This window comes from Ostrea edulis, chromosome 7, assembly GCF_947568905.1.
Source record: "Ostrea edulis chromosome 7, xbOstEdul1.1, whole genome shotgun sequence".
NCBI lineage: Eukaryota > Metazoa > Mollusca > Bivalvia > Ostreida > Ostreidae > Ostrea > Ostrea edulis.
Window position 1 is genome coordinate 15,827,405 of NC_079170.1, and position 72,089 is coordinate 15,899,493.

Consider the following 72,089-nt stretch of genomic DNA (forward strand, 5'->3'; position numbering starts at 1 on the left):
CATGTACTTACAGGGGGACCAGAAAGTGTGCATGAACCATAAACTGAGGTCACTTGCAGATATCATTAAAAGATGTGGTCTATATTGACTTTTTTAAGTGTATGATACCATAACATCACACATACTGCGGGGTGATATGGGGGGGGGGGGGGGGCGTATGTAATCCAAGACCGTCAGATGTTCGAGGTTAATATTGGTTGGTTATGGTTGTTTGTTTTACATTCTATTAAAAGAACTTTCATTATATTGAGATATCACTAGCTGTAGGTGAAGTACCACAAAATTAGACCTATACTTAGCCCTCAGGGCCGTAGAAATGAGGGTTCTTTAACGTGCCACCGTCTGCCGTGACACGGGACCTCCGTTTTAAAGGTAATATCCAAAAGACCTGTGATTCTCACTTTTGAATACCAAGCGTTTGACAAATAAGCAATCATTGTTAATTGGAGAAAAATCCTGCATTCAAACATTTTCTCAGTAATGCTTGATGTATATACATGTACATGTGACTTTTATTTGGTTTACAACAATTTTCAGATGCTCTGGACTACCCCCCCCCCCCCCAAAGAAAAAAACTTCATTGTATAAATCTTAATCTTAGCCTGAGATTGCACAACATATCTTTGAAAATTAAAGAAACGAAGGGATTAGTAGAAATTAAATGATTTTTGTTGTTGGTTGGTTGATTGATATTGTCTAACGTTTTCCACTTACACGAAGACGTCATCATCGGCAGTGGAAAGATTGCAAAATTTAGGTCAATGCGCGGCGGTTGGGCCTTTGAGTACACGTAGGAATGGATCTTTATTGTGTCACACCTGCTGCGACAAGGGGCCTTGGGTTTTGCGGTCTCATCCGAAGGAACACCCCCATTTAATCGCCTTTTACGACAAGCAAGGGGTATTGAGGTCAATTTTCTACCATTTTTGATAAGGTGAAATTAACAAAATGACGCAAATTTTAAGGGTTTTTGGTAACAAATTTAAGTTTTCCCAGTAAAAGTCATGCCCCTTAAATCTGCCACTGCATACACTACCCACCATAAATAATTATACACATAAGCTTTTTACACATTTTGGAATGAAATATATTCACTATAATGAAAAGGAGCTGAATCCACTATGTATATCTTTTAATTTATCTCAGTAAAATAATCATTTATTATATGTGAACAATATTGGACATTCAATATTTTTGGCTTAGTCTGTTAAATTGTGATATTTATTTACTTTCGGTGAAAAATCAAAAGATCTTATAAAAGTACACATTAAATACACAATAATACGTATAAGAAATTAGTTTGAATTTTTTTCAAGATAAAGGTTAACATAATATCTCTTTTTCGAAAATTCAGAAAATGGAGTATTTTGATTGAAAATAAGGATTTAAAAAGTTAAAAGACCAATAGAAATCTGTATCTATGATGTAACCCATATATTGTATGCGCAAGTAACTTGTTTTGTTGAGTGTATACTTATTTATGGTGGGCAGTGTAGGGATACTGGAACAATTGCACATGTACTGGAAAATGAATTTTTATTAATATTTTTACATGTATCAGATATAAATTTCTAGTAGAAAACTTATCAAGAATTGGAATATATTGTATGCATATGTGTAAGTATGTGATATTTGTGTGCAATGGAGATATTCATTCTACAGGCAGTTTTTATGTGATTTAGGTTATACGTTACATCAGCTAATGTCGACTAGCCAGACATACATAACCAGGATGCACAGTCAGAAGGAATCCAGAGTATTCAGATTTGTCAATTCATTTTGGATTAACCCCAGTTTAATGATTTTAAAGTTTTTTTTTTCAACTTTTGTCAGTGCACAGCAATGCTTTACAGTAGGAACTTTCAATATCTGATCATTGAGCAGAAGACACAAAGTGAAATCTTACAAACATGTACTTAAGTACTGTGTTTCCTACTATGTAAGATTGATCTATCTTGTTTATTTAATTATGATTCAATTTCAAGGCGAAATTTACTGTCATTTTTCGTAAGCAATACTAGGAAATATTGACAATTTTAGGTATGAATTTTAGCTGATCTTTGCTAGGAAAGCTATGATATATAGAAAAAACATTTATGTAATGTCTAAGAAAATTTCCTTTTTGTTAAATTATCCTATTTATACATGTGCCTACTGTAACCTTGACCTTTGGCATAGACGACCGTAAAAAAATAATTTTATTTCTTCTGAAAACATGTTCCCTTTGATCAAGATGCAATCAGTAATAAGAAAGTTACGATTATCTTTTTAAAAAAAATGTTAGTTTCGCAGAGGAAATTCAGACTTGATTCTTGAATGCATTTGTAATTTATTTTGGTCATTTTTTTTGTTATTTTTGTTGTTGTTATTTAATTCAAATTTTGGGAAACAAATAGAGATAATGAAATATGGTGAAAAATTGCTATCATTTAAGATGGCATGGGAAGTTTGTAGTCAGCTGAAAATTGCTACAAGGCTGTGTTATATATTTGACAGAAGAAATTCGGATTAAGTTCTTAAATTGTAAAGCTGTATGATAATTGTAGGTCAATATTTGCTTTGAAAAAAAAGTGGATGTAAAGCTATAAAACTGAAGTCTAATATTCAATGCTAAAAGAAAACACAGCAAATATGCACCACTATCTTTATGTTCCTGCACTCCGTGTTAAATCTAATAGTTAAAAGAATGCATCTTTAAAATTGATTTTGTTGAAAGGGTTGCTATGGCAACTATTTTTTTTTTCAATTGATATATTGATACCTGCAATTCTGAATTAAATCTTATTTTGAAGTTGAATTTGAATATTCTAATTGTTGAAACTGGTTGGTTTATCAATTCAATATTAGACATAATTCTACCGTTTTTTCAAGAGTTTTGTTGCCATAACAACCGTTTTATCAATTATATTTCGATCTCTTTATGTCAATTTTACTGTTGAAAAATAAGTAATCAATCAGTTTGATAAGATAGTGTCGTGATTATATGCATAATAAAAATGTATTCAAACTTTGATAAAGAAGGAAATTTGAAAATTTGAATTTTATGCATTTCTTGTATATTTATAGAATTTTCATATTTGATTTGTCCACTGATTTTATTCCATAATATGCAATACTGAGGTTAGTTCTATGCAACTATAATATTCATATTGCTGTAAGGTGCTGGCTTGTCCTGTGAATAGGTGGTGAACATAGCAATTTTCATCAATTTTTGTGCACTTGACAAAAAGCCGTTCAGATGTGTTTCCATGACAACGTTATCTAATTCGTTGTTAACGATAAAATGCAAACTTATGTGAATTTTCAGCTATTGATATGTTAATTTACCTATACTGATTTCAAAGATAGAGAATAGTTGCTGTTTATTTAGCTATTGGGCTTGTAAAAATGTAAGTTTTTACAATTATAGCTTTGAATTAGAGTGCCACCAATGGTCAAAATCCACTACCATGGTTTTCATGGCAACCATGCATAACAGTAATAAAATATGTTTGATTTCTGTCATTTTGTGGGGAACTTTCTTTAATCTGTAAGTTTTATCAAAATATGAGACAATGTGTGCCGGACCCCTTCAGAATTGTTTATGTCGTTACAGAGAATTGCTCTTAAAAGCTAAATGTTTCTTTCCAGAGGTTAATGTTACATTATTTTTCTATTTCTATAGTAACCATATTTCCATCTACATCACAGGAGCATTTGCAAACGTCAGGAATCCTGTCATTTCTGTTAGATCAAGGGAAGGGATTATTCTCACTGCTGATAGATCACACAGAAGTCAGGAATCCTGCTATTTCTGTTAGATCAAGGGAAGGGATTATTCTCACTGCTGATAGATCACACAGAAGTCAGGAATCCTGCTATTTCTGTTAGATCAAGGGAAGGGATTATTCTCACTGCTGATAGATCACACAGAAGTCAGGAATCCTGCTATTTCTGTTAGATCAAGGGAAGGGATTATTCTCACTGCTGATAGATCACACAGAAGTCAGGAATCCTGCTATTTCTGTTAGATCAAGGGAAGGGATTATTCTCACTGCTGATAGATCACACAGAAGTCAGGAATCCTGCTATTTCTGTTAGATCAAGGGAAGGGAGTATTCTCACTGCTGATAGATCACACAGAAGTCAGGAATCCTGCTATTTCTGTTAGATCAAGGGAAGGGATTATTCTCACTGCTGATAGATCACACAGAAGTCAGGAATCCTGCTATTTCTGTTAGATCAAGGGAAGGGATTATTCTCACTGCTGATAGATCACACAGAAGTCAGGAATCCTGCTATTTCTGTTAGATCAAGGGAAGGGAGTATTCTCACCGCTGATAGATCACACAGAAGTCAGGAATCCTGCTATTTCTGTTAGATCAAGGGAAGGGATTATTCTCACTGCTGATAGATCACACAGAAGTCAGGAATCCTGCTATTTCTGTTAGATCAAGGGAAGGGATTATTCTCACTGCTGATAGATCAAACAAAAGTCAGGAATACTGCTATTTCTGTTAGATCAAGGGAAGGGATTATTCTCACTGCTGATAGATCAAACAAAAGTCAGGAATCCTGCTATTTCTGTTAGATCAAGGGAAGGGATTATTCTCACTGCTGATAGATCACACAGAAGTCAGGAATCCTGCTATTTCTGTTAGATCAAGGGAAGGGATTATTCTCACTGCTGATAGATCACACAGAAGTCAGGAATCCTGCTATTTCTGTTAGATCAAGGGAATGGATTATTCTCACTGCTGATAGATCAAACAAAAGTCAGGAATCCTGCTATTTCTGTTAGATCAAGGGAAGGGATTATTCTCACTGCTGATAGATCACACAGAAGTCAGGAATCCTGCTATTTCTGTTAGATCAAGGGAAGGGAGTATTCTCACCGCTGATAGATCACACAGAAGTCAGGAATCCTGCTATTTCTGTTAGATCAAGGGAAGGGATTATTCTCACTGCTGATAGATCACACAGAAGTCAGGAATCCTGCTATTTCTGTTAGATCAAGGGAAGGGAGTATTCTCACTGCTGATAGATCACACAGAAGTCAGGAATACTGCTATTTCTGTTAGATCAAGGGAAGGGAGTATTCTCACTGCTGATAGATCACACAGAAGTCAGGAATCCTGCTATTTCTGTTAGATCAAGGGAAGGGATTATTCTCACCGCTGATAGATCACACAGAAGTCAGGAATCCTGCTATTTCTGTTAGATCAAGGGAAGGGATTATTCTCACTGCTGATAGATCACACAGAAGTCAGGAATCCTGCTATTTCTGTTAGATCAAGGGAAGGGATTATTCTCACCGCTGATAGATCACACAGAAGTCAGGAATCCTGCTATTTCTGTTAGATCAAGGGAAGGGAGTATTCTCACTGCTGATAGATCACACAGAAGTCAGGAATACTGCTATTTCTGTTAGATCAAGGGAAGGGATTATTCTCACTGCTGATAGATCACACAGAAGTCAGGAATCCTGCTATTTCTGTTAGATCAAGGGAAGGGATTATTCTCACCGCTGATAGATCACACAGAAGTCAGGAATCCTGCTATTTCTGTTAGATCAAGGGAAGGGATTATTCTCACTGCTGATAGATCACACAAAAGAGAATATTCTCGTTCTATTTTATTTTTCACGGAATGGATGATAAAGTGAAGATAATGAACAGTATACTTATCTTATAAATACCACAAGAATACAAAACTGAGAGTAGGTCAACTACTGATCCTAGGATATACTACGGGAGGGATCTCGTGACTAGGAAGAGTAAGCATCCCCTGTTGACTGGTGACACCCACCGAGAGCCTTATATTTGGATCAGGTAAATGGAGTAATCCGAAGTCAAAATCAGTGTGCAAATGATGGTCTAGCAATTAGTATGAAACACGTCAAACAGCGTTCTGCCGTATGATAGGTCGTACTTGCAAATTAGAACATCATAATGAAATAGCATTTGCAAAGTGCTGACATTAAACGAGACAGTTGGAATACCTGAAACATTATTTGTCTTTAATCTGTAGCGATTTAAAAATCGATCATACGCAGGACATCTTTCCGCATATCAATCAGTTGAGAGATGTAAAAAACATTATGAGGGAATATTACAAGATGACTATGGGAAGGTGACGCTGGAATAGGTCGTTTGTCATGAATATCAGTGGTCTGATTGACGTTAGTGTCTATGTTCAATAAATAATCCAACTATTGATCAGATATGGAAGACTCTATTTTCTCATATCATCACCGGTGTTAGAACGACTTTACTCAATTTGAGAGATTCATAAGAGCTTTTTTGTCTGTCTTTGATTATTTATGTGATAACTGTTTTGAATGGATTTTAGTGTCGGTCAAACAATAATCAATGAACTTAGACGGATAGTCTAAAATTGTCAGTGACGAAAGTGCTGTTAACATTTTTCAGAAATGTGTAGAAGGGTATTTTCTAAAAGACTTCCGGATTCTTGACAATTAAATACAAAATTTCTATTTCCCAATCCTAAACAATTTTTCATTCACTTAAGAAATGTAACTTATCATTCTTTATCTGATGCATATATCAAATGAAAAACTGGACGGAAAACTTCCGAAAGGAAATTTTCCGTCTCACAATTTTTCAGCCATATTGAATTTCTCAGTGCATTTACCAATGCATGCCATGTATATGGTGTAAAAGATGTACACCAAAACGTGTACACCTTTGCACTACGGAAAGATGTACACTTTTTAGTTGGTGTAGACAAATCTAGCCCGCCGTTAGTAAAGGAGTCTGTAAAATATCACGTACGTCTTGTCAGTCTAACCAGTTGGTATATGCATAGATCGAATAGAAGAAGATAGTCAGGGAAACAGCTTATGTCATCAAATTATATCTGGATAAGCAAACTAAAAAAATTAACGATGCATGCCGACTCAATGATTATCATACAAAGATTAAGAATTGATATTGAAAATTTTCACTCATATATGCTCCTTTTAAACTGGATAAGTCCAGAGTGGAACATTATGGATCATATTCAAATAAATTGATAGACGCGTGCACGGATCAGTTTAATGTTATATTTCTGACCCAAATATACGTAGGTGTGTCCTGCAATGAATTCTAAAAAATAATAAATGACATTAAATGGAGGAATTGAATCAGGTCGTGTGCATCTTGTACTTTGTGTATAATTATGGCAAATTGATAATTTCCAATTCTAAATATATAACTAATTAGTGAAATGATCATTAACGATACAAAACAATTTAAATGCAAGATCATTTTAGCCCTAATGATAAAAACAGGCATTGACCTACATCTATTTGATAAAGGAAATTGATGGTATCCTCTATTTGATGCTTTCAACTTCATGAATGAGCAAAGTTCAATAGCTGTATAATCAAATTCTATTTTTCTGCTGATCTTTGCTGGTAATGAACTTTGCCTTTTGGCATCCTCTTAGAATGTACCACCCTTATGGAAAACAGCTAAAGGAACATACGATGTTATCATTACTATACACTCTATGTAACACTCCAACAAAAGTTCCAATAAGTAACTGTTACCATTTAGATATTGAATAAATCTCTGATATTATTCACAATTGATTGATTGGCAATCATTGATTTGTAAACAGTGGGGTGTTTATCACGATCCTGCATCTGCCTCTCTTGGAAATTATACTGCAGAAATGAATACCAGCTGGAACATAATACTCAATATATATCATTCATTGAATTATTCATAACATTGTCCGGTCGTTTTTCAAGTTCATAATATCTTTTGCTTTCATCACTTCCTCTTCGTGCTGCATTGTCGTTAAGATAACTCCCCGCTGATGATCGGCTACTTCCCCTTGAAGTTTTGTTGATGATAGAATTATCTGAGGCACTACTCGTTCTTGAACTTGGTTTCTGAATGAAGCTTGTTGAATGAAAGTTGTACACTTTATCACTGAGTTCATGATATACGTTCGAGCTCCTCGATCGGACACTTGTCGGGCTCTTGTCGTAAAGTGATGGTACTTGTGTTGCTTTTACAGCCATCTGTTAACGAAAAATGTACGCGTCTACATATATCAGTAATTCAATATCTTACAATACTTCAGAGAGAGTTGTATATTACCTGAAATGATGCAAACATACCCTTTCTCAATAAAGATCTATAATCTTTCAGTCTGTTTTAACTTCATTACCACGTGTTTCATGAGAGGTCTTAAAGTTCATGATTTTCAAACAAACTGTTAAGTCTATGCTAGCTAAGATAAGAAATTATAGTTCTTTTTACCTTGACAGTGTCTTCGACATCACTATACACATGAAAATTATCCAAAATGATTGCTTGATTTGGGTTACTAAACATAGGTGGTGTTTGTGTGTTGCCTCTGCTAAAATATAAAAGATATTTTCCTTTTACACAGTTCGCAATATTCTGAAGGTACATCCACCGAAATAATTGATTAAAAAAAGAGCACAGAAAAAGGAATTGATTCTTTGTTTTCAAGTGACATAATGAGATAAACGGAGAAAGGAAGATATAATGACATCCTTCTCAGATACTGACTGTGATCTGTGCTTGTACCATCGTATGGTCAAAGTAAGTAAGATACCAACGACACAACCTGCTATTCCGCAGCTGAAGGCCAGAATCCAATCTAGACATAAGTTTGAAATGAAAATTTTAATAACCATACATACATTTATTTGCATTCATATTAATATTTACTCCTTTTTGTTTACATCATATCCATTTCAGGTTGATAAGAAGAAAGAAAAAACACGTATTTGAACAAAATGCATTCAAAATGTGAATGTTTACTACTAAATAATTATAAACGATAAAGCCTTATTTGACAACAGTTTGGCTGTTAAGGACTATTTTTTGTTGTGTAGAAATTTTGTAAAGATAACACTAAAAACTTTGATATCTTTTAATTATCAAACAGTGCGCTTTGGCAATTTGTTAATGAAAAGAACAATATATATATATATATATATATATATATATATATATATATATATATATATATCAAAGATATATCAAAGAGCACCAAGGTAAATTTTACAAATCGTGAGATCGTAATCTAACTAACTTTTAATTATGCAATATTTGCATAAAGTAGAATTTTTATAATGAAATACTCGTCCTCTCTTTACATATAAAGGATTACCTGGATGGTTTGTTAAATCACTAATGCTTGAAACGCCAATTACAGTGATATTTTCTGCAAAATGATACATAAGCAAAATGATACATCAACAATTTTTAGATCAAAGGTGAAGATAACGAACAGTGATCAATCTCATAACTCCTATAACCAATACAAAATAGATATTTGGGCAAACACGGACCCCTGGACACACCAGAGTTCGGATCAGGTGCCTAGGAGGAGTAAGCATCCCCTGTCGACCAGTCACACCCGCCATGAGCCCTATATCCTGATCAGGTAAACGGAGTTATCCGTAGTCGAAATCAGTATGTTAGGAGGGGCCTAACAATCGATATAAAACACGTCAGACAACATTTGATCCAATGATAGGTTGTATTGATGGACTAGATTGTTATAACGACCATAGAATTTGCAAAATGCTGACTTCAATCGATGCTGTTGAAACTGGATCGCACGCACACGTACGAATGCATACACATTACACACATTCTTTTTTTTTTAATCTGAGTACAATTTCAAACTCTGAACACTTTCTTGATTTTTTTCAGCCGTGTTTCTGGTCTTCGTCAGGCGTGAACCACAATTTGGATGGCTATGAACACCAAGAATTTTGATGGTTTTCTACGTCCCTCAACCTTCATAAATCGAGAGGCTGTGTATTCGAGCCATGTTCGCGCCATGATACAACAATTTAATATACTCCTTACTATATTCCTTACTATACCTAGGATATCGGTAAGATTGCTTCTTCGCCAAGCGCTTAACACTTAGTGAGAATCATGGGCCTTTCGGATATGACATTAAAAACGGAGGTCCCATGTCACGGCAGGCGTTGGCAAGTTAAAGCACACTTACTGCCACGGCCCTGAGCGCTAACCATAGGTCTAAATCTGTTGTATATAATCTACAGCTGAATGTGTGTATCAGTATATCAGGAAAACATTCTCGACGAGACGTAAAACAAACAATAAATTAATTAATTCATACAACGACACAGAAAAAAGATTGTCTTTGAAAAACTTACCATTTTGATCTCTTAAATCACAGGTTATAGAGATCCAGGTCATTATGCACTTTGATATATTACAGTGTTTTGCGTTGAAAATGGAGGTGTTACTTCGTTGGTTCAACAGAAGCTCTAGGGTGTAGCTGACACAATGTGCCTCATCGTGTAAAGAATTGTTACTTTCAAATTGGCCGCTGCAGTTTATTGTACAGACCCTGGCTATAGAAATAAAGAAATACAGTGTTTAACGAATTTCCGAAGCTTAAGTTAAAATAATAATTACTGGTGAATGTAATATCTAAAATGATTTAGTTTGAACCATTTTCTTGAAGTTTGTCGTAAGGGCAGCGTTGTTGTGATAATTCGTCGTGAATGTTGATTGCATCCTCAAAGCACCAGTTGCTTTTAAACCTGGGAAGTGGAATTCAGAAATCATCGTTAGGGTAACTGGGAATCAAATTTAAAGGAAATCCATGGGTGCATATTTAAGTATGTCAATGAATTTTAGAAAGTATGGAACTCACGACGGCAAGACAGTTGATGACATAGAGAATATACCGCCTCCCGCTATCTTGACCCAAACCAATAAATCTGAAATAAATGTTGTCAAGAAATACTTACATATTATGAATTTATAAATGACAAGCTTGCCATATATATAAAAAAAATTGTAGGATGACAACAATATGATTTGTATAAGATCTGCATGTTTTCAAAAGAAAACGACCCTGGATGTTGAGGAATGCAATAAAATGTTGTGCAGAAATTTCTATTTTTATATTCAAGCAACAATATAGTGTCGATACATGTATATTTATTAAAATCTCTACGTTCAGAATAAAGATGACTGCAAAACAAAGCATATATACTAAAGTATTAATAATATAAGCTTGGAAAAAATGAAACGCCTCATGATATATTACTCAGTTCTTTTGATTTCGTACTTTACCATGAATGGTAAATTCTAATAGAATTATGGATAAATTTAATCAGTGCATTCCAAAAAACTGATACATTTTTCATTATTAAATTGACTAGGAAAAATATATTTCCTGATCTTCAGGTAATTGATTAAATGACACCAATAGTGAAAAAATTGGGGTTTTGTGGGGGGAAGGTGTGTGTGTGTGTGTGTGTGTGTGTGTGTGTGTGTGTTATCGATACAGTATGTATGAAATGTGAAGATAACGAACAGTCCCTTATGTAGTATACATATATCCCTGTGAGTTCGAAGCAAAAGACACCACTGAGTCGTCCACTTCTGCTTCATACTTAGATATTTTATTGAAAGTAGACATTAATGGCAAACTGACTGCTCAACTGTATATGACAAACGAGATGATTTCAGCTTCTCCATCGTCAACTTCCCATATTTATGTAGCAATATTCCATTATCACCTGCATATGGTCTTTATATCTCTCAATTGATTTGATAGGCAAGAGCTTGTTCTGTATTTGGTCAGTTTTTAAATCAAGGCCAGTTACTGACAAACAACTTGATGGTACAGGGGTTTCAACAGTCTCGATTGAAGTAGCATTTTGCACCGAATTTACTGAATGCCAACACTGGATTTTCACTCAAATCTTTCGTCTTGCATAAATAGACACGAAGTTCGGTGTTTATATGACCGTATCTTTTTGTTTTTGATGTATATACTATGTACATTTATAATAAATATATCAATTTTTGCCGTGCATTTTTCAGGCAAATCTTTATGATATTTCATTAAACTTCACCTAAATGGATTTCCCGCTATTTTCTGCAGCCATGAAATTTGCTCTTGATGTACAAAAAATAGTGTGCCCGTTTTATTTCATAGAATTAACACTATCGACAAACAAATAAATAAACATAACACATTCAACATGGATTGAATATTCCTTTGCGCGTGGAACAAAAATGAAAAATTTGTCAATGCCCTCGAAAAATTGATTCATTTATGACTTTGCAATCAATATGATTGTGTCCATATTTATACGCTTAGTTATGCTTAGTTGTATAAGATATGTCATCATTTTATTTTATAATCCTCCCTTAAAATCTAACCACCCACTGTCGGTTATGTTTGATTACAATTATGATGCTCTCACTGTGCGAGAAATACAAACCTAGAATTGTTAGAAGCTACTGCGTGAACAGAAAGATTCATTTTCAACTTTTTAATTTTTACACTTTATTTCTAATTAGTGACAATTGTACTTACATAAACATCGCCTTAGATATGCCATTGTCTCTTTCCAAATATCGCCTCAATTGCTTAATTTTTACGATGGAAATTTCTAATAGTAAGGAAAAGGTATTAACACAGCTTTTTACACATCAAAAGCCATGGAAAACACTGAACAAGTTCTTCCTGGTCAAACAAGATATATGCGAGTTTGTGGAATTACCCATCCATGGAGTTAATACTGCGGAAGCAATTAAAAGTTAAATGTTTCTTTCCAGAGGTTAATGTTACATTATTTTTCTATTTCTATAGGAACCATATCTCCATCTACATCAGAAGCATTTGCAAAAGTCAGGAATCCTGCTATTTCTGTTAGATCAAGGGAAGGGATTATTCTCACTGCTGATAGATCACACAAAAGAGAATTTTCTTGTTCTATTTCATTTTTCACGGAATGGATGATAAAGTGAAAATAATGAACGGTGACCAATCTTATAAATACCATACGATTACAAAATTGAGAGTAGGTCAAATCCTTGGGTATACTAAGTGTGGGATCTGATGTCTAGGAGGAGTAAGCATCCCCTGTTGACTTGTGACACCCACCGTGAGCCCTATATTTGGATCAGGTCAATGGAGTAATCCGAAGTCAAAATCAGTATGTAAATGATGACCTAGCAATTAGTATGAAATACGTCAGACAGCGTTCTGCCGTATAATAGGTCGTACTTGCAAATTAGAACATCATAATGACATAGCATTTGCAAAGTGCTGACTTTAAACGAGACAGTTGATATACCTGAAACATCAACATTACTTGTCATTAATCTCTCTCGAGTTAAAAATCGATCATACGCAGAAGATTTTTCCGCATATCAATCAGTTGAGAGGTGTAAAAACCATATTCAGGTGATGAGGGAATATTACTACATGACTATGGGAAGGTGATGCTGGAATAGGTGATGTCATCCCGTTTGTCGTGAATTGATCAGATATGGAAGACTCTATTTTCTGATATTATCACCTACTTTCGGAAGGTCGGTGGTCTCTTCCCAGGTGCATTGTATCCGGGTTCTCTCTTCCACCAACAAAAACTGGGCGCCACCATATAACTGAAAAATTGTTGAATAGGGCGGAAAACATCAAATCAAATCAAATCATATTATCACCGGTGTTAGAACGACTTTACTCAATCTGAGAGAGTCATAGAGCTTTTTTGTCTTTCACTGCTGCAACGTCTTTGATTGTTTATGTGATGACTATTTTGAATGAATTTTAGTGTCGGTCAAACAGTAATTAATGATCTTAGACGGATAGTCTAAAATTGTCAGTTAGATTTTAATGAAAGTGGTGAAAGTGCTGTTAGCATTTCTCAAAAATGTGTAAAAGGGTATTTTCTAAAAGACTTCCGGATTCTTGACAATTAAATATAACATTTCTATTTCCCAATCCTAAACAATTTTTCATTCACTTAAGAAATGAAAGTTATAATTCTATATCTGATGCATGTATCAAATGAAAAACTGGACGGAAAACTTCTGAAAGGAAATTTTCCGTTTCACAATTTGTCAGCCGTATTGAATTTCTCGGTGCTTTTACCAACGCATGTATTGTACATGGTGTAGAAGATGTACACCAAAATGTGTACACCTTTGCATTTGATTACGAAAAGGTGTACACTTTGTGGTCGGTGTAGACAAATCAAGCACACCCTTAGTAAAGGAGACTGTAAAACAACGAATTGCAATATATCAAATACATACCATACAGAATTCCGAAAATTCAAAAGGTTAAAATCTCGCTAAATTATAAAACTATGATATTTGACATATATTGCGCTATCTTTCTTTGACAGACTAACTGCATACGTTAAGAATATAGACAATGTAACGCTATAATGTAAAGTTCATATCTTAATGTCAATGATATTGACATGAGATGCATTGAAGGATATATTGCACTGGTTAATGAGAAACTACACACGAGTTATTGAAACTCGTAATTGTAGAATCCATGTCTATCGCAACGGGGACTCTAATCCACGAGCTTAACTTCTCCAAGCGTGGGATGTAACTCTGATTTCAATAAATGCTCCATGGACCTCATCACCAATAAATAACATTTAGCCATGGGTGTATGTGTTCTTTTGTCCGCTCATTTGATTAGTTGATTATTAAGATTTTTACGCCCTCTCAAAAATGGAAAGGTCAAGCTAACAAACTGTTATCGATGAAAGGTGAAAATAACGAAAAGTAATCAATATCATAACTCCTATAAGGAAATCAAAATAAAGAGTAGGGCAAACACAGACCTTTGGAACCAGGTGCCTAGGAGGAGTAAATATCTTCTGTCGACTGGTCACACTCGTTGTGAGCCCTATATCTCGATCAGACAAACGGGGTAATTTGTAGTCAGAATCAGTGTGTCACGATTGGTTTACCAATCGCAGAATTTGATGCAATGACAGTTTGTATAAACTATTGGCAAACTAGTTTGTTATAACGACCATAGAGTTGGAAAGATTGTGACAGTAAACGAGGCTGTTGAAACCCCTGTAGCATTTTTTGGAATGGCCGGATGTTTTTCACATGCTTCAATCATATACACTCTGGTCAATCTATTAGTGATGGGCCTTTATCGTGCTAAAATCCTCTATGACATGGGATCTCAGTTTTAAATATTCGAAATACCCATGACCTATACTTTTAATGCCAAACACTAGGAATAGTTACTACCCATATTTAACCATATGCATTCTCAATTTCTCATCAAACATCCTCACTACTGAAGAACACAATACATTGGTCTACATTTGCAAATCTAGATCTTATGCTAAAAAGGGCTTCATACGGACGTCAAATCACAAAATCAAACAAACAATGCAGGATTTATGACATTTTACTGCACATATCTAAAGCTACGTATAAATCATAATGTTTGAACCTTCAGCTACAACCATTATCGTTTTGTATTAATAAATATTCTTTTCCCAATGCATAGTATTTATCACTTCCTGCACTACCTGTTGGCGAAGTTTTCGTCCGGTCCTTTGACTTTATAGAAGAACTCTCTGCATGAAATAAAAATGAATCTAAAGAAGGATTTCCTGAATGGATGATAACGAATTTCCCAGATGAGCTGCCACTTTGAAGTTCGCTCTCCTTTCTCTCGAGTTTACAGCTGTATGCTAGGACATCGCTGGACAAAAACACACTTACATCTATGCCCATACTCTTCCTCTCTTCCAATCCACCTAGGTGGTGGTAAATGTTTTCTCATGATCTAGAACTCGATGAACTATCATCTTTGTAAGAAGGAACTTGAATAGCTTTATTGATCACCTAGTGAGAGAAGAAAAATCACAAAATTCAAATCAATGAAATATTTTTCTCGTTTGGATTACGACCAATTAATGAAAATGAACAGTGATTAATCTCATAAATATCATGGAAATCTAACATCAAGGACATGACCAATGCACATTCCCTATACATGATACAGGTGAGATCGAGTGACTAGGAGGAATAAGCACCCCGTTTTGACCGGTCACACCCGTCGTGAGTCCTGTATCTTGATTATGTAAATGGAGTCAGCCGTATTCAAATCGACACAGAAAGAATGTAGACTACATTTGACTTGATGACATGGAGTATTATTATACCACAGTATGAGAATTCCACGCAACGCGTAATGTGATTAGTCTAGACGGTCACGTGCCAGGGATGACAACACTTCATATCTCCCTCTCAAACATCATATCTCCCTATCATATTTAGCCCTTGGGCAGACTCGTGCAATTTCCATAAATTTAACGTCAAGGTAGACGAAGTCTATTGTGACGTCACAATAAGTCATTCTACTTTCACAGTTCGTAAGGCAGAAAATATGTGGGTCTCTAATACACAGTTGAATCGTATGGTTTTGGTTGATACAAAAACAAGCAAGTAAATTAGCATTTAAGGAGAATGGAAATACAAAAACTGGTTATCATATCACTGTATTTCGTATGATTTTTCTTGGGTGAATAAATCTTCATATCTCCCTCACTATCATGCAATAAATGTATAATAGCAAATAAGATGGTTTTAACAACCGTAGCCTTTACAAAGTGTTGCCTGTAAACAAGATAGACAAGACTTGTCCATGTCTTCGCTTTTAAAGATCACCATAAAAACATTTCTTTTAAAATCTATGACTCGGAATAATGTACTCTAAAATTATCTTCGATACCAGCATATTCTGCCTCTAATGGATTGATGATGACTCTGCCCTCAGGTAAACCACTTCTCTCTTGGTGACTAGGCTGATAGGATACTGGTGACGGGAATCGATTGCTAAACAAATAAAATCATTGATACTATTTGATAATTTTAAATGTAATCACTGAGTCAAAACATCATGTTTCTAGATAGCGCAGATTTCATGGAAGTTTTCTAAATCTAAATTTTTCCTAATTTATTGAAACGCTGAACAGTTGTGTTGTATGTACATAAAAATGAAGCCACGGACTATGGAAATTAAACTAAAATGGGAAAATGGAGGTTGTGAAACAACAAAAATGAAATAATTCCACAAGATACATATAACTTTTTTATATGACGATCAGTTTTCTGTGTATATGGGAAGAGAAATGATATATGTACTAAACTAGTAGGAAACAGTTTAATTGGTGAAGCAAAATATAAGAGAATCATGAATCTCTTGTAAAATATCAGAGAATCATGAATCTCTTGTAACAAGTGCATATATATTTTCAAATGAGGGAATGCCTTAGAGGACAGGACATACTCTTTGTGCCGATTCAGGAGGTTGTAATTCACACGTAGGATTCCAATTCCAAAGAGACACCCGACAACGAAGCAGGTCACAATTAGGACAGCAATTATACCTGGACCTTGGATTAAATAAAAGGAAAGTTCTTACAAACGCTAAATGGTTATCAAATACATCAGAATGATTTTGATATGAAATTGGAATGTAATAACTTACCAAGACATTCATTTCCATTCTCTTTGTTGTGTTCGAATATATTAAGCTGGTCTGGATTGTTGCCCTGCGTCCAACATTCAATGGTTATATTTTCGATTATGCACTTTTTAATATCACATAGACTGTCTGTCATCTGTGTTGATTTCATTTCATTATAGTGAAAATTGATTTTGTATTCAACACAATGATCTTTATCGAATAGATCATTATTGAACACATATATTGCTTTGCATGACATCGAACATGTATTATTACCTAAAATAAAAAAAAATATATCGTGTTGATGTCATTGTTTTCTTTCATCAAAAAGTGGCAAATAATGAAAGAAATCGCTATGAATAGATCCTACCTTTGTGCCTATTTGATAGATCCTGTAGAGGACAGTTTTGGTCGGCCATCATTGCATGCACTTGTAAAGCTTGTTCCAAACATATTTTCCTGAAGTTTTACAAAACGTATTGAAAAGAAAAGTATGAGGTGAAAACAAATGTGTATGTATCTAATATGATCGTTTTAAACAAGAATTAGAATCTTATATATCGTTTAAACAAACCTTTCATTTTGGGGAAAGCACAGGACTTTCTTAGGAATATCCATCGTGAAGCACAGAATAACACCTGTGTTGTATTGAAATAATGTATGGATGAAATAAAGATGAAATGAATTCTGTTGAAAAATAAAGATGTAAAAGATTGAATCATAATCAATAGATCCCATAACGGATTTATGCTACAGAAAATAGTTTTTTGTTTGTAAATCAGGATTTAGGTTATGAAAGGCCTGGTTTAAAACCAGAATTTCACAAATATAACAGGTCATTAAGTCGAATGCTCTCTGACGTGTTTCATACCAATTGTTAGACGGATCTTTACATACCGATTTTTACTACGAATTACTCAGTTTATCTGATAAGATATAGGGCATATAACATTTATGACCGTTGAACAGAGAATATTTACTCCCCCTAGACATCTGCTCCCAACTCTGGTGTTTCCAGGGGCCCGTGTTTACCAACTCATAATTTTATATCATTTATTGGATTCAATATAACAAACAGTGAGGAATCACACAATTCTATATTACACTGCATCATATTACTTTGTGAATCATCTCAGATCACTAAATAAAGTTAGTAGTGTTATCCACTGAAACGCAGAATTCATGGCTCTGAGGGACATCTTCAGATTGATTCATTCATTACTTTGCAATCAATACGATTGTGTTCATATTTATACACTTAGCTATATTTAGTTTTATAAGGTATTATCTCATCATTTTATTTCATAATCCTCCCTTAAAAGGTAACCACCCACTGTCGGTTGTGCTTAATCACAATTATGATGCTCTCACTGTGCGAGCTATACAAACCTATAATCGTTAGAAGCTATTACGTGAATAGAAAGATTCATTTTCAACTTTTAAACTTCCACACTTTATTTCTGATTAAGGACAATTGTACTTACATAAACATCGCCTTAGATATGTCATTGTCTTTTTCCAAATATCGCCTCGATTGCTTAATATTTACAATGAAAATTTCTAATAGTAAGGAAGAGGTATCAGAACAGCTTTTTCCACATCAAAAGCCGTGGAAAACACTGAACAAGTTCTTCCTGGTTGAACAAGAAATATGCGAGTTTGTGGAATTACCCATCCATGGAGTTAATACTGCGGAAGCAATTAAAAGTTAAATGTGTCTTTCCAGAGGTTAATGTTACATTATTTTTCTATTTCTATAGTAACCATATTTCCATCTATATCACAGGAGCATTTGCAAAGGTAAGGAATCCTGCCATTTCTGTCAGATCAAGAGAAGGGGTTATTCTCACTGCTGATAGATCACACAAAAGTCAGGAATCTTGCTATTTCTGTTAGATCAAGGGAAGGGATTATTTTCACTGCTGATACATCACACAAAAGAGAATATTCTTGTTCTATTTTATTTTTCACGGAATGGATGAGAAAGTGAAGATAATGAACAGTATACTGATCCTAGGATATACTACGTGTGGGATCTCGTGTCTAGGAGGAGTAAGCATCCCCTGTTGACCGGCCACAACCACCGTGAGCCATATATTTGGATCAGGTAAATGGAGTAATCCGAAGTCAAAATCAGTATGTAAATGATGGCCTAGCAGTTAGTATGAAACACGTCAGACAGAGTTCTGCCTTATGATAGGTCGTACTTGCAAATTAGAACATCATAATGACATAGCATTTGCAAAGTGCTGACTTTAAACGAGACAGTTGAAATACCTGAAACATCAACATTAGTTGTCATTAATCTGTATCGATTTTAAAATCGAACATGCGCAGGACATCCTTCCGCATATCAATCAGTTGAGAGATGTAAAAACCATCTTCAGGTGATGAGGGAATATTACTACATGACTGAGGGAAGGAGACGCTGGAATAGGTGATGTCATCCCGTTTGTCGTGAATATCAGTGGTCTGATTGACGTTAGTGTCTATGTTCATTAAATAATGAAACGATTGAATAATCCAACTATTGCTCAGATATGGAAGACTATTTTCTCATATTATCACCGGTGTTAGAACGACTTTACTCAATTTGAGTCATAAGAGCGTGTTTGTCTTTCACTGCTGCAACGTCTTTGATTGTTTATGTGATAACTGTTTTGAATGAATTTTAGTGTCGGTCAAACAATAATCAATGAAAATTGTCAGTTAGATTTTAATGAAAGTGATGAAAGTGGTGTTAACATATTTCAGAAATGTGTAAAAGGGTATTTTCTCAAAGACTTCCGGATTCTTGACAATTCAATTTAAAATTTCTATTTCCCAATCCTAAACAATTTTTCATTCACTTAAGAGATGTAACTGATAAATCTTTATCTGATGCATGTATCAAACAAAAACTGGACGGGAAACTTCCGAAAGGAAATTTTCCGTCTCACAAATTTTCAGCCATATTGAATTCCTCGGTGCATTTACCAATACATGCCATGTATATGGTGTAAAAGATGTACACCAAAACGTGTACACCTTTGCACTACGGGAAGCTGATTGTTTTCTCATGCTTCAAGCGTATACACTCTGGTCAATCTATTAGTGAGGGGTCTTGATCGTGATAAAATCTACCATGATACGGGATCTCAGTTTTAAATATTCGAAATACCCACGGCCTACACTTTTGATGCCAAGCACTTGGAATAGTTGGAACCCATATTTAACCATATACATTCGCATCAAATATCCTGAAGAACACATAACATTGGTCTAGATTTGCAACACTAGATTTAAGCTGGCAATAGTGCAAATTCAAGAGAGCTCCTCATACGGACGTCAAGTCACAGACACAAACAAATTTATTTATCAAACAACAAACAATACAAGGTATTATGACATTTTACTTCAAATATCTAAACCTACATATGAATTAAAATGTTTGGACCTTCAGCTACAACCATTATCGTTTTGTATTAATAAATATTCTTTTTCCAATGCATAGTATTTATCACTTCCTGCACTACCTGTTGGCGAAGTTTTCGACCGGTCCTTTGACTTTATAGAAGAATTCTCTGCATGAAATAAAAATGAATCTAAAGAAGGATTTCCTGAATGGATGATAACGGATTTCACAGATGAGCTGCCACTTTGAAGTTCGCTCTCCTTTCTCTCGAGTTTACAGCTGTATGCTAGGGCATCGCTGGACAAAAACACACTTACATCCCTGCCCATACTCTTCCTCTCTTCCAATCCACCTAAGTGGTGGTAAATGTTTTCTCGTGATCTAGAACTCGATGAACTATCTTCTTTGTAAGAAGGAACTTGAATAGCTTTATTCATCACCTGGTGAGAAAAGAAAAATCACGAAAATTCAAATCAAAGAAATATTTTTCTCGTTTGGATTACGACCAATTAATGAAATTGAACAGTGATTAATCTCATAAATATCATGGAAATCTAACATCAAGGGCATGACCAACGCACATTCCCTAGACATGATACAGGTGAGATCGAGTGACTAGGAGGAATAAGCGCCCCCTTTTGACCGGTCACACCCGTCGTGAGTCCTGTATCTTGATTATGTAAATGGAGTCAGCCGTATTCAAATCGATACAGAAAGAATGTAGACAACATTTGACTTTATGACATGGCGTATTAGGAAATAAGATGGATTTAACAACCATAGCCTTTACAAAGTGTTGCCTGTGAACAAGATAGATAAGACTTTTCGATGCCTTCGCTTTTAAAGATCATTATAGAATATTTCTTTTAAAATCTATGGCTCGGAATACTGTACCCTAAAATGATCTTCGATATCAGCGTATTCTGCCTCTAATGGATTGATGATGAGTCTGCCCTCAGGTAAACCACTTCTCTCTTGGTGACTAGGCTGATAGGATACTGTTGACGGGAATCGATTGCTAAACAAATAAAATCATTGATAATATTTGATAATTTTAAATTTAATCACTGAGTCAAAACATTATGTTTCTAGATAGCGCAGATTTCATGGAAGTTTTCTAAATCTAAATTTTTCCTAATTTATTGAAACGCTGAAAAGTTGTGTTGTATATACATACAAATGAAGCTACGAACTATGGAAATTAAGCAAAAATGGGAAAACGAAGGTTGTGAAACAACAAAAATGAAATAATTCCACAAGATGCATATCACTTTTTTATATGACGATCAGTTTTCTATACATGTATATGGGAAGAAAAATGACCTATGTACTAAACTAGTAGAAAACAGGTTAATTTTTGAAGCAAAATATCAGAGAATTAGGAATCTCTTGTAACAAGTGCATATAGATTTTCAAATGAGGGAATGCCTTAGAGGACAGTACATACTCTTTGTGCCGATTCAGGAGGTTGTAAATCACACGTAGGATCCCAATTCCAAAGAGACACCCGACAACGAAGCAGGTCACAATTAGGACAGCAATTATACCTGGACCTTGGATTAAATAAAAGGAAAGTTCTTACAAACGCTAAATGGTTATCAAATACATCAGAATGATTTTGATATGAAATTGGAATGTAATAACTTACCAAGACATTCATTTCCATTCTCTTTGTTGTGTTCGAATATATTAAGCTGGTCTGGATTGTTGCCCTGCGTCCAACATTCAATGGTTATATTTTCGATTATGCACTTTTTAATATCACATAGACTGTCTGTCATCTGTGTTGATTTCATTTCATTATAGTGAAAATTGATTTTGTATTCAACACAATGATCTTTATCGAATAGATCATTATTGAACACATATATTGCTTTGCATGACATCGAACATGTATTATTACCTAAAATAAAAAAAAATATATCGTGTTGATGTCATTGTTTTCTTTCATCAAAAAGTGGCAAATAATGAAAGAAATCGCTATGAATAGATCCTACCTTTGTGCCTATTTGATAGATCCTGTAGAGGACAGTTTTGGTCGGCCATCATTGCATGCACTTGTAAAGCTTGTTCCAAACATATTTTCCTGAAGTTTTACAAAACGTATTGAAAAGAAAAGTATGAGGTGAAAACAAATGTGTATGTATCTAATATGATCGTTTTAAACAAGAATTAGAATCTTATATATCGTTTAAACAAACCTTTCATTTTGGGGAAAGCACAGGACTTTCTTAGGAATATCCATCGTGAAGCACAGAATAACACCTGTGTTGTATTGAAATAATGTATGGATGAAATAAAGATGAAATGAATTCTGTTGAAAAATAAAGATGTAAAAGATTGAATCATAATCAATAGATCCCATAACGGATTTATGCTACAGAAAATAGTTTTTTGTTTGTAAATCAGGATTTAGGTTATGAAAGGCCTGGTTTAAAACCAGAATTTCACAAATATAACAGGTCATTAAGTCGAATGCTCTCTGACGTGTTTCATACCAATTGTTAGACGGATCTTTACATACCGATTTTTACTACGAATTACTCAGTTTATCTGATAAGATATAGGACCCATAACATCTATGACCGTTGAACAGAGAATATTTACTCCCCCTAGACATCTGATCCCAACTCTTGTGTTTCCAGGGACCCGTGTTTACCAACTCATAATTTTATATCATTTATTGGATTCAATATAACAAACAGTGAGGAATCACACAATTCTATATTACACTGCATCATATTACTTTGTGAATCATCTCAGATCACTAAATAAAGTTAGTAGTGTTATCCACTGAAACGCAGAATTCATGGCTCTGAGGGACACAAATGATTTCCATACCAACGAAGATTTAAATGAAAGAGATCCTACATCAACTTTAGCAGTGTATCGACAAGTAAACTAATATTCGCCCTGTCCCATGTTAGACTTATAAGCTTACCCACATCAATATAGTGTGTAGTTATTGTTATCACCGTACCAAAATTTATATAATCACAAACAACAACAAACTCACCAATTAATGTGTATCCCATGTCCATACTGTTGACTGGCAATTTAACTCGTAACAGGTTTCCTAAATCGAATTTCCTGAATTTATTTGTAACATAGTGACATGGTAATATAATTGCGTTTATATACAAAAATGACTTCCTGTTACACAAGTATCAAGGAGAAAACTTTAAAACTGATTCATTGTTTTAAAAGGCATGACAATTAAATTCGAAATAGATTCTGCGAACTCTTGTCCCATGTCCTGCATGGTACTGTGCGTGAAGAAACAAGTATTTCATGAGAATTTATCCCATTACATATTTGAACAATATAATTAGGGATTACTGAAAACAATCTGTCACCAATTCCTCGCAATGTTACACGGTGATACAAACTGTTATAAAATACTTCAAAAAAAAAGAAAAAGAAATACCTACCATATACATTAGTATAACACTGTTTGTCCATTGCGGGTTTAATTGCTTAACAGGTGATGTCGACTTCTCCAAGGAACCTAATACCACCTTCGGTGTTTGTAACGGTCTCTTATTCGATTTCGTATTATATGTAGAAGTTATGACATTGGTACCTGTTCGATATCTTTACCCTTGTTTCCCTTTGCAACTGATTGATGATCAACTTATATCAAGAAACTGATATTTTCAAGTTTTATAGAGAATTTTATTTACAATACATGGATATCGAAATGACTTCTTGAGATTCATGAAATGAATGAAAGATACGCAATTATGTTAAGTAGGGACATAGAAATATGTCAGGGGAAAAAGCATTAATAAACAGATCATTTTTTGATAAATTCCGTACACACAACCCTTTTATACAAAAACAATATGTATATATAATTAAGTGCATATTGACCTCCCATACATTTTTCACCAGACCGACAGTCTCTACATCGGCTGTATATCACGTGATCAAATATCAAGATAAAATCGTACCGTGCATGTATGTATAAATCGTTCCATTGGCATGGTATCCATATATCAATGCAATTTGAAGTTGATGTAACCTCAAAACATATTAATTTCTTAATTTGAAAAGTGATGGGAACAAATTAATCGTGACTTGCAATTTTTGCATTGAATATGCAAGATGCAGCGATTTTTGCATATACGAAGTTGAATCTAGCCTGAAAAATATGTTTGCTGTTGAAGCCACAGCTTGCTCCCCTAACTTTTTTTTTGCAATGAAGTTCACATGCCACATAAATCAAACATCTTTCACTCAAAAACCTCGGGGTGTCGTGCCGATGAAATTTTTATGTACGGAAACCCAGTTTATGCAAATGAGTCCATTGTGAAAGTCACTTTACGTGTAGATTAGGGGTGATATCAAGATCACAATATAATACGGATATTACTTTAGCATATATGTTATATAAAAAAGAAATTGAAACTATTTCAATATCAAAGAGAATTAATATAACCCATTTGACAGAAACTTTTACACAATCGCGGTTTATCGTTTGACAGGGGTGGTAAATAACGAAAAACTAATTTGACATTTCCAACTGCAAAAGGATTGTAGATATTTACGTCATGACCTTCGTCATGTCGTATTTTTCATTATGACGTCATGTAATGTGCCTGTGCGGTAAAATACATTTTTACAGTATGGTAATTATGGGTAAAACTTAAGGTTAATCGATCCTCTTGTGATGTCACAGGTTTTTGCAAAACTCTTTATCAAATTAAAATTTGCGCATGATAGAAATATATCCTTCAGAGGAATTTTATTCATTGCATAACATAAAAAAAAATTGTAAAGTATTGATTTTGAATTTTTTTTATATTTTCCATAGATAATCAATTCTTTGTAATTAAAAAAATGTTGTTAAGGGCAATAACTCCTATGCTGGTATTTATTCTACTGTATGTATATTATACATGATTTCCCTAATATCCAAAATTAATTTATACAAATTTATGAATTGACATTTCTTTTAAAACTGTTGACATTTAAAATTTGTCATTTCAACAAGTTTTTATCTATTTTAATTAATCTGCATACAAAAATGTGTGATTTTCTGATGTTAACATATACTTTCGTTTTTTTTTTATGTCTGACATCTTTACAAATGTGGCAAAATACACATTTTCTTTGGTTATTGATTAAAATTAACTACATTGAATGGAAATTAATACAGATTTTGAACTTTTAACCATTAATATTGATAAGTCTCATGAGGATCGACCCACCTTAACTCAGCCGCGTTTGATAGGTACACATGATTTTCTTATAAACAAAATATAACACTTACTTGTGCATTGTGATAAGGTTCATGACAGTGCTTTAATTATTGCGCATTGGATTACAGACTTAGTGACTACAATTAATAAAGGATATGTATTGCAAAACATTTATAACATTCAAAATTGAAGTAAATATTCCATTATCACCTGCATATGGTGTTTATATCTCTCAACTGATTCGATACACAAAAGCGTGTTCTGTGTATGGGGAGTTTGTAAATCAAGGCAAACTACTGGCAATCAAGTTGATGGTACAGGGGTTTCAAAAGTCTCGATTGAAGTCAGCATTTCCCAAATTCTATGGTCGTTATAACGATCTAGTTCGTCAATACAACCTATCATTGGGTCAAATGCTGTCCGACGTGTTTCATACCGATTGTTAGACCGTTCTTGACACACTGATTTTGACTACAGATAACTCTGTATACCCGATCAGGATATAGGGCTCATGGCGTGTGTGACCGGTCGACAGGGGGGGGGGGTGGGGGTGGGTGGGTGTGCTTACTCCTCCTAAACGCCTGATACCACCTCTGGTGTGTCCAGAGGTCCGTGTTTGCCCAACTCCATGTTTTGTATTGGTTATAGGAGTTATGAGATTGATCACTGTTCGTTATCTTCACCTTTCAAGTAAATCGTACCATGTTTATTTATAATCTCATCAGGAGAGTCTGAAAAGCATGATAAACATTGCCAATAACTCTTCTCACTGTTCGTTATCGTCACCTTTTAAATGATGTGCCAAATAAGAATACTGCTAAGAAAAAGTGGAGATAACAAACTGTGATCAATGTCATAAATATAGTAAAGGAGTGTGGTTTTTGCGAATTTGTTCAAATCTACGAGCATATAGAATAAGTGAAAAAAAAATAGTTTTCATAGTAATTAATTCTATAAAAGATACAAGATTAGGGCTAATGCAAACATGGACCCCTGGATATAGCATAGATGGGAGCAGGTGCCTGAGAGCAGTAAGTACTCATTGTGTATATGTAACGTTGATATATATCGAATACCAAACAATACCTATTATTTAATTCGTGGCACCATAAACATACCGGAAATAATATTCCATAAAATTTACAAAGACGTTTTGCACGGTAATATTGGACGTAGAAATTCTGGATATTCATCTTTTAAAATCTTACAAAGAGGTTGTCCTCATGAATATTAACACAGCAAAATCACATGCAAGAAATGACCTCCTTGCAGTGTGAAATAAAGAATTGTGTCAAACCATACGTTGAAACAGATTACCCTAAAATCCGGAATTTATTCAAATAATCAGAAATAACCTTCTTATCTTAGAAGCTGACTTAGACATGAATTAAGTTTTGGAAAAATCCCAAATCATCACAAGTAAACGACGAAGTCCTTCACTTGAATCTATACTTACCAGATACTGTTTTACCAGTAATATAAAAGAAACTCATATCATTACTAAATACAACAAAACAAGACGTGTTACGTGCCTCTTCATCGGAATTTGTCTTCAAAGATGAACGTAAATTTACACTAAAAGCATCAATGTCATGTGTTAGGTCCAACCTTATTTATGTAATTATCAGCACCGGATGCGGCGAAAATACCATCGGTTAGACAGGAGACACATTAAGTCACTACATGACCGTTCACCGGCAGCAGATCTGAAAACCTAAAACGCAGTGTTACCCATGCATGCAAAGGCATTAGAAATTGCGCCAAAAACATTAATCCGAGTTTTAATGTTTTTCCAATTTATAAATTCTATGAAAACACAACAGAAAAAAACAACAACGTCAAACCAAACTATTTATTCAAAAATATAAAACTTTCTTAAATGTTACATAATCTAGTTTTACAAAATATGAAGTTCTACTTCCCCCACATTCTATCTATTAACAATCATCTTTTCATTCATATGTCGATTTAATGTCCTAGTGAAAGATTCCGACGAGTCCTCCACATCGGCCTCATAAGTAGATATTTCATTGAACATAAATGTTGATAAACAACTCAACCTTATGACGACCGATATGACTTCAGCTTCCTCAACCTCAAAATTTCACATTTATGTATCAGTATTCCATTATCTCCAACAGATTAATAAAACATGTTAAAATATAAAAACACAACTCTTGACATCTATAACATGAACATTTTGATGCGTTCTCGTTCTACATGAAAAAAGGGAGTTAAAATAGGTTGTTCCCCGCAGCTTGTTATTTTTCATTGAAACAAAAACAGATCTTGCAATTACAAAAATGTCATTTATTAACACATCAGGGACTTACGAAGATCTTACTATCGTATCAAATAGTACATAGATAATGATAATTGCTAATATTGAAAAACAAGGTGACCAAGTATAAAATGCAAGATCACCAAGTATCACCTGCAAGGTCACCAAGTATAACATGCAAGCAAAATTTACAAAAAGGGTAGATATAAGGGTGGCGAGTGGCGGTAGGTATATTTTCGTTAAATTTGGTGTGGACAAATCAAGTGTCTCTAGGTAAACATCCAAAATGAACATATCGCGAAATATCTAGTACTTCACCAAACTGGCTTAAATTATTCACACTTACAATACATTGTTACAAATAAATAAATTATTACACTTAGATAAATTATAAACAATAAAGTTAAATAAACAAATCATGTATTTTGAAACTGATCGCAGATATACATTGAAAGATACGGTGGCTGTCAGACCAATATACCCGCCCATTGGGGGTCCGGGTTAGAATAGGTCCAGAGTACTCCTTACTTGTCGTAAGAGGTGACTATATGGGACGGTCCTTAGGATGAGACCGATACCTCCCTGATAAAAGGTCGTAATCGCAGAGTATAGGCCTACATTTTGAGGGACTTCACCGTCAATGGTTGAGCGAAAATTTCTCGAGTCGGACGTTAAACAATATTCAACAAACCAACCAACCAACAAACCAACCAACCAACCAACCGACCAATATATCCTTGTATGGAGACAATGTATTTGAATTGTGTTTGTTGACTTTTAATATTGGATATATTTACTGTATAAAATACTGGAAGATAAGAAAAGGAAAATGACATTCCTCTTGGTCTAAAAGCTATGAAGCTTAAGTGGGTAAAATACGACTGTTTATTCAAGATATCTGATACAAGAATCATAGAAACAATTTTGATTGAATTGACCGTGATCTAAAAAAAATCAAGAACTTTAAAAATGTTCTTCTAATTAGAATTCGTATCAGATGGTTGTAGTATTAGATATTCCTTCTCTAGTGCGTGGTATCTGTGACTTTCATCACTCCCTGTTGGGGACGTTTTTGTGTCATTGCTTGACTTTGACGAAATACTACCAATGTGAATCACTACCGATCTCAAAGAAGGACTTCCTTTTTGTAGTTCCCTGACTGTTTTACTATCTTCGTATTCATATGCGGGAAACTCACTTGAGAATAAAGTGTTACGCTGTAATTGCATGCCATAGTTCAACGAATCATCTGTTTCATTTAAATGGTGGTAAATTGTTTCCTGTGACCTTGAATTCAGTGACGAATCTTCTTTATCTGATGGTACTTGAGTTGCCTTGTGTATATTCTACAATAGTAAAGACAATGTTGATTAACAGCGTATTAAACCAGAAATCACTTTGAAAAGTCTTTATATGTCAAGTACGGAAATCCTTCTTTAAAAAGACATAAAAAATGTTCAGCTGATGAGTCTTAGATTTAGATTCAAATTAGGAATATGCATGGATTTTATTGATATCATCTTTGAAATATGTGAAATGTTGGGATTATTCTTCGGGTTATATTTGATGGACAAAGAATCATCCATATAGGAATGATGAATGCCAACCTTGAAATGTTCCTCTATGTCACTATATTGTGCATCTTGAGAATTAATTTCTATCCTTCCATCATGTGACTGAGTATCACTGGCATGTCGCTGACGGAAATGTACGGAAGTCGCTATCTGTGTCTTGAGTATTCTGAAACAAATGACGGTACATAGCAATCTGATCTTGTGTAACTTTGATATTGAAAGAATAACAATTGCTTATGATTCGTCAAAATAATATGAGGTCTTGAAGACATATTTTCTACTTTATGAAAAGAAAAGAATTTTAATATTGGGGTTTCATATCACTTTCTTGATCACCAAATATATTCAATTATACAAAATATTCATACATTTAGTAATTACATAGAGAAGAAATCACACTCGTACATCTAGTTATAGTGTTGGTAAATTGTAGTTAAAATTATTTATTTCATTAAAATAAAAATGAAATATATACCCATTATGACGACGCCTAAGACAAGAAATGATTTGGAAGAAAACCGATCCTAAAAGTACTCCGCCTGTCGCGCATCCTAGGACCAAGCCAACTATTGTGGCCTTACCTTTAACAATACAAAAAACATAGAATAGGACCAAACCAACTATTGTGGCCTTACCTTTAACAATACAAAAAACAAAGAATTATGGTTAAAACTACACCATGAAGAAAATAATAATTACTGTTAAGAACGTCAGGCAAACTATTTTTAAAACAGTATAAGTATGGAAAATCCAAACATTTGCAACATAGAATCAACTTTATATACAATACTTACTTATACACTCATTATTCGACTTCAGCGTATCATTTTTTCCCGTTGTTAGATTATTCAACAATTTGTAATTTGATGTGTCATTCACAATATTCCAATTGTCATTCTTCCAGCAGGTAAATCTGATAAAATCCACACTACATTGTTTGATTCCACACGGGAAATTCTTGAAAGTCGATGATGGGGCACCAGTAAGATTAAAACTAATGTTGTAGCCAATGCATCCTTTGTGTCCTATCCTGACGTCATACTGTCCCATGCATGTATACCTGCAGGGTTTTACTAAAGAGAATAACAGAATGTAAGATTTGACTAACGGTAATCTAATAAATGGCAAGATAAAGGTAACGAGTAGGGATAATATCAGAACTATAAGGAATATAAAATTAAGAGTTGGACAAACACGGAACCCTGGACATACATATACCAGAAGTGGGGCCAGGTATATCTGTGATCAACTTGATAGTAGTTTATTTGTAATTGTACGACCTGGTTTTGATAAAGGAAATATTGATTATTTGATATAACATAGCATGGAACATTTCAAATGTCCATCCATTCCCAGCTCACCCGATTAAACGTTTGTCAGAAGTTGTTCTTATATTCAAAATCATATTCAGAAGTTGTTCTAACACATATTAGTTGGAATATACAAGTTAATCAAAATAAGCATACAATGATTGGCTATTTGATTTATAAATCTACAAACTAGTTAAACCTAAATCAAGGGAATTTGAAATAATATCCAAAGAATAAAGTGTCTAGGAAAGGAAAACGTGACTTACCTCTACTCTCAAGTAGTCTTTCTGGACATTTACCATCGTTAAGGACGGAGTGGATCTCGAGAGCATGCTCTAAACACATAGTGCTACAATGAAAGTAACGCTGATAGCAATAACAAGTGAGATTCAGTTGTAAGTCACATAAGGATCTTTATAAGTTTATTGTTATCAGAACATATGTGAAAATTCAGCAGGATATAGATGGATTTCATCACATAATTATATTCCATCATGCTGTTACACGAACAAAGTAGCTTACAGTACAGTACCTTTTAAAATTGGGAACAGCTTCTGTTTGGATTTGAAAGTGGAGCATGATACTATAAATACCTACAAAATGGCCAAAAAAACCTCTTAAAGATGTTCATACCTAAATTTTGTAGGATTGTCAATTGTTTTGGAAGCATATTTTTGATTTATCAGTAAAAGGGGAATATGAAACTAGAAAGAAAAACAAAGTGAATAGTGCTTGTTATTGAACCACAGTGCATTAACCTTTGTGTACGTAAAATCTACTAACGATAATATAATTGGTTATTTTCGTTGATTTCAATAGAACATAGGCAATAAATATGATTCATTGCATCAAATAGATATCTACTAATGTCCTCTAACAATATCGATATAAAACGTTTCATGCAATTAGATTCCTTGGACGAATTTGGCTCCACTTTTTTGGCACGCTGTTTTTGGCTATATTTAGCTCTAAAGCTTCATAGTTATTTCGGATTTCAAACATTTCGGTTGAGCATCACTGAAGAGACATTATTTGTCGAAATGCGCATCTAGTGCATCAAAATTGGTACCGTATAAGTTTTACATTGAAATCAATTAATGTCTTTTTGCATTTAACGTACGGGAAAACATATCATCATGTAGAATTTGAGAGTTCAAAAGAACATCCTAGGAGTATCGTCAGTTTTTAAAATGGCGCAAATGATAGATAGTCTTGTTTCAAGATCCAAGATGGAACTTAAAAAGTGGGGCTAATGGATCAAAGTTTTGAATTATTGACCAAAGTGATAAATTGTTACATAAAATTTCGGGTAAATTGATGGAGACGTTTTCGAAAATCGATGTATATCAATCGAAGTCCTGCATTTACATTTTCATTAGTTTCCGGTTTTCACCACTTTTATAAAAAATTACAAAATTGAATTATACATCTAGGAATATAAATATTGAGGATAAATCCTGATAAAACATGCAGATTTACAGCTTCTTAATTAAACAAACATGTCACCACAAAATGTCATCCTTTCCCAAACCCTTTCAAAATTTGAATTCACATACATATCATCAAATGGATACGTATAAGTATTAATTGACAATTGATATTTACATGTTTAATCAGAAATATCATGCATATAATAGAATACTCACAGGTACGTATGAAATCTTTCATCTTTTTGTCCTCAAACGTTAGCTTATTTCACTACTCTGTGAGTAAAAAGGTATTTGTCACCATTTCCCCATAAATTTCATATTTCAATGGAAGTGCATTTCCTCTTTTCTATGTCAAATTATTAAAGGAACACATAATTTACAAGTATTGTCTAACAATAATTGTGCTTCGATAATTTAGTGTGTATTTGGAAACGTACTTTGTGCGGAAATCACTTAAATTTATTAAACACACACTTAGGAAGTCAGTTTTGCTATTATTTGTGTGAAATTGTTACACTGATTTAGTGGATGAGATGTAACAAAAGAGCATAAAATCATTTGCGTAGGACGTACCAATTCCAGATAATCAAACTACATCTTTTCAATTAAAAACAATCACTTGCATTGCTTATATCATGATAATATATATATATATATATATATATATATATATATATATATATATATATCCAAATTGCGTTTTTAAAAAAATCACAGTGACCGGTATAAAATAATAAAAGAAATATCTGTGAAACTGGGACTACTCTGCGAACTCGTATACGAGTTCACAAACAACACATTTCAGCACCCGAATACAGAAAAATTAAAGTTAGTGAACATATAGATGTGTGTGGCCACGGACAATTCAGTGTATTTCCATTTTATAAACTGTATACAGAAAATACTATTTCCCGACGAGAAAAAGAAAGACACTTTATCAAGACTTTAAAACCGGATCTCAATAGCTTACTGTGAAATATGTTTACTGTTATTATCTATGACGTCGTAATATGCTTAACGTAAAAACATTTTCCCTTCATTCGTTTATGACGTCGTTATGTACGTGAAATGTTACTGTTTATTCTATTTCTTTTAATATATATATATATATATACATCGGTAAAAGTATAGATAAGAAATTAAAAAATTTCTTTTAATATATATATATATATACATCGGTAAAAGTATAGATAAGAAATTAAAAAATGAAACACGAAGACGTTTAGTAAAGCTTTAGCGCTTTCATTTCAAATCTTCAGAAGCTTCTGAAGATTTGAAATGAAAACGCTAAAGCTTAACTAAACGTCTTTGTGTTTCATTTTTATTTTTTACCTATATATAATGTTTTCATAAGATATAGATATTTCATATTTTTATCGGTTCTGTACTTTTTATAATAATGCAAAGTGAAAAGGTGAAGATAATGAACAATGATAAATTGCATAACTGCTATGAGGAATACAAAATCAAGAATTGGGTAAATAAAGACCCCTGGACATACTAGAGGCAAATTAACGAGAGAATCCCACCGAGTACGAGTTAATATTTGAACTGATTTTTGCACAAGGATAATTTGCGCGCTAAATTTAGTATGACCCGGGGTCACCGTAATTTTATTTACAACATTCTACACAGTTTACTACGCTATCAAAATAATCCCACAAAACAGTGAAAGTATAATATATACAACACGTGTGAAGATGTATAATGCACACTATTAACGTGAAATGGATAAACAAGTCACTGATTATTTACAGGTCATCATTTCTAAACAAAATTAATTCATTATTATCTGCATCTCCATAACAAATTTCTCAAAAAAAAAAAAATCAAAACAAAACAAAAACAACCCCAAAACACCCCCTCCCCCCCAAACCACAATGCGATACCAAAAACCCAACATGTAATTAATACAATGCAGTGAAAGTGAAATTAAGCTTCGGATATCACCTTTTGAAATAATTTTTGCCATTTATTCATGGATAAAGATCAGCTGATTTGGACCTGGGATGGGGAAGTGTGGCCCCTTGTCACTTTCTGCCATAAGCAATACAAAATAAAGAGTTAGGCAAACACGGACGCTTGGATAACACCAGATGTATACTTTGTAGTACTTTCGCATTTAATGGGATTGATAAATATGAGTTACCTTACCTACATTAGATTCCTAAACTTCATAAAAAAAACTTACAAAGATGCACCGTTAGCGCCAGACTCTGTCGTATGCTCTTCACAAAAATATCAACAGCTATGAAGAAGAAACTTCTGTGTGCCATAACTTCTGCCAGAAGTGGTGGAAATCAAATGTAGATTCTAAAAAATCTAAAGAGCTTTTAGAAAATTTGAAATCGCAAAATGTTTCTGAAATCAACAACATGAAAACGTATGGTTTTTCAACACTTTACTCGACCATTACTCGAAATGAGTTAACGACTAGACTTTTTGATAGAAAGTTACTTCTTCAAAAAAAAGGGAAAAAGAACAGAAACAGTCATATCGAGTGATCAGTCATCCAAAAATATTTCGTTAAACACCACTTTGATGCAATGCACAGGTACTCTAAAGTTGAAATAAAAAATATGCTAGAATTCCTTATTGACGTTAATTAAACATGTTGATGTAGCTTTGAAGTCTTTGGTGAGAGGTTTTTCCACAGTCTGTTGGAATGCCCATGGGCACAAATGTTGCTGACTTGTTTTTTATATTCTTATAGAACAGAGTTTATTCTAAAGCTTCTACATGAGAAGCAAAAATCTCTATATATGGCCTTGAACTCAACATTTAGATATATTGACGACATCTTATCTATCATCAATAATGATTTTCATTCATATGTCGATTCGATATAGATATGTTCCTGTAAATTCGAAATACACCACACAACCCCCCTAAATCTGCTTCGCTGTTCAAGAGTTTATTGAAGATAAATATTAACAGCAAACTAGCAACTGAGCTTAATGACAAACGGGATTATTCAAACTTTTCCATTGTCAACTTCCCATAATTATGTAGCAAGATTACATTATCACCTGCATAAGGCGTTTATATTTCTGACTTGATTCTTTTTCTGATCTTGTTCTGCGTATGATCAATTTGTAAACTAAGTCATCCTAATGACAAACAATTTGATGTTACAGGTGTTGAAATCGTTTCTTTTATAGTCAGCATTTCGCAAATATTTCAATATTTTTGTGATTATTAAATATAGGCTTTGGTAAATACTGGATCCTTTAAGGTTTCTCTTTATTCTAACTTCACGATGGAATGGAATGATTTTACCTTATTCTTTCATATTCTAATGACTTTCGTGAGATTTTCCTTTTCTTGTTTGAGTCTATGAAAGGTGAAAATAACGAACAGGAATTAGATCTATTTCAATCAAGGAAGAACAGTTCAGCGCATACTCTTACATGTAAACTAGATTAAAGTGTTCGTTTCCGTGTTTGAATCTATATTGGACAATTAATGGGGGAAGAGAAACAGTATTTTTAAAAAAACCTTAACAGGAAGAAGGGATTATGCCTCATAGCAATGTCTCACATTGATGCTTTAGAAATATATTCTATTTTGTCAGGTTTTGTTTTAAAAACATATCAAAACAGGAAAAAATTTGCCTTTTTTTCCTAAAAACAAAACCCTGCCTCCTGCATATTCCATCATTTCCAGGAATCTGCTTGAAATAAATTTACCTCTGCCATTTCAACATGATTATTACATAGTTTTGCAGAAAATATTAAAGGCGATACCAACACAAATCCCGAAAACAGGTTTATATGCCTCATCTTTGCTCTTCATATTTAGATTACTTCCTGACATTGAACGCAAATTAAGGTAAAATGCGTTTAATTTTCAAAACGTAATAAATGAAAAGTTAAATAACAACACTACTGAAAAAAAGTTTCCTACTAAAATCATTTGATAGTCTTAAATTGTATGCACAGGATTTAAATTTTTTCACATACAAATAAAGATAAATGCTGTATTGATAATTATATATCAGCATAGGAGATATTCTTGGTACGCTTGCTAAAAAGAGCACTTTTGATAATTGAAATGAATAGCATAAATGCAAAGCTTAAGGTGATATTTCAGTTGTTAGGTTACATGTACCTTCTAAGCATTGATATGTATGAACAGGTGGAGTTAAAGAGCAATGATATTATAAGGTATAATATATTGATAATCGCTTCCTCTTCTTGCATTACATAGGATGGATCAAAGTACGCTTCACAATAACAAACGAGGAAAGAAATAGATTACGTTAGATACGCAATATTTATCAAAAATGTGATGGACGTGCAGATTTTGATTATGACATATCGTTTGTTTCGAATTACATAATCAACCATCTGTGCATACATAAAAAGTTCATCTACTTCTCTATCGACTCTTCGTGCGTACAGTTTAAGCTTCATTTTGATTGCATTGAACTTTTCGTATGCACGTTACGCCGTGGAAATATTATCAATGGATCACAAATGCACTTTCTTTACAGGTAATGTTAAATTTCATAACATACTTTAGATATTCTAAAAATAAAATACTGATATAAATGACAATGAAGATGCAGAGGTATGAAGATAGATGTTTTCCACTTCTATATCAAATAATAAGAAAGTTTTATTTTTGTGAAATATCACAATTCCATCGAAGAAATTGCATCGGATCTAATTAATTTCTATATTTCATGTGATCACTAATTTTCATATTACAAACGTGATAAAGACTTTATAATCATATTACCCCTTCCCCATAAATAACACAAACTTTTATTTTTTTTTTCATTCCTGTATCTTCATGAAATTAATGCCTCAACGAAACACATTTTGTAGTCATAACTGTAGTATTTCCATGAAATTAACGAATTTAAGTGCTGTTTTACGAATCCGTGAAATTTATAGATTATGAAAATGAATTAAGTATGAAATAATGAATAATAAATTAGCATAGTACTATACATAGTACTCTGATTTCATTAATTTTGCTATTTCACGTAATCACTAATTTTCATTAAAACGTGATTATGATTTTATTTCATATCACCCCTCCCCCATGAATAACACAAACTTTTATGATTTTTTTTATTCCTGTATCTTCATAAAATTAATTCCTCGACGAAATACAATTTCTAGTCATAACGGTAGCATGTCCGTGAAATTAACAAAACTAAGGGCTGTTTTACGAATCCGTGAAATTTATAAATTTATAAATTCTTGGCACACTGATTTTGACTACGGATAACTCCATTTACCTGATCAGGATATAGGACGCACGGTCGACCGGTCGACATGGGATGCTTACTCTTCTTAGGCACCTGATCCCACCTCTGGTGTGTCCAGGGGTCCGTGTTTGCCCAAAATCTCTATTTTGTATTACTTGTGGGAGTTACGAGATTGATCACTGTTCGTTATCTTTACTTTCCATGAAAATGAATGAAGTATGAAATAATAAATAAATTAGCATAATACTATTGTTTTTATCTATGTGTTTGTTAAATATATCACGAAAATATATAATATATATATGTATAGATAGACAGACAGATAGATAAGAAATGTTTAATGTTATAAATATATTCCTATTGTGTTTAATTATTCAAATTCGGCAGCTTTAAAACTTTAAAGATGTAATATGTTGAGGTACTTACGTGTAAAATCTACCAATGTTCATTTATGAAAATAATTAAGATATATATTATTTTGAGGTATAAAATATGAAAAAGCTCTACATGTGAAATTATTACTTAGACAAAGACCACGTTGGAACTATTTGTCTGTCGAGTTTTGTCGTCGGAATGGTTATAAGTCTGACCGTGGGTCTGAAGTTTTTGCACCACAAACAGAAGGAGAGGGAATACGAAAGGTATGCTTTTAGATAGATTACATCAACAATTTTCAAATTGTTTTTGCATTATAGACAATGAATTGGGCTCTCACATAATTTGAAAATCCTGAAACGGTACACGCCATATAATGTTTACATTTTTAAAATGATTAATTAGACTATTATGAAAACAGAATTTTGTGGTTTGAATAAATGCTGAGTTTATTGATCGTATTAAAAATATGTCATTTCATAAAACTATATATTATGGAGACCATGTCAGATTAGGTTTAATATTTTTTCAACCCTTCTACACATTTCAAACAAATCAGATACATGTTTGAGCGAAAAAAAGATTATTAGAAATTGTAAACGTATATATCACGAAGTACCCGTCAAATCAGCTGAAACTGAGACCGGAAATTACAAAAAGGAACGCGATTGAAAGATAAACTTGGTTTTGTTATTAATAGGTGTCATTCTGCTACTAATTTGTTGTGAAAACTGCTTAAGATTTTACACCATGTATGGTTTTTACTGATATCAATGTTTGTTACCTTCACCTTTCATCAAGTGATACCAAAGTCCTAATCCTTAATGATATGTAAATTTTTATTGAGATAAATTGGAATTTTTCATTTCTCATGAGCGCTCGGAGGAGTACTCTATAAGGATAATCAATTACTTCTTTTGGAAAAACGAGACGGTTTATCTATAGATGCATATCACAATACGATCAGAATGAATTATAGCATTATAATTTGTTTTTATCAGTTCTGATGTGGACGTTTTAAGTTCCTATGTCACGAAGAGCAGACCATTTGGCATGATACGAAATTACAATCCGGGTGGTTCACTTGTCGATTGCTGAAACTTTAAAATCAGCAGATGTCAATTACCTTGAAATGAAATAATGTTTCTCGTTTTGAGCAAAATTTATCAATAAAAAAAAGAAAAGAAAAAAAACTCAGAGAATTTTATCACAACTCCGGAGAATAAAAATTTTCCACGCTTTTCCGCAAAGCTTTTATGTAGTCTTTGGAGATCAGGTCTTTCAACAGTATTGAAATTTCAATGGACATACAGATTGGTCTTCATCGTTATATGACCTGCTTTTGTATTCTAATGAGGTATAATTCAGTCAGATGGTTCTACACGAGAGTCTTGATATTTGAATTTTTCATTGAACATGTAATTATGTAAACGAGAAACTGATGCAACTTTATGAAAAAAAAAGTCATGATGACTTCTGCTTCTCAATGATCAACGTTTCATATAATTATAATGATATTCCATTATCATCTTCATAAGGTATGGATGAGATACGTGAGAGCATGTTTTGTGTATGGTCAAGTTTTAAATGGAGGCAAGCTACTGACAAATAAGTTGATGATACAGAAACCATTTCAATTGTTTCGTTTAAAGTCAGCATTTTGCAAAATCTATTGTCGTTAAAATGAACGTATTTGCAATTACAGCTAATACGGAGTCGAGTGCTGTCTGACGTGTTTCATTCCAATTTTTAACAATTTTTTAAATACTTATTTCATTTGATGATTACTGAGTTTACCTGTTCAAAATATATGATATAGAGTTCCCAGCAGTTGTGAACAGTTAACAAGTGATGCTGACTACTCCTAGGTATGTGATCCCACCTCTGTTATGACCAGCGTCCCGTGTTTGCCCTGCTCTTAATTTTGTTTTCTGTATCGGATTGATGATATTGTTTATTATTCGTTATCTTCACTCGATGAGTAAAAGAAAAAGGTGAAGATAATCTCTTAACTCGTATATAGAATACAAAGTCAAGAACATGACACAAACGGACCCCCTGGATATACATGAGGTGGTATCCGGTAAATAGGAGGAGTAAGCATCCCCTGTCAACCAGTAACATCTGCTGCGAGCCCTATGTTTCGATCGGGTAAACGAAGTAATCCATAGTCAAAATATTTGTGTAGAAAACGGTTTCCTTCAACAAAGTTTCCAATCATAATTCTAAAAAACAATACACGTTTTGGGACAAAAGGTAAATCTCAGAAGAATTTCATATTGACCTCTGTTTTGAGATAAATTGTTGGTGAAGTGGAATGAATATTGAATTTTTGATATACCGTCGATTGGTCAAATAGGTGTGAAGATTGAATCTTTAGTCTTGATAAACTAGATAAATGTCATTTTAACATTAAAAGTAGAGGAATTCTATAATTGGCTCCGAACATTGATAGGACACATTATTGTGGTGCAATTTTACTGCAACTGGTGTATAACGACGATAAAGTAGATTTAGAGAATCAATTACGAACGGTATAAACTCCAGAAGAAAAACAGTATTTGAAATCAGTATACAGTTACTAAAACTTGATTAAATGAATGATATTTCACAAACTAAAAGGACTGACACATGCTGACAATTGTAAACGCTTTAAAGGCATCGAAAAGCATTTTGATAATGCACTGTCATGTCCCTACTTTACGATATTTATATACTTGAATATTGGTCCTGAGACCGTTGTATTTTTATAGTTGCTAGATGGAAAGAGAGCGAAATTACGTTGTACCTTCATTCATAGTATTTACTATATTTATCTCTTCTTTTGTAGAGTTATATGATAAAAATAAAATCGTATGTTTCTGCTGTAATATGACTATTTACGACATCAGGTTTTTCCTATCTTTCTTTGTAGTGTTCAGAGTCATCCTATACCATACTCATCCACGTATAGAAATATTTTGAACTCCTCTGTTAATGTAAGTGAATATAGAAATGATATTAAGAAAATAAGACAGGTAATCAAAACTGGAAGTATTAAATTCATTTCTTTTCTGTTTAGTATTTTTGCCGTTAAGGATTAAACTATCATTAAATCATTGAATCAAATATAATCATTTGAATCTTCAGAGAATCGCAAATCCCAGACGAACATTTCGAGGTACGAGTTATGCGAACGAGAATGATAATTACCTGGACCCAGTGCCGAAGAATGCGGATTCAAATTACCTTGATCCAGTGCCCTGCCATCGATATTCTGATTACCTTACGCCATCACAAGGTTTGAGATTTAACACTGAGCCGTACGAAAACGAAAAAGTGTTTGTTGGCACAGAAAGAAATAAACAGAAGAAAACGAAAACTCGGCGTACTCTTGAATATATGAATCTTTCAAAATACAGGGGAAATATTCCCAAGAATGAGTCTGCTGAAGATTATTTGGAACCACATGCATAAACTTTACCATCACCACTGTGGACAAACAAAGTATGTATCCTAGTGAAAATGCCAATATGCATGTTTGTATCAGAAAGAAGTTATAAAGATCGAAATGGCTCTTCTTTTCAAACTAATATTCTGTTTTTAAAATTATTTCACTTTGATTTCAGGTTTTGTTTTGATGTTTTAAGGACACAGAGTGTGTTTCACAGCAGTATTTTTATTTCAACGCGATATCACCTCAACCAAGTACCATTCTCTTCACTTTCAAGGAGTAATTTCTGACATATTTTTCCCAAGATAAAGAATGCATATTACAAATATAAATTGACAAACAAAATCTTAACCTATTGTCTTTTTATTATAAAAATCGATTATTTTGCAATTTATTCCCAACGTGCGTGTAGATAGTATGTCAATGGTCACGGGGATGATATTGTGTTTATGGTCTATATTTTATACTCCGTTGAATTGCTGGTATGGTTCAATTAACGTGATGTCTAAAGTATGCGCTACAATTGTGTCGCTGGGATGGTACAGCTTTTGTCTTGTTTAAAGTATGCTGTAGTGGTGACACTGGATGGTACATTTAATATGGTGTCTACAGTTTGATGTAGTGATGGCAATGAGTTGGTAAGGTTATATAGTGAATAAAGAATGCTACAGTTTTGTACTGAAATTTCGAATTCAATTTTAAAGAAACATGGACATGATTTTTGATCGATTGATATTCGTAGTTCTTTTTCACAGAAATAAAGATCACTTATGAATAAGTGGAATAGAATATTTTAAATAAGATGTACCATTTTAAAACAAATGTGATCCGGTTTCCCAAAATCATGTTTGCCAGTACGCTTTTCATCACCGGGAAACAATGTGCGGAGGTGAGAAGACCAATATTTTTCAATAGCATGTCAAACACATTCAACATTTCGACATGCAAAAGAAAGAATTAAAAAGAAAACATTTTTCCACCGCAGCCGTCGACTTTTGTCCCTACTGGTTGTGTCACGAGACATGTAATCATTAATAGGGTTCATGTGTAAATATTTGTAATTTAGTTTTGTTGCTGTTCACCACGAATCAAATACTATTATTTAAAGGACACAACGCATGTTTCTAAACTTTTTCATTTTTTTCAGCAAAATTAATTCTTTTCATGCTTAAAACTACTTTAAATATGTTTTAAATGAAATATTTTGCGTAGTTTTCGAATTTGAAAGCGATGAAATTCAAATCTTGCGATATGCATATTTACTTTCGCTATTTTACGCGCCATTATGTGTGACGTCATATGCGCCCTCGGGTTTTAAACATCTATTAGCCATTCCATAAACAGATTAGATTTAATTGACAAAAAGAATTATCACGTTAACGACTTGTAAATAATAATGCATTAATATGTTTTGTGCCGTGCTCGGGTTTACTAGTTGTCGGTAGAAAAGATTTAGACTGAGTATTTTTCAATTTTTCGAAGGAAGGTACGTGAAGAAAGATGTGGATAATTTTTTGTTGGAGCAATAACTTTACCTTAAAAAACAAACACCCAGTCACCTGTTCAAAAACAGCTTCGACAGAGACCCTGATACACTGCGAAAAAATGGATATATCGAAGCTATAAGCACTGGTAGGCCTACAGCATACATTCTGTTTTGGTCTTCAAATTCGATACACACTCGGATCAACTTACCCTCACCTTGTAACAACATATATATAATGTAACTTGTGAGTTTCTACCAACTGGCAGATCAGATTTACAAAAATCTTAATGATACAAAATAATTGAACTTTTAATTAGATAAGTAATAGAATATTTCATTTCCCAACTTTAAATTGAATTATAAAATTATATCCTCATTCAACTCGTAAAATCTTTCAAGAGTGCGTCAGTATAACGTCGTTCTCCGACTTCCTAACAACGTGCTGATCACAATTCAAAAATAATAATAAGATTGCTTTATCAAAATAAAATAACGTGATTCCCACTTTAAATGTGATTATTTTTATTGATTTGTGTTTTTCTTTTTCTTTCTTTCCGAAATGCACCCCTGACAGTAGCTTGGCCTAGGGCCTAGTTGTCAACAATGTAAAGTATTATAATTTGTCTAATCCAAAAATAAATAATGATTGCACTGTTTATTTTAGAAAAAAGGGCCAATTACAGATGTATAAAGAAATAACATTACCAAACAGTTTGTAGACAGCGACCCATATAAACATTATTCACTCGAAATATTGCCAATTTCATACTCGCTTTCCCCGCTATATTAGGGTATTTACATCGCTATTTGTATGCACTGGTGGCGAAACACATAAAACTCGGGAAAATTTTCAACATCGATTTGAATGTTGCCCATAGTGAATAAACTAGGCCCCTAAAAGCGGAGTTTTTAATAATATCTCACAATACTTTCACTGTACCACGTGACTACCTACCTAATTACATATACTTGTTTGAAATCGGGGCTTAGATTTAAGTCAGTACTGTGGTTAAATATCGCAAAATTTCAGAGAACGAACTATTAGAATTAGTTACTATAAGCATAAAGAAGACAAAATGCATGTAATTTTGTATACTTTGAAAACATGACATGTGTCCTTTTACATTTGAATATCTACGGAATATTTGGCACCAGAATCCTGTCGACGTCCCTTTAAAAAGAGCTGATTATTTTCATCATAACCCTAAATATTCCCCAGAGGCAGATTTAAACTTGACTATAAAGGTAGTTTACATGAACTAATAGTAATCTCACAACTCCTATAAGCAATATAAAATATATAGGTCGGAAAACACGAACCCCTGGATATACCAGAGGTGGGATCAAGGAGTAAGCACCTCCTGTCGACCGGTCGCATCCGCGGTGAGCCCCATATCTTGATCAAGTAAACAGAATGATCTGTAGTCGAAATCAGTAGACAAAGAACTGCCTAACAGTCGGCATGAAACACGTTAGACAATATTTAACCAGATGATAGGTTGTATTGGCAAACTAGATCGTTATAACGACCATATAATTTGCGAAATGCTGACTTTAGATGAGATTGTCAAAGCAATTGCACCATCAAATGACCATACGCAGAACAAGATCTTGCGTATCGAATCAGTTGAGATAAAAAACACCAATACAGGTGATAATGGAATATTACTACCTAAATATGGGAAGTTGACGATGGAGATGCTGAAATCATCCCGTTTGTCATGAAGTTGAGTTTTTAGTTTGCTGTTGATATCTATTTTCAATAAAATATCTAAATATGAAGCATAAGCGAACAACTTTGTCGAATACGTTTTCTAAAGTATTTTTATTTAATTCATCTCTGGAAGATAAGAGTGTTAAATCACATTCTCGTTTTCCGCTATGCCAAATTTTAAGGAAAGCTGATGCTTTAGTCGAACAGACTCGAACAAAAATGAACCCCATTGCCAAAGTATGCAGAGTACCATTGAGTGAAACTGGTTAGGTACTTATTAGAAGATGTTGAAAATGGTAGATTTTGTGAAATGCTTTCAGTACTTGGGTATGTTAAGGCAGGTCCAGAAAAAAACTTGCTTGGTCAAAATCCACGAAAATGTGATGTCATAATTGAATTATTGATATAAGTATCTGATTTTCTCTCTCTCATACACACCGCGCACACACACACTCAGGCACACATACACACAGAGACCCAGACAATCATTGGTGATTATAAGTGTTTGCTTGAATGAAAGTGATATAATCACACTTCATGTACATTTTATTCCTACATAAACGTTTTAGGATTTGATGAAGATAATAGTACATATGTATAAATTGTTTTGTAATAAAAAGAGTTTCATAAAGAGAGGGTTTTCTGGTTATTTTGGTAATATGTGTTAATGCACTTTTGTTTAAATTGTTGAGTGTTTGATGACTGTTTAAACTGTTCTGTGTGTAATGACTGTTTACGATGTTCATTGTTTGATGATCGTTTAAAATTTTCAGTGTTTGATGATTGTTAAAATTGTTCAGTGTTTGATTACTGTTTAAATGTGTTAATGCCCCCCCCCCTTTTTTTTTTAATTATTCAGTGTTTGATGACTGTTTAAAATTTTCAGTGTTTGATGATTGTTTGAATTGTTCAGTGTTTGATGACTGTTTAAATGTGTTAATACACATTTGTTTAAGTTCTTCCGAGTTTGATGACTGTTTAAGATTTTCAGAGTTTGATGACTGTTTAAGATTTTCAGTGTTTGACGATTGTTTAAATTGTCCCGTGTTTGATGATTTTTTAAAATGTTCAGTGTTTGATGATTGTTTAAATTGTTCAGTGTTTGGTGATTTTTTTTTAAATTGTTCAGTGTTTGATGACTGTTTAAATTTTTATATTTTACCCCATTTCAAGAATGTGTAAATTGTGTCTCATTTTCGGACGGCATAAGATAGAGAACAACACGAACAAGCTACCATAGTTAGAGTGAAGTGGATGACATGAATTTCATTGATAATGTACGTTTTTTTTCAACCGCATATAATTTGGGAAATTTTTCAATGCCGAATTACTACATTCATGAACCTCACGCTTCATGTTCATTTGAATGAAAGAATCGACATATAGAGAAACAGGAGATAGAGAATGGAGCTATGGAATAGATTAAAAATCTTCCTGAATCGTAACTAGTCACAAGACACTGTGACGTCAACATTGGTATTTAATGTGGTTCTGTGAATCATCGAAACATAAAGGTCTGATGGAGATTTCAATAAGTCCCAGTATAATGGATATAAGTCTTAAATGCGTGTTTCTCATATTACAGAATAAAGTTGAAGTAGGGGAAGTACTGGTGTTTATCTAAAGTGTTTGGGACTTAGATTATCCATAAATGTGAAGAACTTTAAGCAATGTCTTGAATATTATCTTAAACGTTGTTAAACACAAATGCCGTACATGCATTCAATTACACACACATTCTCTAATTAGAATTTGTATTTGTTGGTTGTAATATTAGATATTTCTCCCTTAGTGTATCGTATCACGTTCATTACTTCCGGTTGATGACGAATTTTGTTTTGTTGCTTGACTTAGACGATATACCATCGATATGGATGATTACGGACCCCAAAGAAGCAGCATCTCAAGTGTATATTATATTTATAATCATATGTGGAGAAAACCATGTAAGAATAATGTGTTGCGCTCTAATTCCCTGTCACAATCCAATGAATCTTCTATTTCACTTAAATGGTAGTAAATTGTTCCGAGTGACATTGAAATCGATGTAGATTGCACTTAAATTGCCTTGCGCATATGATAATAAAGACAATATCAGTATACAACGTATTAAGATGTAAAAGTAAGAAGGAAATACTTTTACTAGATGTCAGAGAAGGAAAGTCCACTTTAGCAAGGTCGGAAAAGTGTTTCATTCATGATCTTAGAATCAAGATAAAAATAGGATGCTATTTAAAAAGATGAGGGGAATGCACGAAAACTCCTATAAAGAATGTAAAATTAGATTAGGACAAATACAGACCATCTAAACACACCAGAGGGGGATCATGAGCCTAGGATGAGTAGACATTTCCTGTTGACCGATAACAACCGATGTGATTTCTCTGTCTACATTAGGTAAACGTAATAATCCGTAGTGAAAATCTATGTAAGATGCTGGCATAAGAAATGGCTTTAAACACGTCAAACAACATTTCATCTAATGGTTGATTGTATTGTAAATTAGATCGTTACAACGATCATAGTATTGCGAAGCGTAAATAAGGTCATTACAACTACCGTAGCATTCTTGAATATATCGATATGACAAGGGATTTACAATGTCGTTTAAAGTAATCGTTTTACACTCCAAAAGTATTTTGACGCTCCGTCAAGCTGAACGGACTTAATACTAATTAATTCTTACGCTGGATAAAGTAAAAAACACACACACCAAGGAACTGGATAACTCGTTCCAATGACGGGTTATGATGAATATGTTGTACCTGGAGTTTTTATGCTGTATAACTAGTGTTGAACTGTGATGAAAAATAAAGTAAAAAGATCAAATAAAACAATATCAACATGAAAATAGCGAACAGTGATTAATCTTATAACTCCTTAAAGGAATACGAAATAGAGAGTTCGGCAAACACGCAACCCTGGATATACTAGACGTGAATAAAATCTATATTGGAGTATATTAATAACGTGAAAAGAATTAATTAGGGAATTAAATATGGATATCATAGATAACGAAATAAATGAATAAAAGGTGACAAATTACGATAAAAAAGTTACTGCAAATGATGTTGGTGACAAAGAAGGTCAACGACGAAAAGAAAGCGTATAACACCGAGTTAAAAGTAGGGGAAGCTAAGCTGCATTCAGGTGAAGTCATCGGTTTGTTAATGCCAATGGGGATGACTACAGTCCACGCATTTAGAATTTCTATTTGTTTTTTCTCTCCACATCGGTTAAGTGAGTGTTATGGTCAATGACCTCTCATGTACACATGGCTTTTTTTTTCCAGATGGGTGCTCTGTTCATAAAGTGCAGTAGTGCAACGTAGTCTGGTGGTTAACCTTCAGGTACTCCTTTGAATATATGGGGAAAATGGCAGATTAACCGCATGATATATAAATTGGAGTCAGTGGGTTTGCTATGAAGACTGAGCTCGATCTTTCCGTAAACAATCTTAGACATAGAGTCTAGAAAGACGTTAATGGATGCGGAAAATCAACAGTGAACATAACGAAAGCGTGAAATGTATTAGCTAGTTCAATAGAAATATCAAGGTCAAGGTTTACCCATTTCACTTCAATGTGGATCAAATCAACAAGACTTCTTCTGATGAACTTTCCAACAGCACATTGTTGATGACAATGGACGTCACCTTATTGCACATCGACACTCTACAGGAGGGTAGTGAAGCTTGTAGGAAAGTATTGGATTTGAGGTATATTCAGAGACCTTCTACAGAATCTTTGGTCAAGCAAAATTCATGTTCAAAGGCGAATATTACAGAGTTCCGTTCTCATCTAAAATCCTCCGTTTTCTCAAAGCGTTCGTTCCCGCCAGGTCATTCGGAACTCAGTCTGTAATTGTAGGTGAACTTGAAGCTTGGTTGAGATGGGAAAAGGCTATCTTTTGATTCGACACGATGATTAAAAATGTACAGCAGTGGATATTTCTGCAGTTGAAATCCGCAAACGTTTAGAGACAAACACAACACGACAGAATACTTTTATTTTGGGGTAAAAGGCAAATTTACTTTCATCAAAATTGTGAGCGAACATTAGCTTGCTCAATGAGAAAATATATGGAAATTGGTTGTTTGTTTGAAACCAATAAATAAATAACGATACTGTTACCTTTGATGAAAAATAAAAGTTCGTGCATTATGGGCTCTTTTTACTTTTTCTGTCGATTAGGGATTTCGAAACAAAAATTCTACATGTACTTTTAGTACGCATAATTCTTAGACTAATATTAATTGAACATGTTTCAAAATAATAAAAATGTTGGGAAATTAAAATGAATTGATCAGAACTTGCCTTTCTTTTTCTAGTTTGAATCTATATATGGCATTTAATAAGGAGTATATCACGTATCAAAACCATACTTGTAGGAGAAAGGAGATATGCTAAATGACCTTGACTCCCACTAGTATTCTATAAATATTTTCATCGAATGCCATTGCTTTCAAAGCCGGATATTGAAACTGGAAGAACTTTGCCGTTTGTTTTCTTGAAAATAGCATATTCCAGGAAGAAACAATTCCCACTTAGAATTATTTACCACATTGTTTTGATTTTCTTTCTTTTTTTAACTTTCATTTCTGTATTATTAGAACATTGTTTTCCAGAAGTGTTTCAGATAATTATCAGCAATAATTATGCATGCAGGGTTGTGCACAATGATAATTGTTGCCATGTATATCTAGAGCACCTACTTATATTAAATGCAAATTAAGGAAAACTTAATTTAATATTCGAAAATGAACTTTTTAAAGGAAATAACAAAACATTTCCTTTTTTAAATATTCAATGGTCATTACATGTTATGCTGAAAGTTCTGAAGCTTAAACTATCGGACATAGAAATCAGCAAATGAAGTTAACGAAAAGTGACCAATCTCATAAATCCTATCAAGATTGTTGTTGTTTTGTTTGTTTTACATCCTGTCGAGAAATTTTCACTCATATTGACACGTCACCATTTGTGGGTGAGGTACCCACAAATGTAAACCTATGTTTAGCGCTTGCGGTCGTAGCGGTAAGAATTCTTTAACGTCTGCCGCGATACGATATCTCCAGTTTAAAGGTCATATTAGAAATACCTGGGAATCTCACTTCATTTAGCAAAAGAGGAACCACTACTTATGCTTACGTTTTAGGTTTGACGCGGCCATGGCATGCATCGGTGTCGAACTCACGACCCCCTGTAACAAAACGAACGTTCTACCACTCAGTTACTGTGACCAATCACGTCATATGATATTAACGGCAAACTAATAAATCAACTTTATGACAAACGGGATGATTTCAGTTTCTCCATCGTCAGCTTCCCATATTTATGCAGCAATATTCCATTATCACCTACAGCAAATGAAACCTAATGGTTTTTATATGTCTCAATTGCTTCGATGCGCCATAGCTTGTTCTGCGTGTGGTCAGTTTCTAAATCGAAACAGACTGCTGACAAACAAGTTGATGGTACAGGGGTCTCGTTAAAAGTCAGCATTTCACAAAATATATTGTCATTATAACGATATAGTTTGCCCATACAAACTATCATTTGGTCAAATGCTGTCTGACGTGTTTCATACCGATTGTTAGATTGTTCGTTGCACACTGATTTTGACTACGGATAACTCCGTTTACCTGATAAAGAAATAGGGCTCAAGGCGGGTGTAATTGGTCGATAGGGGATGCTTACTCATCCTATTCACCCGGTTGCACCTCTGGTAAATCAAGAAGTCCGTCTTTGCCCAACTCTATTTTGTATTTTGTTCTTATGGTATTTATGAGATTGATAACTGTTTGTTATTTTCACCTTTCATGGTACAACGTGAATCATTTTATATATTTTGAGAAGCTGATCAAGCAATATTGTTTCAAGTGAAAATGTATTTTTTCTCATAGGATGACGGTGTTTACGCTATTACTAACGTTACATATGTAACACACAGAACGTGTGGGGAACTTTATCACTGTCTTCTTTGATATCGAAAAATGCAGACGATTAAACAGTTAGTTTTATATCTAATTGTAAATGGAACAGTTTTGCGTTGTGAATTAAATGACACATCTTAATTTGTGAAGGGAATCTTTTCCCGTAACAGGTTAAATTATAAATATATGAACTAGTTTTTCCCCAAAGTTCTTAGTCATTTAAATTGTGTATTACAATCAAAAGTAAATTATAGTGGTATACAAGTTATAAGACTAGAATTATTTATAACAATGTAGCTCTACATTCAATAGATTTGTGCTCTTATGACGTTCGAGTTGATATTCAAATGTTGCGTCAGATGTCAGTACTTACTGTAATACCAATACCAATCCAATATCCGGGTTGATCACTTGTCGATAGTTGAGGCATCAAAAACGATTTTCTTTGATGAAAGGTGAAGATAACGAACATTGATCAATCTCATAACTCCTATAAGCAATATAAAATAGATAGTTGGGCAAACACGGACCCCTGGACACATCGGAGGTGGGATCAGTTGACTAGGAGGAGTAAGCATCCCCTGTCGACCGGTCTCACCTGTTGTGAGCCCTATATCCTAATCAGGTAAACGGAGTTATCCGTAGTCAAAATATAATCTATTTGTTTGTCGTTTTAAGCAAAGATTATAACGAATAAGATATATCTGTAAACTCTGCAGTATTTTTCATTGCTTTTTCAACGAATACAAATTTAGGAGTTTTCAGCAAAGCAAAATATCATACAACCAGCTGCTTTTGCCGTTTCATTTAGTGTTCTCAATTTATGCAACATTGGCGTAAATATTTATCGGAAAAGTGAAGATAGTGAAGAATGATTAATCTCATAAATCTTAAAGAAATGAAACAATGAGAATGAAAAGGGGAAGATAACGAGCATTGATCAATTTCAAAACTCCTATAAGGAATATAAAATAGGGAGTTGGACAAACACGGACTCCTGGATATACCAGAGGTGGGTTCAGGTGCCTAGGAGGAGTAAGCATCCCCTGACGACCGGTCACATCCGCCGTGAACCCTGTCTTGATCGGGTAAACAGATTGATCCGTAGAAGATGTTAAACACGGGCCCCTAGAAACACTTGAAGTGAGATCAAATGCCTCCATAGAGTAAGTATCGCCAGTTGGAAGGCCATTTAGTTTTGATGTAAATAAACCATGAAGTATGATTTGTTGTGATTATTGGAAATATGGCGGTGGTTAGTTATACAAGAACATGTGCACAAATAAAGATTTTTAAAAATATACATGTCGCGCGTAATTAAAAGCTACCAAAATGCTGGCTTTCACCATACTCTTAATAATGACAAAACCTCGACTTGGATATATAAGTGTCAACGCCTGAAATTAAAAAAAAAAATAATATTGTTCATTTTCTAAAAATGCATCAATAAAGAATGAGTATGCTATGTAGTCATCTAAAAAACTATGGGCTGTTATAAGGTTAATAAGAGACTTCATATCAGACGAGGCTTAGCTTTTTTCATAGTACAAAATGGCATTATATCTACATATGTATTTCAACATTTTCATATCCTTAAAATTGATGACAATGATGATGATAATGAAAATGAGAAACACTATCGTCATCAATTCTATTAAAATCATTAGTGTAAAGAAATACTAGTATATACTAGTATATAAAACTTATACGGTACCAATTTTGATGCACCAGATGCGCATTTCGACAAATAATGTCTCTTCAGTGATTTTGGAAATCCGAAATAATACTAAACTTGTAAGCGCTAAAAGGAAAAACAGAGTTCAAAAGACTGGAGCCAATTTGTCTAAAGATCAGAGCTATGCATGAGGGAGATAATCTTCATTTTTGAAAAGAATTTCTAAATTTTATGAGAGCAATTAAATGTACATCCATTTTTTCAAGCTAGTAACGAAGTATTTAGCTACTGGGCTGTAAAGACCCTCGGGAACTATCAATCCACCACCAGAGGCCTCGACCCAGAGGTCGTAATGTAAAACTTATACGGTACCAATTTTGATGCACCAGATACGCATTTCGACAAATAAAGCCCCTTCAGGGATGCTCAAGCCAACATTTTGGAAATCCGAAATAACAAAAAACTTGTAAGAGCTAAAAGGAAAAACAGAGTGCCAAAAATATAAGATAGAATTATTTTCTTGCAAGACAATAATTATTTAATTACCAACATCACATGTTCATGTGCCTGTTTAGAGGGTAAAACGTGTTTGAAATAATGAAAAACTGGTCTTATTACTGCAATATATAATATAGAGCAATTTTCATTGAATTCAATTTTTGGTGACAAAATGACAGCTAATTCCCCTTTAAAATAATATTTCGCAAATGAATGGCAATGGTATGCGTTTTGAAAAATATTTTAACTTCCTTGAAATGTTGATATGCATTGTTTACAGTTGTATTTTCATTGTCTATAAATAAAAAGAGAGGAAACTCCTGCTACACCTTCATGCATATTTTTGAAAGTATTTACATTAGTTGCCTCATACTGGTTCAGTCATATTATACAAATACAATTATGCTATTATTTTACAATGAAAAGGTAAAGATAATCAATAACGAATGTGACATTTTAAAATATTAGACATTAAGTTTAATTATATATGTGCTTATTTCTAGTGTAGAGGAAACTCAGTACCAAATACAAGAAATTGTTCGCATATTGTGAACTCCCTTATAAAATCAAAGGTATTTTGAAATGAAGAAATTCAACGAAGAAGGCAGGTTTTCAAAATTGGTAGTATTCAATTCACCCTTTCTAATTAACATTTTCCATGTCGACGATTAAATTATCATTTACTCATTGCATCAAATGTAATTATCTAAATCTTCAGATGAACGTAAATCCCAAAGCAATATTTAAAGCTACAAGTTATGCTAACGAGAGTGATATTTACCTTAGCCCAGTGCCAGACTCAAATTACCTTAGCCCAGTGTCTTATTCAAATTACCTTACCCCAGTGCCAGATTCAAATTACCTTAGCCCAGTGTCAGATTCAAATTACCTTAGCCCAGTGTCAGATTCAAATTACCTTAGCCCAGTGTCAGATTCAAATTACCTTAGCCCAGTGTCAGATTCAAATTACCTTAGCCCAGTGTCAGATTCAAATTACCTTAGCCCAGTGCCAGATTCAAATTACCTTAGCCCAGTGCCAGATTCAAATTACCTTAGCCCAGTGTCAGATTCAAATTACCTTAGCCCAGTGTCAGATTCAAATTACCTTAGCCCAGTGTCAGATTCAAATTACCTTAGCCCAGTGTCAGATTCAAATTACCTTAGCCCAGTGCCAGATTCAAATTACCTTAGCCCAGTGTCAGATTCAAATTACCTTAGCCCAGTGTCAGATTCAAATTACCTTAGCCCAGTGTCAGATTCAAATTACCTTAGCCCAGTGTCAGATTCAAATTACCTTAGCCCAGTGTCAGATTCAAATTACCTTAACCCAGTGTCAGATTCAAATTACCTTAGCCCAGTGCCAGACTCAAATTACCTTAGCCCAGTGTCTTATTCAAATTACCTTACCCCAGTGCCAGATTCAAATTACCTTAGCCCAGTGTCAGATTCAAATTACCTTAGCCCAGTGTCAGATTCAAATTACCTTAGCCCAGTGTCAGATTCAAATTACCTTAGCCCAGTGTCAGATTCAAATTACCTTAGCCCAGTGTCAGATTCAAATTACCTTAGCCCAGTGCCAGATTCAAATTACCTTAGCCCAGTGCCAGATTCAAATTACCTTAGCCCAGTGTCAGATTCAAATTACCTTAGCCCAGTGTCAGATTCAAATTACCTTAGCCCAGTGTCAGATTCAAATTACCTTAGCCCAGTGTCAGATTCAAATTACCTTAGCCCAGTGCCAGATTCAAATTACCTTAGCCCAGTGTCAGATTCAAATTACCTTAGCCCAGTGTCAGATTCAAATTACCTTAGCCCAGTGTCAGATTCAAATTACCTTAGCCCAGTGTCAGATTCAAATTACCTTAGCCCAGTGTCAGATTCAAATTACCTTAACCCAGTGTCAGATTCAAATTACCTTAGCCCAGTGTCAGATTCAAATTACCTTAGCCCAGTGTCAGATTCAAATTACCTTAGCCCAGTGTCAGATTCAAATTACCTTAGCCCAGTGTCAGATTCAAATTACCTTAGCCCAGTGTCAAATTCAAATTACCTTAGCCCAGTGTCAGATTCAAATTACCTTAGCCCAGTGTCAGATTCAAATTACCTTAGCCCAGTGTCAGATTCAAATTACCTTAGCCCAGTGTCAGATTCAAATTACCTCAGCCCAGTGTCAGATTCAAATTACCTTAGCCCAGTGCCAGATTCAAATTACCTTAGCCCAGTGCCAGATTCAAATTACCTTAGCCCAGTGTCAGATTCAAATTACCTTAGCCCAGTGTCAAATTCAAATTACCTTAGCCCAGTGTCAGATTCAAATTACCTTAGCCCAGTGTCAGATTCAAATTACCTTAGCCCAGTGTCAGATTCAAATTACCTTAGCCCAGTGTCAGATTCAAATTACCTCAGCCCAGTGTCAGATTCAAATTACCTTAGCCCAGTGCCAGATTCAAATTACCTTAGCCCAGTGCCAGATTCAAATTACCTTAGCCCAGTGTCAGATTCAAATTACCTTAGCCCAGTGTCAGATTCAAATTACCTTAGCCCAGTGTCAGATTCAAATTACCTTAGCCCAGTGTCTTACCATCGGGATTCTAATCATATTACGTCATCAGGAGATTTTAGAGTTGACACTATGTTGTACGAAATCGAACAGACGTTTGTTAGTACAGTAGGACATGAACAGAAGAAATCGAAAAAGCAGCTGAAGATTATCTGTAGCTATATCCATAAATGTTACCATCAGCATTGTGGTCAAACAATTTATATCTCAAAATAAAGAAACAAATATCTATGTTTTGTATAAACACGCTTTTAACCAAAATTGATTGAAACGAATTTCTTTCCAACCAGACATTCAATCTGTTTTCAAATTATGTTACTGCGATCTTAGGTTCTGTTTTCATTTCGTTTTGTAGATACCCCACTCTCAACTCCATATTACTTTAACCTGTACTAGTATCAAGGAGTACTTTTGTGACGTCGATCTTTGGCCTAACAGTCGGTATGAAACACGTCGGACAATCTTTGATCCACTGATAGGTCGCATTGATAAACTAGATCGTTATACCGATCATAGAATTTGCGAAATATTGACTTTAAACGAGATTGTTGAAACAGTTGCAACATCAAATCGTTTATCAGTAACTCGTATTGGGTCAAATGCTGTCCAACATGTTTCATACCAAATGAGAAAATTCTTTACACATTTATTTTGACTACAGAATACTCCGTTTACCCAATCGAGACCGGTTGATAGGGATGCCTACATTTAGTAGGCACCTGATTCCATCTGGTATCTTCAGATGTCAGTGTTTACCATAATCTTAATTTCGTATCTTTTGTAGATCAATGTTCGTTATCTTCACCTTTCTTAAATATGAAAAGGTGAAGATAACGAACAGCGATCAACCTCATAATTTCCAAAAGAATACAAATTTAGAGCAAATTAAACACGGACCCCCGGGTGCCAGAAGTGGTTGTGGTGGACAGGAGTAGCTAGATCCGCCGTCGACAGTTTAAAGCTGCTATGGGCACTATATTTTCATCAAGTAAATAGAGTATTCTGCTGTCAACATATTTCTGTAAAGAATGGCCTAAAATGAACATGAATCACGACGGACAGCATTCCATCTAATGCCAGGTTGAGTTCGTAGATTAGATCGTTATTATGATCATACAATAGGCAAAATCCCGACTTTAAACCAGATTGCTGAAATCCCTGTAAGATATCAAAATACATATAACATAATAGTAGATATTATGGGGACTCTCAATTTCTACTCTTATGTGAGCTATGAGATCAAATGAGATCTTCTTATTGAGTTTTTCTTGTTCCTTTGTTTTTCTGTTTGCTTTCCTGTTCATCACCTACTGTCTACGAATGTTTATTGGCTGCTTTATCATCAGATGTTAATTTGTCATATTCCTCACTGTTGTTTCATACCGATTGTTGGGCCGTTTTGGCACATTGGTTTTGACTACTAATTACACCGTTTACCTAATCAAGATATAGGGCTCACGACAAATACGTATGGCCGGTCTACGGGGGATGCCTACACCTCCTGGACACCTGATACCAATTCTGATATATACAGGTTCCGTGTTTGTCGAGCTTTCTATATTTTCAGTCCTTAGATTGATCACTGTTCGTTAATTTAACCTTTTGAAGTAAAGTTATTTTCCCTTTTAATATTTCCAAAAAGCATATTTCACCAGAAGGGAAATCCAGCTATGTCTAACGTAGATGCATGTTACTTTTGAATGTGGAGATGACTAGGTAATCTTAGTTTAAATTCATATGAAGGTTTGTGCATTGTAAACTATGATTATCGCAGAAAAGAGACGTTTACAACGTGAAATTAAACATTTATATTTTGTATTTGGGGAGATACTTTAAAGATCTTCTCAAGAACCATGCAATATTGTGCGTATGTACACGTTGTCAAATCAGTATGAAAACGTTCCGACAAGGTGTGCTTGTATATTGTTTTCCTCCCCATTGGAAATGTATAGAATATAGAAACTATAGCAAACGGAAGGTAAATGACCACCGATTTAACCTAGTTATGTCACTCAGGACAGCTGCAGTTGGGGAGTCTTTTTTTCATGGTAATATCTTCCCTGGCACTGGTCCTTTGTTTTGACATATCATATCTGAAATACGCATGACTTCTAATGGAGAACACTTAGTGAAGAAGAACCACTGCCTCTTTTAAGCGTATCATGCTTGCCATGGTAACCAGATCGAGCATCAAACCCGTACACTACCAGTTGTGAAAGGAATGCCTTAAGCATTAGGCTACTGCAACGGATGAAAAGGGCGTGACAACGTATTTGAAAAGGGTTATTAATTGGTTGATTCGATATTGTTTAACGTCACTCTCCAGGGCTGCAAAATATAGGCTTATGCTCAGCACTTACTACCTTTGAGAGAGAGAGGGGGATCTTTATTGTGACACACCTGCTCTGGTACGGGTCATCGGCGTTTGCGGTCTCATTCGAAGGACCGCCTAATTGAGTGGCCTTTTATGACAAGCAGTGGGTACTGAGGACCTATTGTAATTCAACATGCTATCTTTGTGATGTCGCAATAACGACGTCTTTAAAGTACAATGTCATAACAAGGAAAATGTACTCCTTTTGTATTGGAATTTAAGAGTTGTTCGTGTCTCTCCGATATACATTTGTCTACATCCGCTACATGTAATAACATATAATAAATTCCTAGAGCCACAAGACAATTTTTAAAAATGAAAGCAATGAAAGCACTTACGTTTTACAACGTGTTGTCATATTTTATTTAATAATTTACCATTATCCAAAATTGAAATAGAGTCTCAGTAATCGGATACTAATATCTAAAAAATATGAAAAGAAAACAGAAATCTTTCGTAAAGTTTTACGGAGGATTTCTGTGTTTTCTTTTCATATATATATATATATATATATATATATATATATATATATATATATATATATATATATCTTCATATATATAAAGCATATAACTCTTAATATAACTCTTAAGTGTTCTTACATAAATGATAATTATTGCTGCCTTTTAGTAGATATTTGAATTATATTATTTCTTAATTTTGTTTTCATATTTAGATGAAATATGTCAAATTACAATTTCCGTGTTTGTTTTAGGGGGTGGTGGTTTAAAATATTAAAAGAGCTAGATTCAAAAAGTGCCATAAATGGCCTATATATTTCTTGAAAAATAAATTATCGTGTCCTTTGAATTTATGTACCTTTTTCTAATCTACATTACTTGATCATAACATGCATGGGTTATTTTGGTCAAACCGGATGATTACCAAGCATTGGTAACTGCCGAAACCATTAACGGATAGGAATTTTCCGGAATATTTTCGTGTTTTTGCAACTTTATATCAATATTTAAAGTGGGGCGCGTTTTTCGAGGAGAAAAAATCAAGTATAAAACGAAGTATTACCATAAGAAGTCTTTTTTACAATAAGTCTTTTTCTCCGTGAAGAACGCACCCCATGTGAAAAAAAAAATAGAATAATAAAAGCCTATTGTCGTCTTGCCATCATTCTGGCGCGTGTAGAGACAAGAGTTGAAAACATTGTTTGTAAATAATACTGGATTTAGCAAGATATCAATAAAAGACACTTAAACATATTGTAAATATCATACCCGTACAACTTTTTTCTATACGATAAAACTGTAGAACATTAAATTGGCAAGAAAAGAAATATATATAGCATTCGTGATTTTCACCCGTTAGTCAAAACATTTGACGTCACAATGCAATAGACGGATGCTCACTTAGCGCGGGCTCCCTAGTAAACATCGAAGTACTAGCTCTATCGCCATACAGACGGGAACATTTTTTAGCGATTTGAAAACATGGGATTGAAATTGTAATTTTTGAAGTCAATTTCAATCCATTTTGGTTTGAACATATTTTATTGCATATATATAATATGCAAAGGGTTCGAATACAAGTTCTAACAACTTGCGATTTTTCTCACCTACGATTAGTTGATAACATATGCAAAGACTTAATAAATACCATAATCATACATGTACATATAGCGTAAAATATATTACTATCATGAGAATCTGCTTGGATGAGAGAGATATTTCTGTACAGCAGTAAACATTCCATTTCGAAAGAAAGTACGTTACGTCACATAATGGAGACCTATATCACCTAATATTGCTACACATGCATGGAAAAGGAAAGAGAACAAATGTAGATAACGCCCCGATTTTCATTGAAAATAAATACCAAAATATTGTATGCTGTAAAAACAACACAAATTGATTAGTAGATGCAATTCTTGTTTATCGCAAATTATCTATGTAAAAACATTCAATAATGGTTAACTTCAATAACCTCTAGTAGATTCCTTTGTGTGTGTAGTGATCGACTTACTACACATTCTTTACGAGGGTTATGATAATCAAATATATATACATAAAAATTTACAACAAGTATTCAATGATCATTTCAGAGGCACGTATTGATCGTTTTTCAAAAAAAGGGGGAGGGGGCAGCCAAAAGAAAAACATTAAAAAGTATTGACAAGCATAACATATGGCGTTAAATTCTAATTCGGGAAGGGGGGGGGGGGGGGCGATGTATATGGGATATAGTATACGGGTTGTCTCCAAAATAAAGAAAAATCTCCCAAGCTCAGTTTCTTCCATCGTGGGACATTTTTACTATCTACAATATATTTCCAATCCGCAGTCGTAGACCCTGTGTTGTGTTGATGGAAATGAGGCCAAGCGGACCTAACCATGAACTTATAAGAAACATAACGCAACATCAAATTAACGTTCATTCCACACCATCATAATGAATCGCATTTATCTTATATACATGTTCATGTACCTTCCATTGTTATTTACGTAACAGATGAATGAAAACTTGGCAATGGCATTTATTTGGTAATGTATCTTTGCATAAAACATTGTACAAGTTATGTGAAGAGAGACATCATACGACTTTATTCAAAATCTATCAAACCGCAAGTAATAGAACAACATCACATAAAAATACATAAATTGTTTATTCTTGAATGTAAAAATTATAAATAGGTATGTAATAAAGTTAATGAATAGAGAAATGAACACTACAACACGTTCATTTAAAGGGGAAGCAACTCAAACATAGGAATCGCAAATAGCTATTTTGAAAGGTGTGGTCTTGCAATGCATAAATATATTATTACTATTAAAAATGAGACTGCAATATTGCACAATGTTTTTAAATATGAAACATTTTAATGCAAATAATGATAATAAAGAAATAATAATAAAATAATAATAATAATAATAATAAACCACTCATTTAAAAATCCTGTCATCTTACATCATGTTTAAGTAAAACACAATTAAGGTGTTTAAGTGTTTTAAAGAATGCAATTAAGAATATTTACACGTTATAAAACATATACAAATGTTTTTATTATATTTTTTTTTTATTGAAAACGAGCCGTAAATCTTGCATATTGATTAAATAAAACACACGTTAGGTGTTTGATTTTTTTTTTCAAATTAAAAAATATATATCCACTCATAAAAAATGAAAAGAAAGTACAATATAATGCTAGATGAAAATGTTTCCATGTGGAGATGATAGAATATGTATTCAGGATGGGTGTGGGTGTGGGTGGGTGTGTTATCTGGATGACGCTACAACAGACGATGAGTCAAACTGAGACAGCGACATTGATGAGAGCACCACAAAGGAGATGTTTGAACTTCTAGTCTTGGAATAAATAAAACACTTCTTCGAATTCACATGTACTTGCTTGCTTTATCAGGAATGCAACCTTTAGAATACATATGCACATGTACTTTGAGATGTTTCCCAAGTTAAAATTTTATTTATTTTGAGTACCGGTAATTTCATTTCGGATTTCAATACAATGTACATACATGTCAAAATACATCTGTACAATATTATGTCAATATATATTTTTCATGATATTCACAATTTGGAATTTTGTTCAATATTTTTATCATATATCAAGTTTCATCATAATAATCCTCTCTCTCTCTCTCTCTCTCTCTCTCTCTCTCTCTCGGTTGATAAGATACTTCTCTACTTCTTGGAGTATCATGTTATAAAAAACGTGGATTGGGGTGTGCTGAGATATTAAAACATTTATATTAACAAAGCACCAGGTTTTTTTTTTTTTAAATAAGGACCTTACTGTAATTATAAAATGTGTAAATGTTTGTTAGGATGAGAGTCTAGGGGGTGGGGGGTGGGGGGGGTATGTGTTATGAGGTGTGTGCGTGTAGTAATTGTTTTCTGTACAATGTATATTGTATGTGTTTTTGCTTGGCCCACATGAATCTAATATAAAAATAACGTACCCATTTAAACATTATGGATATTGTTTATCAAAATTAATTTCTTATTTGTATTTATAGCAATATGGATATCCCCCCCAACTCTCACACTCTCAACTGTCTCGCGGGGGGGGGGGGGGGTTGGAGGGGGTGTTACATGTGAGTAAATGCCGCACTTGAATATAACTCTTTCACAGTTATCCATGATTCAGATCGTCATTGCTATGATTTAAGATCAGTGGCAATGTCTCTGGTGATCTGAGAATTGAAACTGACAAAATCGTCCTCCGAGTGGTGCATATATGGCGACTCTTACAAAGTGAAAAATAGACACGTTGTCCGATGTTTTCAAAGCATCGTTTTATACAGGTTTAATAAGATACAGAATAAAGAACTTGCAATAAATTGTAATTGCTCATATACCGAAGAATTACTAATCATATAATGCAATGTTCTGAACTTACCTGTCTCGATCTAAAAAAAATAACATTCCACTAGATGCGGTATCGGCTTTACTCGTACCAAAACTCGTTCATATTCCGATTTGAAATTATCCAAGATCAGTAGTCTTGGTAACTGTTATCAACTAGTTCAACGTAAATGTATATCAAATATTTTCAAAATATTTTGTTTTCATAGAAATAACCAACCCAATATAGCCATGAAAACTTCGAAGCGTTGACAACGTTATGTAATGACGTTTTGTTCAATTGCGACGTTTAACGACAAAATCGTTGTAATACACGGTATTTTGAAGACCGGTTACAAAGAAAACTTTAGCGTTATCAGAAAAATGAAAGATAGCTAGAGAAAGTTTGAAGTCTCTAGATGTATTTTACAGTAATATTTATTTGTTTTAAGCATGGGCCATTTTTGGCACTTTTTGAGCCAGGCTCTTTCAGCGGCCGATAAAACTTATCTTGTAGCTAGTATTGGTGTGATTGGTCATTGTTATCGTCATTTTGTCATTAACAAACTTCTATATGTGTGCTCAACATACCGTGTTCAATATATCTTCACAAAAATTTGTAAAATATGAGCAATTTTCAAAATGGCACGATAGCTAATATATTTAATATTTCACACGCCTGGGTGTATATATGTATCTAAACTAATTCCACATGGAGTTTGTGGTAAACGTTGTTATCATCGAACTTTAAAACCGTTATATTGATCACTGTTCGTTATATTCACCTTTCATTGGATTCATATTGTTAAAAGTACCATCTTTTTGTGTTTCGTTACAGGTAAACATTTAAAATTAGTATTATATACAGGTATAAACGTTTATAATTTAAACATGATTATGCTATCATTTTCACTTGTGACTAATTACTGTAACGTACATGTCACTTATTACACAGTGTTTCTAAGTTGTAATAATTATGTAAGGTTAAAACAAGAATGCATGTAAAAAGACATTAGTGTATCAACAACAAAGAGCTAGGTACGTTGGGAAGCAAATTCGACCCTGTCTCCAAATTTGATCAAATTAAACACATAAGATGTCCACAATATTCCATTGTCAGAACACATTAATTTTCCCCTATGTGTCTTGTCGTTTTCTTGTAAGCGTTAGTTAAATATAGCGTTGTTTCTAACAAAAAACCGCAAATAACGTCATGACGTCGACGTTTATGAACAACGTTATGGAAGGCAAAATAGAACTACTTCGAATTATCCGACCCTAAACGGAATAGAAAGAAATCTACAAAATAACAGATAAGTGTGTTTAGTTTTAACCGTGGAATTAAGAACTAGGCTAGATCATGTTTTTGTAACCTATCATTACCAATTATTGCCGAAAATTTATGTGCGAATTTTGGCACAAGGAGAATCAATGTGAGCTATTACTTATGCATATAGTCAACGGTGTTGTTTTTTTAATTGTTCATGAATTCTTTTTAAAATATATTTTGCGCTTGGTGTACGTTGCACGGGTCTTCCATATTTGATCGACATTTACAAATTTTGTCATAACCTTTTACCCATGTGAAAAATACATTATAAGGAAAGTGACTGGAATTAAAATAATGGCTGTTTCCTTTAAATGCCGTTTGTATATTTAACAAGTTGAATTCTTTTAATAGAAAATTGAAAGAATGTGTAATTCCCCTTTGTCATACCGCGGGTAATTGTGGAATCAAAATCAAGATGAACTTAGTGTATTTTAGTTTCACATATTTAAAAGAATTTTTCTTACATGCGCGATTTTCTCATTTGCTTTTCAATCTAATTAGAATTAGATCTTCCATCTGCTTCCCGGTCTTCGATGGACGCGACGTATCGAAAAGCGGGGGAGCGGATGGAAGATCTAATTTTAATTAGATTGATTTCCTTTTATTCTTTTCTCTCAATTTTTGCATCCCGATTAGGAAATTCTGGGTAATTGTAGTTTACTAAGGAACTATTTTATGTTGGTAACTGATGCTACTTCTTGGAGTGCACTCAGGCTGTTTACACACATGTGGAAAACACGCGGATTTAGTTACGTTTGCGGATAAAAAAAAAAAGAAAGAAAGAAAAGAAAATTCCGTGCAGGGTATTGGGACAGGTAGCATAGACCATTTCTGACTGCCGTATTTGGCATCAATTTAGCAAATTGATTTTTTATGGTTATTTTTCCTATATAGGAGGCCGAATTAATATACCGTGATTTTTTCTCGATTTTTTTTTAATTTACCAACAACGGGCCAATGTTTAATCAACGTTAGGGTTCAATTTTTAAAATATGAAATGATAAACAGTGTAATTATAAAATATATATAACGATTTAACTCGGGATGTTCATTTTTTTTCTTCCTCTACTGTTCTTGTTTTTTTTTCCTCTTTAGATTTGTCTATTTATATAGCCCGACAATGATTTGTATTGATAATTGTTCTTCATTTTTTGATGTATTTTACAGGGCCTAGTTATGATAACAAACGTACCTAGCTCTTTCTTTTATAAAAAACTATTATCTTATAACAATATATAAACAATGAGTACAATAATACAATGTAGAGAAATCTCTCAATTTCATATTTCGCCTGTATATTGTTTTGTATCTTTAATACTTTCAACACATGACTTTCAGAGAAATATAGTTTGAAGGGAGTTCATGTTGATTTTTAAACGAAGAAATTTATGTAAAGGATATAAGCCAAAAACTGTCCATTCTGTGCAAGAAAGAGCTGATCGAGGCCCGTAGTAATTTCTTATTTGTATCTATAGCAATATGGATATCCCCCCAACTCTCACACTCTCAACTGTCTCGCGGGGGGGGGGGGGGGGGGGGGGGGGTTGGAGGGGGTGTTACATGTGAGTAAATGCCGCACTTGAATATAACTCTTTCACAGTTATCCATGATTCAGATCGTCATTGCTATGATTTAAGATCAGTGGCAATGTCTCTGGTGATCTGAGAATTGAAACTGACAAAATCGTCCTCCGAGTGGTGCATATATGGCGACTCTTACAAAGTGAAAAATAGACACGTTGTCCGATGTTTTCAAAGCATCGTTTTATACAGGTTTAATAAGATACAGAATAAAGAACTTGCAATAAATTGTAATTGCTCATATACCGAAGAATTACTAATCATATAATGCAATGTTCTGAACTTACCTGTCTCGATCTAAAAAAAATAACATTCCACTAGATGCGGTATCGGCTTTACTCGTACCAAAACTCGTTCATATTCCGATTTGAAATTATCCAAGATCAGTAGTCTTGGTAACTGTTATCAACTAGTTCAACGTAAATGTATATCAAATATTTTCAAAATATTTTGTTTTCATAGAAATAACCAACCCAATATAGCCATGAAAACTTCGAAGCGTTGACAACGTTATGTAATGACGTTTTGTTCAATTGCGACGTTTAACGACAAAATCGTTGTAATACACGGTATTTTGAAGACCGGTTACAAAGAAAACTTTAGCGTTATCAGAAAAATGAAAGATAGCTAGAGAAAGTTTGAAGTCTCTAGATGTATTTTACAGTAATATTTATTTGTTTTAAGCATGGGCCATTTTTGGCACTTTTTGAGCCAGGCTCTTTCAGCGGCCGATAAAACTTATCTTGTAGCTAGTATTGGTGTGATTGGTCATTGTTATCGTCATTTTGTCATTAACAAACTTCTATATGTGTGCTCAACATACCGTGTTCAATATATCTTCACAAAAATTTGTAAAATATGAGCAATTTTCAAAATGGCACGATAGCTAATATATTTAATATTTCACACGCCTGGGTGTATATATGTATCTAAACTAATTCCACATGGAGTTTGTGGTAAACGTTGTTATCATCGAACTTTAAAACCGTTATATTGATCACTGTTCGTTATATTCACCTTTCATTGGATTCATATTGTTAAAAGTACCATCTTTTTGTGTTTCGTTACAGGTAAACATTTAAAATTAGTATTATATACAGGTATAAACGTTTATAATTTAAACATGATTATGCTATCATTTTCACTTGTGACTAATTACTGTAACGTACATGTCACTTATTACACAGTGTTTCTAAGTTGTAATAATTATGTAAGGTTAAAACAAGAATGCATGTAAAAAGACATTAGTGTATCAACAACAAAGAGCTAGGTACGTTGGGAAGCAAATTCGACCCTGTCTCCAAATTTGATCAAATTAAACACATAAGATGTCCACAATATGCCATTGTCAGAACACATTAATTTTCCCCTATGTGTCTTGTCGTTTTCTTGTAAGCGTTAGTTAAATATAGCGTTGTTTCTAACAAAAAACCGCAAATAACGTCATGACGTCGACGTTTATGAACAACGTTATGGAAGGCAAAATAGAACTACTTCGAATTATCCGACCCTAAACGGAATAGAAAGAAATCTACAAAATAACAGATAAGTGTGTTTAGTTTTAACCGTGGAATTAAGAACTAGGCTAGATCATGTTTTTGTAACCTATCATTACCAATTATTGCCGAAAATTTATGTGCGAATTTTGGCACAAGGAGAATCAATGTGAGCTATTACTTATGCATATAGTCAACGGTGTTGTTTTTTTAATTGTTCATGAATTCTTTTTAAAATATATTTTGCGCTTGGTGTACGTTGCACGGGTCTTCCATATTTGATCGACATTTACAAATTTTGTCATAACCTTTTACCCATGTGAAAAATACATTATAAGGAAAGTGACTGGAATTAAAATAATGGCTGTTTCCTTTAAATGCCGTTTGTATATTTAACAAGTTGAATTCTTTTAATAGAAAATTGAAAGAATGTGTAATTCCCCTTTGTCATACCGCGGGTAATTGTGGAATCAAAATCAAGATGAACTTAGTGTATTTTAGTTTCACATATTTAAAAGAATTTTTCTTACATGCGCGATTTTCTCATTTGCTTTTCAATCTAATTAGAATTAGATCTTCCATCTGCTTCCCGGTCTTCGATGGACGCGACGTATCGAAAAGCGGGGGAGCGGATGGAAGATCTAATTTTAATTAGATTGATTTCCTTTTATTCTTTTCTCTCAATTTTTGCATCCCGATTAGGAAATTCTGGGTAATTGTAGTTTACTAAGGAACTATTTTATGTTGGTAACTGATGCTACTTCTTGGAGTGCACTCAGGCTGTTTACACACATGTGGAAAACACGCGGATTTAGTTACGTTTGCGGATAAAAAAAAAAAAGAAAGAAAGAAAAGAAAATTCCGTGCAGGGTATTGGGACAGGTAGCATAGACCATTTCTGACTGCCGTATTTGGCATCAATTTAGCAAATTGATTTTTTATGGTTATTTTTCCTATATAGGAGGCCGAATTAATATACCGTGATTTTTTCTCGATTTTTTTTTTAATTTACCAACAACGGGCCAATGTTTAATCAACGTTAGGGTTCAATTTTTAAAATATGAAATGATAAACAGTGTAATTATAAAATATATATAACGATTTAACTCGGGATGTTCATTTTTTTTCTTCCTCTACTGTTCTTGTTTTTTTTTCCTCTTTAGATTTGTCTATTTATATAGCCCGACAATGATTTGTATTGATAATTGTTCTTCATTTTTTGATGTATTTTACAGGGCCTAGTTATGATAACAAACGTACCTAGCTCTTTCTTTTATAAAAAACTATTATCTTATAACAATATATAAACAATGAGTACAATAATACAATGTAGAGAAATCTCTCAATTTCATATTTCGCCTGTATATTGTTTTGTATCTTTAATACTTTCAACACATGACTTTCAGAGTAATATAGTTTGAAGGGAGTTCATGTTGATTTTTAAACGAAGAAATTTATGTAAAGGATATAAGCCAAAAACTGTCCATTCTGTGCAAGAAAGAGCTGATCGAGGCCCGTAGGTCCGAGATCAGTTCTTTCTCTCACAGAATGGACAGTTTGAGGCTTATATCCTGCTTAAAACATTATATAGTTTGTTCTAAGAATGGACAGACTCAGGTAAACCCATTGCCAATGATAATTATAAATAAAACTATTTTGAATAATCTGACAATATAACCAGTCTTGCGTAAAATTCTGTTTCTTTTGTTCAGTGTCAGGTAAGTAGTCTTCTACTGCAGGTTTTATATTCACTCTTTCTATAGTACTGAGCCATATCAACATGTCTTCCTCTGGTGGGGAGAGCATTTTCATTACACAATCAAACTTTAAGGATTTTAGTGAAAGTACTGCAAATATTCTGGATATGGAGGGTGAGAAAGTTATGTTGATTTTTAAACGAAGAAATTTATGTACTGGTATCAATGCTTTTCAAGAGTAAAATAAACTCCAGAGTATACTGAATCGGTTTTGCTGCTATCTGCTGGAGTGCTATATGTCGATGATTTCTGTTGAATTAGATCCCCGTCCATTTCAGAACCTTTTGTCCCTTTCGTTTGCAATCCATTTAGTGCTTCAGAATCTTTAGAAAGGATGGCGGACCCTTGGATTGTTGAGTAATGTGTTTGGATTGCCACAGTTTTCAATTCCTCATGTAAGTGGTTGTATGTATTGTTGTCAGAAACGTCCTCGTACAAAGGAAATATATTAGACTCCGCGATTGATTCGGGTGCCTACAATACGAGAATTAATCATGTAAAATAAGTATTCATGATATAAAACAACAATCGACAAAAATGGACATGATACTTCAATATTGGATGAATTTGGGCCACGTTTTTCTTCATATGATCAGATTTTGAATTAAGACAGGCTACTGACAAACTTGTTGATGTTACAGTGGTTTCAATAGCCCCGTTTAAATTCACCATGGAATGTTTCACATCAATTATTATACCGTTATTTACATAAAAGGAGAAGATAACAAACAAAGATTAATCTAAGAACTTTTAAAAGCAATACAAAATAGAAAGGTGGGCATACACGGACCCCTGGAAAAAGAAGAGGCGGGATCGGGTACCTGGGAAGACTCATAATCCCCTGTCGACCGGTCTCACTCACCATGAGCCCTGTCTTAATTAGGTATGATGCTTACCTGTAACTATATTTGGAAAGATATCATTACTTAGGTTTATATGTAATTATCTTAAAGGTTTTTATATAGTTCATGCTATGTTTTGACCAAACTTTAGAACAATACCCATTTCAAGACCTTTTTATGACTCTGCTATATTTAAGATATATTACTGATAGTGTATTATTACGGCTATCTTTTTAAACATAGTTTCCCGATAGTTAACTTGTAATGCTTTTTGTTTGTTTATTTTACGTCTCTTCCAGATGTTTTCTTCATATTGAGACGTTCCCAGCTGTAATTGAAGAACCATAAATCTAGACAAATCCTTAGCGCTCAGACGGCCGTTTCACTAAACGATCCTAGATCGTTAACGTAGAGGTAAACATAGACGTAAACGTGAACGTAGCACGTACAACCGTCTCAATAAAAGTTAATGACTTGCGATTTACCACCAATCTTGATCTACGAGTAGTCTAGGGCTCTCGTTAGTGCTCACACATGCACGTAAATTAACAATATGGCCGTCATGCAGGCCCTGCTTGAGATCATGTTGTGGCAATACTTACCTGACTAAATTTGTTGACACTGTGGAAAAAAAAGCAATCACAATCATTTGCAGTCTGCTTTTGCTGCTTTTGCACAAGAGGTTTGTACAGCCCAAGCCCGAATTTTAAATTGATTAGAGTTATTCTTCTTTGTTACGCACTACAGAAATGCCAGTCTCATCGGGGCGAAGCCTCTATGGTCAGTCTGCTGAAATAACTTTCATCGCTTCACTCTTATATTCCCACTAATTCCCATGATCATTAATTTAAAAAAAAAACCGAGGGGGGGGGGGGGATAGTTAATGTAAAACTTATACGGTACCAATTTTGATGCACCAGATACGCATTTCGACAAATAATGTCTCTTCAGTGATGCTCAAGCCAAAATTTTGAAAATTCGAAATGACAATAAACTTGTAAGAGCTAAAAGGAAAGCTATAGTGCCATAAAACTGGAGCCAAATTCGTCCAAGGATCAGAGCTATGCATGAGGAAGATATCATCCTTAATTTTGAAATGAATTTCTAAATTGTATACCAGCAATTAAATATATCGAACTTTTCATGTAATAACAAAAATAGTTGTAAGAAAAATAAAGTGGTGGGTGGGTTGTTGCTATGTGTGCCTGTATCACCGTTAGTGTGTATGTATATTTAACAATAGGCAGAATTTAAGACATTAATTCTCATAGACATGTTCAGAAATTAAGTTTCCTCGGTAACAGTTGATTTATATCCGAGACGTTGTGACTTGAGGTACTCGGCTTCTTGACAAACATTTCAAATTTCTAGGAAAATATCATATTATCCTGATTTGGTAATGGGAGAGAGGTTAAAATCCCAAATTTGCAAGTGGAACATTTCTGTAGACTAGAAATTAAACATACAGACTAGGCCTATATACATATAAATGAAATGGGTCATCATCGGAGCCATGGGGTTCCGACCCCTTGTTTTTAAGTGCAATATCAATAATGATTTTTAATAAATGATCTGTATTGCACATCATCACGTAAACCGGAAGTATATGGTTATATGAATGAATAGAAGAAAAAAATAAAATGCAAACGCATAGGAAAAGTAGATTTCAAGTAATTTAAGGGAGAAATTGAGTCCACGATTTCTTTGAAATTTATACAGTCGTGTGAATAAATATATGAATAGTGTTATAACGTATTTTACAACAAACAATAATTAAACAAATGCATGTATATTTTCATTAAAGTGTGTTCGATGCAGAATAAAATTTCCTATACTTGTGTGCAATTTTATTTTCATTTTTCATACTTGTGTGCAATTTCATTTTTATTTTATTAATCCTTTTTGGTTTATCAATATCAGTTCATTTCCTTATTATGTTCCCCAAACAAAGTTTGGGAACATATTGTTTTTACTCTGTTTCTTATTAAGGTCTTCCGTTTCCAACGGAAGACCTTCTAGTGATTCTACTGTTTATTATTATTATTATTATTAGGGTCTTCCGTCTTCAGCGGAAGACCCTTCTATTATTCTATTGTTGATTTTTCACTTTTCTTCTTATTAAGGTCTTCCGTCTCCTGCGGAAGACCTTACTATTATTGTTCGCGTTCTTCTTCTTCATTAAGGTCTTCCGTCTCCTGCGGAAGACCTTACTATTATTGTTCGCGTTCTTCTTCTTCATTATTATTATTATTATTTTCCTTGGTAGTACACGCGTTTTTCTCAGCCATTTCTTGATCGATTTTCACGAAATTTTCAGGAAAGATGTCTTTTAGTGACGAGACTTTGCTTGCAAAATTTCGTGCTTGACGTCACTTCCGGTCAGGAGTTATCTCTCTTTTAGTGACTTTTTGAAGGGCCTTGTTGTCCACGCATCTCCTCCGTTAGTTTTGAAGCTAGAGTCTTGAAATTTCTACACAAGATAGAGTAAACATTTTAGAAGATTTGTGGGGGATTCGATTTTACCGGAGGCGATTTGCCTAAACGCTCGCCTGGACCTGAAAAAATGGATGCCAAAATTTTTCGCCGATTTCGGCGATTTTTGACCTTTGATCTCCAATATCTTTTTTCTTGCAAATATTTTGTTAAGACATGTAGAACAAAAGTTGTGCACATTTACGAGATCTTTTCGAAAATATCAAGATTTAGGGGCTAGCCCCTTAAATTAGGGATCTAGAAGGGCTCAAAGTCTAGATCAAATATCTCAAAAATCGTTAATATTTTGGTATAAGTCAAAGAACAAAAAATGTTCATCTCAACAATCCAAATCTATTCATATAAAAATTTAGGTCATATGTTACGTAATAAGGGATTTTAAGGGCCAAAACCATAAATTTTTTACCCCTTGTATCTCGAAAACGACAAATATTGTGAAAAGCAATAAAGAACAAAAGTTGTTCAGAATGATGATCTGAACAATATGCATATTTCGTTTTAACCCTATGTGGCCCCGTTAGGGAGCTACAGTT

General features: G+C 33.8%; 5 protein-coding genes across 11 annotated transcripts in view; 1 reads left to right on the plus strand and 4 right to left on the minus strand.

Annotated features, from left to right (window-relative positions):
- Positions 1 to 5,601: 5,601 nt before the first annotated feature.
- Positions 5,602 to 10,740, minus strand: LOC125656260 (uncharacterized). The gene is made up of 7 exons (XM_056143483.1): positions 10,669 to 10,740; positions 10,464 to 10,555; positions 10,163 to 10,363; positions 9,139 to 9,192; positions 8,532 to 8,622; positions 8,256 to 8,355; positions 5,602 to 8,014 (listed from the first exon to the last, which is right to left on the minus strand). The coding sequence occupies exons 1-7, from the start codon at positions 10,689 to 10,691 to the stop codon at positions 7,685 to 7,687; spliced, it is 891 nt and encodes a 296-aa protein (XP_055999458.1). The 5' UTR covers positions 10,692 to 10,740; the 3' UTR covers positions 5,602 to 7,684.
- Positions 10,741 to 15,194: 4,454 nt separating this feature from the next.
- Positions 15,195 to 18,878, minus strand: LOC125657038 (uncharacterized). 2 transcript variants are annotated; one of them, XM_056143492.1, is made up of 7 exons: positions 18,765 to 18,878; positions 17,855 to 17,918; positions 17,651 to 17,739; positions 17,302 to 17,556; positions 17,101 to 17,206; positions 16,543 to 16,646; positions 15,195 to 15,653 (listed from the first exon to the last, which is right to left on the minus strand). In XM_056143492.1, the coding sequence occupies exons 1-7, from the start codon at positions 18,787 to 18,789 to the stop codon at positions 15,643 to 15,645; spliced, it is 654 nt and encodes a 217-aa protein (XP_055999467.1). In that variant the 5' UTR covers positions 18,790 to 18,878; the 3' UTR covers positions 15,195 to 15,642. The 2 variants fall into 2 exon arrangements, with proteins under 2 accessions (XP_055999467.1, XP_048743632.2); XM_048887675.2 differs by lacking the exon at positions 15,195 to 15,653 and having other exon boundaries at positions 16,063 to 16,646.
- A 1,734-nt stretch (positions 18,879 to 20,612) lies between these two features.
- LOC125655305 (uncharacterized) lies at positions 20,613 to 32,900 on the minus strand. The gene is made up of 14 exons (XM_056145577.1): positions 32,690 to 32,900; positions 31,576 to 31,636; positions 31,310 to 31,392; positions 30,528 to 30,806; positions 30,209 to 30,314; positions 29,767 to 29,899; positions 29,140 to 29,505; positions 23,691 to 23,835; positions 22,876 to 22,939; positions 22,672 to 22,760; positions 22,323 to 22,577; positions 22,122 to 22,227; positions 21,569 to 21,692; positions 20,613 to 21,114 (listed from the first exon to the last, which is right to left on the minus strand). Exons 1-14 carry the CDS (start codon positions 32,709 to 32,711, stop codon positions 20,719 to 20,721), a joined length of 2,229 nt encoding a protein of 742 aa, XP_056001552.1. The 5' UTR covers positions 32,712 to 32,900; the 3' UTR covers positions 20,613 to 20,718.
- Positions 32,901 to 36,710: 3,810 nt separating this feature from the next.
- LOC125656243 (uncharacterized) lies at positions 36,711 to 46,308 on the plus strand. Its single transcript, XM_056143500.1, has 6 exons — positions 36,711 to 36,968; positions 38,221 to 38,335; positions 40,984 to 41,047; positions 41,199 to 41,349; positions 41,471 to 41,555; positions 41,678 to 46,308. Exons 1-6 carry the CDS (start codon positions 36,941 to 36,943, stop codon positions 41,790 to 41,792), a joined length of 558 nt encoding a protein of 185 aa, XP_055999475.1. The 5' UTR covers positions 36,711 to 36,940; the 3' UTR covers positions 41,793 to 46,308.
- An 18,814-nt stretch (positions 46,309 to 65,122) lies between these two features.
- Positions 65,123 to 72,089, minus strand: part of LOC125654609 (uncharacterized) — a 26,372-nt gene continuing 19,405 nt past the window's right edge. For 4 of the 6 annotated variants that reach the window (XM_056143478.1, XM_056143476.1, XM_056143479.1 and 1 more), the window contains one exon: positions 65,123 to 68,695. In XM_056143478.1, coding sequence (XP_055999453.1) covers positions 68,384 to 68,695 — 312 coding nt within the window. In that variant the 3' untranslated portion in view covers positions 65,123 to 68,383. Of the gene's footprint in view, positions 69,685 to 72,089 lie in introns of all 6 variants that reach the window. The other 2 variants (XM_056143480.1, XM_048884600.2) reach the window with 2 other exon arrangements.

Coding starts and splice junctions, on each gene's coding strand:
- LOC125656243 (XM_056143500.1), top strand. CDS start 36,941: ATGGATCACAAATGCACTTTCTTTACAG. Junction 41,048..41,198: donor TTTTGAACTCCTCTGTTAAT/GTAAGTGAATAT, acceptor TTGAATCTTCAG/AGAATCGCAAATCCCAGACG. Junction 41,556..41,677: donor CACCACTGTGGACAAACAAA/GTATGTATCCTA, acceptor CTTTGATTTCAG/GTTTTGTTTTGATGTTTTAA.
- LOC125656260 (XM_056143483.1), bottom strand. CDS start 10,691: ATGTCATCAACTGTCTTGCCGTC. Junction 10,364..10,463: donor CGACAAACTTCAAGAAAATG/GTTCAAACTAAA, acceptor TTATTTCTATAG/CCAGGGTCTGTACAATAAAC. Junction 8,015..8,255: donor ATGTCGAAGACACTGTCAAG/GTAAAAAGAACT, acceptor TTTCGTTAACAG/ATGGCTGTAAAAGCAACACA.
- LOC125657038 (XM_048887675.2), bottom strand. CDS start 18,789: ATGACATATCTAAGGCGATGTTTAT. Junction 17,919..18,764: donor ATATCTAAGGCGATGTTTAT/GTAAGTACAATT, acceptor AATACAACACAG/GTGTTATTCTGTGCTTCACG. Junction 16,647..17,100: donor CTCCTGAATCGGCACAAAGA/GTATGTCCTGTC, acceptor TTATTTGTTTAG/CAATCGATTCCCGTCACCAG.
- LOC125655305 (XM_056145577.1), bottom strand. CDS start 32,711: ATGAAAGATTTCATACGTACCT. Junction 29,900..30,208: donor CTTAGGCGTCGTCATAATGG/GTATATATTTCA, acceptor CATTTGTTTCAG/AATACTCAAGACACAGATAG. Junction 29,506..29,766: donor ACATAGAGGAACATTTCAAG/GTTGGCATTCAT, acceptor TTACTATTGTAG/AATATACACAAGGCAACTCA.